This window comes from Oncorhynchus mykiss, chromosome 6 (genome assembly GCF_013265735.2).
Source record: "Oncorhynchus mykiss isolate Arlee chromosome 6, USDA_OmykA_1.1, whole genome shotgun sequence".
Taxonomy (NCBI): domain Eukaryota; kingdom Metazoa; phylum Chordata; class Actinopteri; order Salmoniformes; family Salmonidae; genus Oncorhynchus; species Oncorhynchus mykiss.
This window is the reverse complement of record NC_048570.1, coordinates 56,514,045-56,586,133: the sequence shown is the minus strand read 5'-3', so window position 1 is coordinate 56,586,133 and position 72,089 is coordinate 56,514,045. Positions and strand designations below refer to the sequence as shown.

Sequence of the window (72,089 nt, the reverse complement as noted above, 5' to 3'; positions counted from 1 at the left end):
TCGTGATATTCCTCCGGCACCCCTGTCAAATCACCAGGCTCCTCCTGTGAAGAAGAGACAGAGGAAACAGGAGGGATAGCAGACATTAAACATTTCACATGACAAGAGACGTTCCAGGAGAGGATAGAATTACTAGACCAATTAATAGAAGGATTATGACAAACTAGCCAGGGATGGCCCAAAACAACAGGTGTAAAAGGTGAACGAAAAATTAAAAAAGAAAGGGTTTCACTATGATTACCAGAGACAGTGAGGGTTAAAGGTAGCGTCTCACGCTGAATCCTGGGGAGAGAACTACCATCCAAAGCGAACAAGGCCGTGGGCTTCCTTAACTGTCTGAGAGGAATGTCATGTTCCTGAGCCCAGGTCTCGTCCATAAAACAGCCCTCCGCCCCAGAGTCTATCAAGGCACTGCAGGAAGCTGACGAACCGGTCCAGCGTAGATGGACCGACAAGGTAGTGCAGGATCTTGAAGGAGAGACCAGAGTAGTAGCGCTCACCAGTAGCCCTCCGCTTACTGATGAGCTCTGGCTTTTACTGGACATGAAGTGACAAAATGACCAGCGGAACCGCAATAGAGACAGAGGCGGTTGGTGATTCTCCGTTCCCTCTCCTTAGTTGAGATGTGGATACCCCCCAGCTGCATAGGCTCAGCACCCGAGCCGGCGGAGGAAGATGGTAGTGATGCGGAGAGGGGGGCAACGGAGAATGCGAGCTCCTTTCCACGAGCTCGGTGACGAAGATCAACCCGTCGCTCTATGCGAATAGCGAGTTCAATCAAGGAATCCACGCTGGAAGGAACCTCCCGGGAGAGAATCTCATCCTTTACCTCAGCGCGGAGACCCTCCAGAAAACGAGCGAGCAAAGCCAGCTCGTTCCAGTCACTGGAGGCAGCAAGAGTGCGAAACTCAATAGAGTAATCTGTTATGGATCGATTACCTTGACATAGGGAAGACAGGACCCTGGAAGCCTCCTCCCCAAAAACAGAACGATCAAAAACCCGTATCATCTCCAACTTAAAGTCCTGATACTGGTTAGTACACTCAGCCCTCGCCTCCCAGATTGCCGTGCCCCACTCACGAGCCCGTCCAGTAAGGAGAGATATGACGTAGGCGATACGAGCTGTGCTCCTGGAGTAAGTGTTGAGCTGGAGAGAAAACACAATATCACACTGGGTGAGGAACGAGCGGCATTCAGTGGGCTCCCCAGAGTAACACGGCGGGTTATTGATTCTGGGCTCCGGAGATTCGAAAGCCCTGGAAGTGGCCGGTGGATCGAGGCGGAGATGGTGAATCTGTTCTGTGAGGTTGGAGACTTGGGCGGCCAGGGTCTCAACGGCATGTTGAGCAGCAGACAATTCCTGCTCGTGTCTGCCTAGCATCGCTCCCTGGATCTCGACGGCTGAGTGGAGAGGATCCGAAGTCGCTGGGTCCATTCTTGGTCAGATTCTTCTGTTATGCACGTGAGTGAGGACCCAAAAGCTGTTTAACAAAAACAGAGTCCTTTAATGTCAAAACACAGGTAAGACATAAATCCTCTTCAAATGTATATGATGGCAAAATAAACAACCCGCAGAGAGGGCGACAAATGAAACATAAAGTCCTTCTGAATATCACAGAAGAGTTCCCCTTCTAGCAGCAGAGGAGAATAGCTGGGTTAGAGTCCCCTTCTAGCAGCAGAGGAGAATAGCTGGGTTGTAGAGGACAGAGGTACCTGATCACACGTAGCCTCAGATGAACAGGCAGATTCCGACAGGACAGGACAAGGTTGAAGCAAACGAGACGATAGTTTGGTTCTGGCATGAGAAACTCAAACGAGAATCTGACAAAGACAGAAGCAGGAACAGAGAGAGAAATAGAGACCTAATCAGAGGGAAAAAAGGGAACAGGTGGGAAAAGGGTGAACGAGGTAGTTAGAGAAGATGAGGAGCAGCTGGGGGAAGAAGGGGAAGAGAAGGTAACCTAATACGACCAGCAGAGGGAGACGGAGTGAAGAGAAAGAACAGGAACAAGACATAATATGACAATACATGACACCCTGAATGCCGATTGGCTGACAGCCGCGGTATATCAGACCAGTGGATGGAAATCCCGGATTGAACCCGCAATCCTGGATTGCCCTGTTAGGGTGAAGGAGACAGAGGTGGCAAGAGTAAAGGCGGGCCAGTGTGTGCTATCTGACAGTAATCTTGGTTACCCAGCAATAAAATTATCTCACAAAAGTTTGTCATTTCCTGTTTTACTTCTTGGGGGGATGGGCGGAATACTGTTAACAGTTTTTTACGATGTAGTCAATGTTGTCTTTGTGGTTGTGCAATCTAGAGGAAACCGTTTATAATCCACATGGGCTTAAAAATCACTGTCCCAGTTTAAGCACGTCCTTCGTCCAAACATGATCTGTCCAAATCTTCAATGACGAAAACCCAAAACCAGGAACTACTGCTTCTTGTAATCATATAACTATACGTGAGCCTTGGCAGGCGGTGAGAAGAGTCAAAGGAGTGAGTAGCGTTGACGATTCACTGGTCTCTCACCAGTCTCTACTACCATTGTATGTTTCTCAGCAACCGAGGGATCCCGATATAATGCATGTTAAAAAGGTGGACTTTGTATAATTTATTGGTCATAAACTGTACAGCGTAAACAGAAGAAATCAGAGAAAATTAGCATCATTGTGAGAGCATCTGAACTTTTTCGGGACTCAGGGATTTTACAGCCGAGGCCTTGCAAGGAACCCTGTCTGTAGGGATGTGATTCAAATTGCTGTGACTGAAGGAGTGGGATGTTTTTTTTGTGTCTGCTTTTGCATTTTGTATGAGGTTGTTCATTCCCCCCCCCCCCTTTCCTGCAATGTTTACTACCCCGTACAATAGGTGGCAACAATACACCTTATTGGTTGTAGTCTGCCAATAAACCTCAAAGATTTAGAAGATTTCCCGGGAGAATTTCAATCAAAGCACTTCCGACATGCTCCCAACATGCTCAGAATTTCATTCACTTAAACGACGGTACTCAACTCTTCAGAGTAGCCCAGGTTTAAATTCAAATTACTTTACAAGTCAGCCTCTCTCAACCTGGCCCATACAGAATCTAGGTTAGCTTCACCAGCTTGCCATCTTGTTCCCGTTTGGAGAAGCTCTCGGGAATGGCTGTCACAGCTGCTCCTGTGTCCAGCTTGAAACAAATCACTTCCTCATGACTGCACAGGTACATGTAGGCTACTAGCCATTGTCATAAATTGTGACATACGGTGCCTTCAGAAAGTATTCACACCCCTTGACTTTTTCCACGTCTTACAAAGTGGGGTTAAAATGTCAGTATTTTTGTCAACAATCTACACCAAAATACTACGTAATGTCAAAATGTATGAATAAAAACTAATATCTTGATTAAAGTATTCAACCCCCTGATTCTAGACATTTTAGAATCACCTTTGGCAGTGATTACAGCGATAAGTCTATAAGAGCTTTCCTCACCTGAATTGTGCAACATTTGCACATTGTTTTTGAAATTCTTCAAGCTCTGTCAAAATGGTTGATGATCATTGCTAGGCAACCATTTACAGTTATTGCCATAGATGTTCAAGCAGGTTAAAGTCACTAACTCGCCCACTCAGAAACATTCACTGTCTTGGTAAGCAACTCCAGTGTATATTTGGCCTTGTGTTTTAGGTTATTGCCCTGCAGATGTAATGAATACTCAGGGAGAAAAAGGTGTAGAATCACTCTCAGAGCGAGACAGATGTTTATTAAGCCTTTATTAAGAAAGAATATCTCAACCATACAAACAGAAAGAACTGAACTAAATAGGGAGCTCATGAGACCAGGTGAGAAACAAACATAGGTGAAATCAATGAACAAAAATGAAACAGGGCTATGTTCCAGAACACAAAGAAGCAGGGATACGTTCAAGAACACAAAGAGGTTGGTTGACTAAGAAAATAAAAGCAGAAACTTACAGTCCCCCCCCTCCGCATCTCTGGGTATTAGAGGCATCCTGCAGATGCTGGTGAGCGGTCTCCCAAACCAGTCATCAACAGCTGGGACAGTACCAGGCTCCGCCTCCCAGTGAAACATGGGGGGGTTGGGGGGGGGGGGGGGGGGGGGGGGGGGGGGTTGGTAACCAAGGACACACTGAAATGGAGTAAGGCGGAGGGATGAGTGCATGAATGAGTTCGGAGCGTATTTGGCCCAGGCCATATACCGACTCCAGTCGTGTGGAGAGGCAGAGCATTGTTGGCGGTATTTCCCTATTTCTTTGTTCAGGTGTTCCGTCTGCCCATTGGTCTGGAGGTGGTACCCGGAGGAGAGGCTGAGTACGACCCCCAGTTGGTCACAGAAGGCTCGCCACACCCGGGAGACAAACTGGGCCCGCGGTCTAAGACGATGTCCTTCGGAATCCCATACAGACAGAACACCTGCTGGAACACACTCTGCCAATTCCATGGTGCTAGGTTGATGAGGAAGAGGAACAAACCAGACACATTTTTGAAAAAAATTGTCTACTATGACAAGGATGGTGTTACCAGAGGATTCAGGAAGGTCTGTGATGAAGTCAACAGCTATGTGGGACCACAGTCTGAGGGATTGGCAAAGGTTGAAGCTTCCCGGAAAGGAGATGAGGGCTTTTGGTTTGGGCGCAGATAGGACAGGAATGTGTCTAATTATGTACTTCCTTATGTAGGATGCCAGTGAGCACCACCAGAACTTCTGGGCTAGAAGTTTGGTGGTTTGTGTAATGTCCGGATGTCCTGACCACAAGGACGTGATACCATTGCATCAGTTGGGGTCTAACAGCTGCTGGTACATACCTCTTCCCAGCTGGTGTCTCAGGAGGTGCCAGGACTGAGGTTAGGGCTTCTTGTATGGCAGAGTGAACCTCCCACTGTACCAGTCCCATAATGCAAGAGGAAGGAAGAATGGGTGTAGGGTCTGAGTTACTGGTCGGAAGGTCAAACTGGAGGGAGAGAGCATCAGCTTTTATGTTTTTCTTTCCAGGGATTTAAGTAATATGAAAAGGGAAGCATGTGAAGTAGCGAGCCCAGCGGGCTTGTCTGGAGTTTAACCTCTTGGCTCCTCTGATATATTCAAGATTATGATGATCTGTTAGGATGAGAAAGGGATGTTGTGTGCCCTCCAACCAGTGGCGCCAATCCTCGAGGGCCAGCTTGATGGCGAGGAGTTCCCTGTTCCCCACATCGTAACTTCTCTCAGCGGGGGATAACTTCCTGGAGAAGAAGGCACAGGGATGTGATTTGGGAGGTGTTCCCACCCGCTGAGAGAGTATGGCTCCTATGCCTGCTCCGGAGGCATCCACCTCCAGGGTGAAAGGAATGGTCGGATCAGGTTGGCGAAGGACAGGAGCTGAGGTGAAGAGGCGTTTCAAGTTGTTGAACGCAGTCAGTGTGGTAGCAGTCCATTGAAGGGTTCGGGTCTTTTGGCTGGTAAGGGCAGTGAGGGGAGCGGCCGTAGAACTGACGTTCCAAATGAACCGGCGATAGAAGTTGGAGAACCCACTGAAACATTGGAGTTCCTTAACAGTGGTGGGTTTGTGTCAGTTACTGACGGCGGTGACTTTGTTCTCATCTATGCTGACCCCTCCAGGTATCAGTACAAAGCCGAGGAAGTTTACCGAGGTTACATGGCGGGTACTCTTTTCAGTCTTCAAATAAAAGGTTATGGTCAAGGAGCCGTTGAAGAACCTTTTGCACATGCTGTATGTGTTCCTTCAGGGAGTAAGAGTAAATCAGAATGTCATCAATGTAGATGAGAAAGCGGTTGATCATATCCTGGAAAACCTCATTCATGAAGGATTGGAAGACAGCGGGGGCGTTTGTAAGGCCACAGGGCATGACCAGGTATTCGTAATGCCCTCGGGCGGTGATAAAGGCCATCTTCCATTTGTCGCCTTCACATATACGGACAAGGTTATATGCACTTCGCAGGTCTAGTTTAGTATAGATGTTGGCGCGGCCCACCTGTTCAAGGGTTGCTGGGATCAGAGGAAGAGGGGAACAAATCTTGACCGTGATGTCATTCAGGGAACAATAGTCAACACATGGTCGGAGACCACCGTCCTTCTTAACCCAACAAAGAAGCTGGACACAGCCGGGGAAGGAAAACGAATGACACCGTTTGAGTGATTCATCAATGTAGTTCTCCATTGCCTCATTTTCCTGGATAGATAGGGGGTCAACACTGCCCTTCGGTGGGGACACTCCAGGGAGAAAAACAATAGCACAGTCTCCTGGACGAGGTGGTGGCAGAGTGGAGGCCTTGATTTTGCGAAGACATTGCTGTACTGGGCGTATTCAGATGGTATGGTGGATGGCACTGCTGAGGCAGAGTCCTAAATGGTGGTGGCTCTGCAGGGTAGGCTGAGAACTGTAGAAGCAGGTAGAAGACCAGGACTGTAGTTCACCTGGTTTCCATGAGATGGCAGGGTCGTAACGACAAAGCCAGGGGTGTCTGAGGATGAGTGGCTGTTTGGGGGATGAGAGTTCCATGAGTTGAATGGTTTCGGTGTGGAAGACTCCAAAATGGAGGGTGACGCTCTGTCAGATGCGTGATGAAGCCCGTGCCCAATGGCTGCCTGTTCAGGGTGTTAATTCTTAAGGGAGGGGTGACAGGTGTTAGATCAATGTCAAGCTCTTGTACTAGCTGGTGATCGATAAAATGACATGCTGCTCCTGAATCTATCAAGCCGTCTGCGTACTTGGTAACCCCCTTCACGGTTATCAATACTGGGACGGAGAGTTGCTTCAGCGATACTTAGCAATAAGGACACGCTTACCTGCATGGCAGCGGTGGGACCCTTCTCATCTCTCCGTGGGAGGAGAACAGGGCAACGGCTGAGTAGATGATCTTTCCCTCCACAGTATAGGCAGAGCCCTTCTTGGATCCGCTTTGACGTTCGATACACGGGAGAGGGGCATGACCCAACTGCCTGGGCTCTGGAAGACACGGACGAGATGACAGAATCATTGAAAGAGAAGGTTTCTGGTTCCTGGGTGGCAGAGTTCTTCGGCGATGAGGTGGTCGATGGAGATGGACATGCCAATGTATTGATTTAAATCCTGAAGGTTCACCTCTACAGGCCAGCTCCGCCTGAAGTTCCCTGTTGAGTCCTCTTCGGTAGACGGTAAGTAAAGCAGCCTCATTCCATCCACTCCCTGCAGCCACAGTGCGGACCTCGAGGGCATGCTTGGCAGCTGAATTTCGTCCTTGATGAAGTTCTATGAGGAGGTCTCCTATAGGAGACCGGAGGAAGAGTGATCGAATACCTCTTTGAAAAGGGTATCGGATCCGGGTTCTGTGCTGTTGGCAGTCCATATGGTGGTGGCCCAATCCAGAGCTTTGCCTGTGAGTAGAGACAACAAATTCCACCCTGCTGTTGTCGGTGGCGAAGTTAGTGGGGTTGTGCTCAATTTATTTGCTGCATTGCATCAGAAATCCTTGACATTTCCTAGGCGAACCGTCATATTTTCCAGGCATGGGTATGAATGAAGGAGAGCTATGGGTTACGATACCTGGCATCGGAGGAGTAGGGATAGGCTGGCAGAGAAGATGGCACATTTCCTCCATAAGCTCCTCTTGCTGGGTTAGGCGCCACTTTAGCTCCGCTGAATCCATTCCGTTTTTAGGTGAGGTATTCTGTAATGAATACTCAGGGAGAAAAAGGTGTAGATTCACATGCAGCGCGCTGCAGATTTTTTTAAGCCTTCACAGAAGGCAGGAATCGTGATCACAAGCAGGCAAAGGTCAAACACAGAAAGGCCGTCAAAAACAAACCATACAAACAGAAAGAACTGAACTTAATAGGGAGCTGATGAGACCAGGTGAGAAACGAACACAGGTGAAATCAATGAACTAAAATGAAAGACAGGGCTACGTTCCAGAACACAAAGGAACAGGGCTACGTTCAAGAACACAAAGAGGTTGGTTGACTAAGAAAATAAAAGCAGAACCTTACACATAACCATAACATGATGCAGCCATCACTATGCTTGAAAATATGGAAAGTGATACTAAGTAATGTGTGGTATTGGATTTGCCTTAAAAATAACACTTTGTAGCTTAGTTAATTGCTTTGCCACATTTTTTCAGTATTACTTTAGTGCCTTGTTGCAAACAGGGTGCATTTTTTTGAACATTTTTATTCTGTACTGGCTTCCTTCTTTTCAATTTGTCAATTAGGTTAGTATTGTGGAGTAGCTACAATGTTGTTGATCCACCCTCATCTTTCTATCACAGACATTAAACTCTGACATTAAACTCTGTAACTGTTTAAAGTCACCATTGTCCTAATGGTGAAATCCCTGAGCAGTTCCATTCCTCTCTGGCAACTGAGTTAGGAAGGAGGCCAGTATCTTTGTAGTGACTGGGTGTAATGATACACCATCCAACGTGTAATTCATAACTTCCCATGCTCAAAGGGATATTCAATGTCTGCTTTTTATTTTTACCCATCTACCAATAGGTGCCCTTCTTTGCGAGGCATTAGAAAACCTGGTCTATGTTTTTGAAATACAAATACAAATGACATTTTATTTGTCACATGCACATAGTTAGCAGATGTTAATGCGAGTGTAGCGAAATGCTTGTGCTTCTAGTTCCAACCATGCAATAATATCTAACAAGTAATCAAACAATTTCACAACTACACACAAATGTAAAGGAATGGATAAGAATATGTACATAAAACTATATATGGATAAGCGAAGGCCGTATGAGAATGCAGTAGATGGTATAGAGTACAGTATATACATATGCGATGAGTAATGTAGGGTATGTAAACATTATATAAAGTGGCATTGTTTAAAGTGGCTAGTGATAAAGTGATTACATCCAAATTGTAATTATTAAAGTGGCTAGAGATTTGAGTCAGTATGTTGGCTGCAGCCACTCTATGTTCGTGATGGCTGTTTAACAGTCTGATGGCCTTGAGATAGAAGCTGTTTTTCAGTCTCTCGGTCCCAGCTTTGATGCACCTGTACTGACCTCTTCTTCTGGATAATAGAGGGGTGAACAGGCAGTGGCTCGGGTGGTTGTTGTCCTTGATGATCTTTATGGCCTTCCTGTGACATCGGGTGGTGTAGGTGTCCTGGAGGGCAGGTAGTTTGCGCCCTGTGATGCGTTGTGCAGACCTCACTACCCTCTGGAGAGCCTTACGGAGCAGTTGGGTGGAGCAGTTGCCGTACCAGGCGGTGATACAGCCCGACTGGATGCTCTCGATTGTGCATCTGTAGAAGTTTGTGAGTGCTTTTGGTGACAAGCCGAATTTCTTCAGCCTCCTGAGGTTAAAGAGGCGCTGCTGCGCCTTCTTCACAACGCTGTCTGTGTGGGTGGACCAATTCAGTTTGTCCGTGATGTGTACGCCGAGGAACTTAAAACGTTCTACCCTCTCCACTACTGTCCTGTCGATGTGGATAGGGGGGTGCTCCCTCTGCTGTTTCCTGAAGTCCACAATCATCTTTGTTTTGTTGACGTTGAGAGTGAGGTTATTTTCCTGACACCACAATCCGAGGGCCCTCACCTCCTCCCTGTAGGCCATCTCGTCATTGTTGGTAATCAAGCCTACCACTGTAGTGTCGCATGCAAACTTGATCATTAAGTTGAAGGCGTGCATGGTCACACAGTCATGGGTGAACAGGGAGTACAGGAGAGGGCTGAGAACGCACCCTTGTGGGGCCCCAGTGTTGAGGATCAGCGGGGTGGAGATGTTGTTTCCTACCCTCACCACCTGGGGGCGGCCCGTCAGGAAGTCCAGGACCCAGTTTCACAGGGCGGGGTTCAGACCCAGGGTCTCGAGCTTAATGACGAGTTTGGAGGGTACATTGGTGTTAAATGTTAAGCTGTAGTCGATGAACAGCATTCTTACATAGGTATTCCTCTTGTCCAGGTGGGTTAGGGCATTGTGCAGTGTGATTGCGATTGTGTTGTCTGTGGACCTATTGGGGCGGTAAGCAAATTGGAGTGGGTCTAGGGTTGTCAGGTAGGGTGGAGGTGATATGGTCCTTGACTAGTCTCTCAAAGCACTTCATGATGACGGAAGTGAGTGCTATGGGGCAATAGTCATTTAGCTCAGTTACCTTAGCTTTCTTGGGAACACATGCCCTCTTGAAGCATGTGGGAACAGCAGACTGGGATAAGGATTATTGAATATGTCCGTAAACACACCAGCCAGCTGGTCTGCGCATGCTCTGAGGACGCAGCTAGGGATGCCGTCTGGGCCAGCAGCCTTGCAAGGGTTAACACGTTTAAATGTTTTACTCATTGGCTGCAGGAGAGCCCGCGGGTTTTGGTAGCGGGCCGTGTTGGTGGCACTCTATTGTCCTCAAAGCGAGCAAAGAAGTTGTTTGTCTGGGAGAAAGACATTGTGGTCCGCGACGGGGCTGGTTTCCTTTTTGTAGTCGGTGATTGACTGTAGACCTAGCCACATACCTCTCGTGTCTGAGCCGTTGAAATGCGACTCTACTTTGTCTCTATACTGACACTTAGCTTGTTTGATTGCCTTGTGGAGGGAATAGCTACACTGTTTGTATTCGGTCATGTTTCCGGTAGCCTTGCCCTGATTAAAAGCAGTGGCTAGTTGCTTGAAAGCTGCCATCAATCCACTGCTCAACTGAGGGACCTTACAAATAATTGTATGTGTTGGGTACAGAGATGAGGTAGTCAACCGAAAATCATGTTAAACACTATTATTGCACACATAATGAGTCCATACAACTTATTATGTGACTTGTTAAGTACATTTTGACTCCTGAACTTATTTAGGTTTGCATAACAAAGGGGTTGAATACTTATTGACTCAAGACATTTCAGCTTTTAATTTTTAATACATTTTCTAACGTTTAGAAAAACACAATTTTACTTTGACATTATTGGGTATTGTGTGTAGGCCAGTGACAACAAATCTCAATTTAATAATTTTTTTAATTCAGGCTGTAACACAACAAAATGTGGAAAAAGTCAAGGGGTCTGAATACTTTCTGAAGGCACTGTAAATGGTTAGTGGGTTGGGTTGGTGTTGAGTTTGACAAGGTTTGGGTCTGGTTGGGAGAGCAACGTTTTAATAGTCTTCCAGCCACACAGTTATTGAATGATGCAATTGTGGCCACAAGATGAATTATCTGTGATTTCTGGAACTTACAACAATTATTTGGATTGATAATACTACGGCCACTACTACTACAACTATAAGCCATTTAGCAGAGCCATATACAAATATTTTACTTATGGGTGTTCCCGTGAATCAAAACCCACTATCCTGGCGTTGCAAATGCCATGCTCTATCGACTGAGCTACATAGTACTGCTGCTGCTGCTGTTGCTGCAACTAAAGAAAAACAGGCCCTTTGATTTGTGTTCTAAAAGCTTAGTGTGTTATGTACTGTGTGTCCTTGCTCTGAGACACAGATTCAGATCCTTCAACATTGCTTTGAAGTCAGTGAAGAGTCTGTCTTTCTTCCACCTTTGTGGGGGACATGAATGAGTAAAATGGCATGAAGGAAGATACAATTGGTTTGATGACAGTATGTCATCTGAAAGAGTATCATCCTCTGCATTGCAGGGCTCCGAATAGCTTTCAGGGTCCTCTGTGCACTCAGATGTAGCCGATTTTAATCAGCTTCCTGCCTTCGCCACAGCATGATACACACTATGGGAGATTGGGGACCTGGAAACACACAGGAACCAGTGGCTGACACTGAGGAGCACTTATGCAAAAGGAAGGGGCTAATAATGCATGACATAAATTACTGACAGCAGAATATGCCACTTAATTGGTGCCCAACCGTCATGCAGGACACTATAATTCACTGGAGCACAAAAACAATAATTTTTACATTTAGACTTTGTTTATTTCTGAGCTTATACAAAAATCATTTTGAAGCAGGCGTGACAGTAATCAATGAGTGGGAACAGACCACTGTAGCATGATATGTCTGGGCCTCATAGAGAGACAGAGCTAAAACAAATAGTCAATTCAAAATGGCTACCACTGGGAAAACATGGCCACTGGGAAAACTCTGACCCCTAACCTTAACCCCTAGCCTAGCTAACATTAGTCATCTAGCTAATGTAGCATTAGCCACCTAGCTAACGTTAGCCACAACAAGTTGGAATTTGTAATATATCATACGTATTGCAAATTTGTAACATGTTGTACGAATTGCAATTCATGGCATGTCATATGAATTGTAATTTGTAACGTACTATACATCGTACAACCGCAATTATATTGGTAGGCCAATGTAATGTAACCTAATGTAAAGTCACATCCTGTGTCATACTAAATGGAGTTGCACAGACTTTAGTAAAATATAATATGTTTTACTCTGAGACCAGGTTACCCAGTGTAGCCCTCAGTGAGTCACCTAATCAGCTGTAATAAAGATGGCAACTGAGAAGCGCTAGTAGTTAGCTGCCTTTCACAGCTACATTTACAGCTACTAATTTAATTTACTGTTTATGCATGCTGTGGTAAAAGTGTGAGGCTATCATTCCTTAATTTCAAAAGTGCTTTTATTTAGTTAAACGTCTTTCGTGGAACACTCACTTCGCCATGCTAATTTCGTAGGGCTGACAAGATTTCTGAACCTTTTATTAACACCGTTCAAAAGAACATTGACAGTACAGGATGACTCAATATCATGTGTGATGTTCTGAAGTAGTAGGTGTGTGTTGTTGTCAATGGAGTAGAGTACAGTGATGGGCTACATATAAGACTGTATGCATCTGCATATTTATTATCTCGGCAAGAGACATCTACTCTCCTGGGGTCCTTAATTCTCATAACCATGAACAAATTAAGTGACCAGTTGCTCTTAAGCCACCATTACTGTACTGTAGCTTCTCCCTGCGGATTTACTAGAGCAATAGCTTTCACAATGGTATCCGGAAACAGGAAAGTCCATTTCACATATGGAGCACAAAATCGTTCAATACTACACTTTATTTTGCTATGTGAATTCTGTCACTGCTTATCGATTATCGCATCGAATCTACTTGTTTGTGTTTGGACTTTTATAGATTGGATTTTGTTTCTAAATCGGCATCTCACGTACAGTACAAACCTAGAGGTCCTCGCGGGTGGATAATAGTTGTAATAATGAGCAGTGCGCCGAGAGAGCTGCAGCATGCACGGTGCATGCTCAAAGCATGGCATATGGTGTGAGATCTTGCTTTGTTTCCTCACTTTTGCTGACCTTGGTATTAGCCTCCTTCCCATATATAATTAGTGCAGGTGTTAATTCACTCATTCCTCCTCAGTCATAACTCAAACTCAAAGTGAAATGTGGCAGGCTTAACTAGCAACGCTCTGCTTCGGCGGATAGCGTTGAGTTGTGTGGCTAGCTGGTTGCCGTACTGCTGGCTCACTTAGCTGATCGATAGCTAATTCCCTTACATAATCAAGGGGCCACAGCAAAGGGAATTCAGTGAAAGGTGTGCTAATTGATTACGTTTGCTCTACATTTTCCCCAGTGGTTCCGCTGGTGCGTTACCCCCTAATTTTTCACTGAGCTGTTGAGCGGAGGTGCTGAGGTGGGCTCCTTGCACACATTGCATTTGGTTAGAAGCGATATGAGGATATAATGCACATTAGGAGAAGTCTGTGTTGATTTTGTTGTGGGGGTTGTCTTACACAGTAGGCCTCCTATTGGGCCAAAATCTTAATTTATTTATTTAGTCTTACTTACATTCAGATATACCTACTGTATGTATGTGTCGGTCCCACTGGCTTAAAATGCAGCACACATTTATTTTGATGTGAAATATTGGTATTCATGGGGTCGTCAAACTATTTTGTTATCGCCAGCTTTTGCCTGAACCAACTGTCAGTCTAGAATTAAGAAGGCCTTTCTTTCCCTGAAGTGGTTATAAAATAAAAGCTGTCTGTCGACAAGGCCTCAGGTGTCGTCTCCAGGAGAACTGTCCAAGACACTGACAATAGTCTAAGTACATCCAGCTGTGGTGCTGAGGAGAGGGCAATGTGAGATGTGAGAAACCGTGGCAGAATTTTGCCTGCCTTGCACATCTAAAGGCAACCGAGCTTAGAGGAGAAATGAGGACTCCCACAATGGGAGCAGCATGAAGTCGAATGAACTCCTTCCCAACAGAGAAGTCACGAACAGCCCTGGGCTGTCTCAATGTTACTAGCCGTCGAATCCTTGCTTCCACCGTCCTTGTTTACCTCCATTTCCTCAACTCCTTTTCAAGCGCATTGGAAGAGAAGGAAGAGAAGGTCGAAGACCTCCTTTTCCTCCACTGTGCTTTGAGAGAGGGGTGAGAAATTGACAAAATCAGAATGAAACGGCTAGTAATTTGACAGCTGGTAATGATTTCAGACACAGCACTAAACTGCCTTGTTTGTTTGGGAATCCAATTTTATAAACAGTGAAATTCTCTCCAAAAACCAGTCTGGTTTTCATTGGTTTCTGATTATGCTGCCAGACAGTGAATAGGGCCTACTTTTCTCTAGATTGTGTATTGTGTGTGTGGATGCATGTGATTCAATATTATTAGTATTTCATAATAGCAGTTGTTCATTGTATTCTTACTTTTGAAGGGCAATAATTGTTCAGTTCAACACTTATTTTGGCAAAGAAATATAAATAATAAAAAACTCTTTACTAATCAGTCTTTTTACCTCTAGTATTGAAATTCATTTTCAACCAAGTGTACGAACAAATTAATTAATTGTGTGGATGCCTTTGTACTCAGAGGGAAATCTGCTCAAGGAACTATACATAAACCATTCCCCACTGGTCGACATGAGTTCGGAGGTATAGGGAAAAACAACACTCATTTTTATGTCATAACTACAGTACATCAAAAAGGACCTCTAAAGTCTAGAAGACAGGTGTCAAACTCATTCCACAGAGGGCCTGCAGGTTTTTGCTCCAACCTTGTACTTGAATGATAGAGAATTAAGGTCACTAATTAGTAAGGAACTCCCCACACCTGGTTGTCTAGGGCTTAATTGAAAGGAAAAAACCCAGAACCTGAAGATACTAGGCCCTCCATGGAATGAGTTTGACACTTCTGGTCTAGAAGGATTATTGGGCTAGTAAAGGACAGTCTGTTTTGAGGGTTAATTTGTGTGCAGAAGTACATCACTTTGATATCGTATGAAATATAAATATGATAAATTGTATAAAATATATACACTACCGATCAAAAGTTTGGGTTCACATACAAATGTCCTTGTTTTTGAATGTCCATTAAAATAACATCAAATTGATCAGAAATACAGTGTAGACATGGTAATGTTGTAAATGACTATTGTAGCTGGAAACGGCAGATTTTTGATGGAATATCTACACAGGCGTACAGAGGCCCATTATCAGCAACCATCACTCTTGCGTTCCAATGGCACGTTGTGTTAGCTAATCCAAGTTTGTCATTTTAGAAGTCTAATAGATCATTAGAAAACCCTTTTGCAATGATGTTAGCACAACTGAAAACTGTCCTGATAAAATAAGCAATAAAACTGGCCTTCTTCAGACTAGTTGAGTATCTGGAGCATCAGCATTTGTGGGTTCGATTACAGGCTCAAATTGGCCAGAAACAAAGAAATGTATTCTGACACTCACCACTCTATTCTTGTTCTGAGAAATTAAGGCTATTCCATGAGTTAAATTGCCAAGAAACTGAAGATTTGGTACAACGCTGTGTACTACTCCCTTCACAGAACAGCGCAAACTGTCAACAACCAGAATAGAAAGAGGAGAGGCCCCGGTGCACAACTGAGCAAGAGGATAAGTACATTACAGTTTATTGTTTGAGAAACAGATGCCTCACAAGTCCTCAAATGGCAGCTTCATCAAATAGTACCCGCAAAACACCAGTCTCAAAGTCAACAGTGAAGAGGCGACTCCGGGATGCTGGCCTTATAGGCAGAGTTCCTCTGTCCAGTGTCTGTGTTCTTTTGCCCATCTTAATCTTTTCTGTTTATTGCAACTCTGCCTAGAAGGCCAGCATCCCGGAGTCGCCTCTTCAGTGGAGTCGCCTCTTCACTGTTGACGTTGAGACTGGTGTTTTGCGGGTACTATTTAATGTATCCAGGCACTCCGCTTTGCGTCATGCGTAAGAACAGCCCTTAGACATGGTATATTGGTCATATACCTCACCCACCAGGCCTTATTGCTTAAATATCCCGTATTCATGGGAGTAGAAACTGCACAGTAGATAAACAACAAATACATCCAGTGTGCCAGTTTCGCATTTATCTGTCTTTTCAAAGAGGAAACCTACCATTTCCTCTGGAACGTGATTGTTAATTTCACTCTGTCTCAATGGATGTGCTATGGGCTTTGAGGCTGCCTTTGTGCAATATGTCTCCAGCAGGGTGAATAAGGCATGCAAGCCTTTTGTTGACGGCTGCTTGGTTTCCTTACAAGCGAAGGGAATTTAGCTGACCTCATCAATGCTGACAAGTGTTTTGTTTTCCTACGTCCTGTGTTGTCTGGCCTGCAACTAGCAGCTACCCAGGCATGTCTAACACCTAGGGCTCTTTTCAATCCACATTGCGGAAGTTCAGCTTTACAGCAGAGACTGCATTTACGGTCAATTCTGGATATATCAGCTCAATTGTAAATTACCTTAACATTTCTATCACATAATCTGTAACGCTAGAGCCCCTACTGAACTGCAAGAAGCAGGTAGGCAGCTGCCAAACCAAATCTCTTACACACTAGCAGGATTGTAGTATTACCTATGCTATGGCGCCCCCTTTTGAAAAGGAGCTGAAATACACTGCCAAGAAGCAGTTATTGTTTTTAAGAAAACAGTTTTCTCTTCATCAAAAACAACAGAGCAGGTTGGTGGGGGTGTTAGGAGGTGATGTGAGAAAAGCCGCTTCCTGAAAACCCTCTGTGACAGCAGCTGCACCTTGCACACCATATGCCCCATTTTGCCACCAATCCTCTCTTATCGCTCAGCTCTATCAGGACTGATCCAAATTGCAGTTAGAGAGTAATGGCATGCTTGCCATTCCTCTCAGTGTTTCATCGAGATCCAGGAGCTGGATCACTGTGGATCTGGAGTATACATTCAAACCTATTACAACTGTCCTTCGCTGCTTGTTCAGTCAATTATGTTAAAGAAGCTATACAGAACTTTTTCCCGTATAGGTGCTCTTAAGCCAAAGCGGTCCCCTAAATGGACAGAAATATTATCAAGAAATTACATCAATGGACATAAAGAGTCACACCTTCCCACACCCATGAGCAAAACCATATATTGTTTGCCTAAAATGAAAGATTTTTGTGCTTTCATGAGATAACAATTTGTTATAAAATCAAATTTATAAAGCCCTTCTTACATCAACTGATATCTCAGTTGTGCTGAAGTGCTGAACCAGGCTATGAGGGGTGGCCAGTCCTCTTCTGGCTGTGCCGGGTGGAGATTATAACAGAACATGGCCAAGAGGTTTAAATGTTCATAGACGACCAGCAGGGTCGAATAATAATAATCACAGTGGTTGTCAAGGGTGCAACAGGTCAGCACCTCAGGAGTAAATGTCAGTTGGCTTTGAGATTATCTCTACCGCTCCTGCTGTCTCTAGAGAGTTGAAAACAGCAGGTCTGGGACAAGTAGCACGTTCGGTGAACAGGTCAGGGTTCCACAGCCGCAAGCAGAACAGCTGAAACCGGAGCAGCAGCACGGCCAGGTGGACTGGGGACAGCAAGGAGTCATCAGAGAGAGAGAAAGAAAGAAAGATAGAAAGATAGAAAGAAAGAGAAAAAATGAGAAAGAAAGAGAGAAAGAGAGAGAGAATTAGAGAGAGCATACCACTAGAGGGATGTCTTCAACCACCAACTTACCATCCTGAGACAAAGCCGAGTATAGACCACAAAGATCTCCGCCACGGCACAACCCAAGGGGGGGCGCCAACCCAGACAGGAAGACCACGTCAGCGACTCAACCCACTCAAGTAACGCACCCCTCCTAGGGACGGCATGGAAGAGCACCAGTAAGCCAGTGACTCAGCCCCTGTAATAGGGTTAGAGGCAGAGAATCCCAGTGGAGAGAGGGGAACCGGCCAGGCAGAGACAGCACGGGCGGTTCGTTGCTCCAGTGCCTTTCCGTTCACCTTCACACACCTGGGCCAGACTACACCCAATCATACTGAAGAGATGAGTCTTCAATAAAGACTTAAAGGTTGAGACCGAGTCTGCGTCTCTCACATGGGTAGGCAGACCATTCCATAAAAATTGAGATCTATATGAGAAAGCCCTGCCTCCAGCTGTTTGCTTAGAAATTCTAGGGATAGTTAGGAGGCCTGCATCTTGTGACCGTAGCCCACGTGTAGGTATGTATGGCAGGGCCTAATTGGAAAGATACTGTAGGTAGGAGCAAGCCCATGCAATGCTTTGTAGGTTAGCAGTAAAACCTTCAAATCAGCCCTTGCCTTAACAGGAAGCCAGTGTAGAGAGGCTAGCACTGGAGTAATATGATCAACATTTTCAGCCATATTTAGCACTAACTGAAGTTTATTTAGTGGTTTATCCAGGTAGACGGAAAGTAGAGCATTGAAGTAGTCTAACCTAGAAGTGACAAAAGCATGGATACATTTTTTTGCATCATTTTTGGACAGAAGGTTTCTGATTTTTGCAATGTTAAAAAAAAAGTTGTCCTTGAAACAGTCTTGATATGTTTATCAAAAGAGAAATCAGGATCCAGAGTAACGCCGAGGTCCTTCACAGTTTTATTTGAGACGAGTGTACAACCATCAAGATTAATTGTCAGGTTTAACAGACCTAGAACATGCATCTCTGTTTTGTCCGAGTTTAAAAGTAGAACATTTGCAGCCATCCACTTTCTTATGTCTGAAACACAGGCTTCCAGCGAGGGCAATTTTGGGGCTTCACCATGTTTAATCGAAATGTACAGCTGTGTGTCATCCGCATAGCAGTGAAAGTTAATATTATGTTTCCGAATGACATCACCAAGAGGTAAAATATATAATGAAAATAATAGTGGTCCTAAAACGGAACCTCAAGGAACACCGAAATTTACAGTTGATTTGTCAGAGGACAAACCATCCACAGAGAAAAACTGATATCTTTCTGACAGATAAGATCTAAACCAGGCCAGAACTTGTCCATGTAGACCAATTTGAGTTTCCAATCTCTCCAAAAGAATGTGGTGATCGATGGTATCAAAAGGTAATTTACCACATTCACAAGTGGAATCTCAGTGCTATGAAGGGGTCTAAAACCAGACTGAAGCGTTTCGTATACATTGTTTGTCTTCAGGAAGGCAGTGAGTTGCTGTGCAACAGCTTTTTCAATTTTTCTTGCGAGGAATGGGAGATTCGATATAGGCCGATAGTTTTTTATATTTTCTGGGTTAAGTTTGGCTTTTTCAAGAGAGGCTGTATTACTGCCGTTTATTATGGTCAACATAGGAGGGCGAAGCACATGAAGCAACCCTTTCAGTAGTTTAGTTGGACTTAGGGTCCAGTATGCAGCTTGAAGGTTTAGAGGCCATGATTATTTTCATCATTGTGTCAAGAGATATAGTACTAAAACACTTGAGTGTCTCCCTTGATCTAAGGTTCAGAGTTGTGCAGACTCAGGACAACTGAACTTTGGAGGAATACGCAGATGTAAAGAGGAGTCCGTAATTTGCTTTCTAATGAGCATGATCTTTTCCTCAAAGAAGTTCATGAATGTATCACTGCTGAAGTGAATGCCATCCTCCTCCTTATCTCACGAAAGCACAAAACTCTTTCATTTGAGGAAAACAATATATGTTGATCTGAATACAGCCGACATTCAACCCATAAACAATTAGCAACTAAACTTCCATAGTGTTCCTTCAAGTGGCCTTTCCTGTTTGGGAGGAAAAGCATAGAACAGTCCATTAGGAATAAAGGTATACAAATTCAGGCACTGTTGTAAAATTCAGGAAAATAAGTTAGACAGACAAAACATCCTAGACGAAGACAAACAGAACACAAACTGTCTTGATGTAATGATTACTGTAACTGATTATGAGCTGACACATATTTAAGGTACAGTAGCCAATCTGATTACCAAGACATCTGAATGTGTCTTTTGTAAGTTGATAAACTCCAGGCGGTAATATGGTTTGGTGCAGATGACATAAAAATAGAGCTCTTTGGCCACACACACCAGTGATATGTTTTGCGTTGAAAAACAGAAGCATTTGCCGAAAAGTACCTCATACTTATGGTAAAATATGGTGGTGGATCTTTGATGTTATGGGGCTATTTTGCTTCCACTGGTCATGTGGTTCTTGTTAAGTCAACGACATCATGAACTTTTCCAAGTACCAGGACATTTTAGCCAAAAACCTGGTTGCCTCCGTAAGTGGCTCTTCCAGCAAGAACATATCCCCAAGCACTAATCAAAATCCACAAAGAAATAGTTAATTAACCACAAAATCAACATTTTGCAATGGCCATCTCAGTCTCCAGACTTGAACTCCATTGAAAACCTGTGGTTTGTATTGAAGAGGGCAGTCCATAAGTGCAGAAAAAGGATATCAAGGAACTGGAATGATTCTGTATAGAGGAATGGTCTAAGGTCCCTCCAGGCCTGGTCCTGGCCGTTCTACCACCCTAGGTGAGACAAAACTAGAATAGTCCCAGTAAGCAAAATTACATTGAAAATATGTCTAAAATACATATTTTCCACACACTGAGGTCAGGTTCAATTTAGCTTCTGGATGAAAGTAAAAATATGTACTTTCCGGACATTTAAAATACGTATTTTCTGGGACGTTGAAAAGACATCATTTATAGACATCTATGTTTGGGCCCTATCAAGGCTGGACTAGACCGGACAAAATCTGAGCCAAACATAGATGTCTATGATTGGTTCAGATTTGGACCGGACTGCACCAAATCTGAACCAAACAAAGATGTCTATGTTTGGGCCAAATCAAGGCTGGTCCAGATCGGACAAAGTCTGAGCCAATCATAGACATCTATGATTGGTTCAGATTTGTTCCGGACCAGACCAAAACCAAGATCTGTGGAAGTGGAAATCAAGACCGATCAAGACTGCACCAAAAAATACATTTAGGTTAGGCTAATTGATCGAAGAAACCTGCATGATGTAAATAGTGTTTGTCTCATTACATTGTCATTTATTTTATATCCAGCCTGTAGGCTACAGAAAAAGTCACATCCTCTTCTAGCGTAGGCTATATCTGTTACATGATTTATGTTAGATTATTTTTGGGGGACGGAACGTTGGTGGAGCGCTGCAGCAATGCGTCTCTCCAACAGAACCCTGGAGATGCGCGCTGGGAGTGGACCTTAAATATTTTGTGCCCCTGCCTTTGACAAAGTGGGCACTGCTAATTACAGGTTGGCATCAGCACTCACCTAAAAAGCCATATGCTACTGGTCAGTGGAGGCTCCTTGAAGGAGAAAGGGGGAGGGCTCATCCTCAGTGAAATTCATTTTTTTTTAAAGTGAAACATTTAAAAAATCATTTTTAGATAAAACTATACTAAGTATATTCACGTCACCAAATAATTGATTAAAACACACTGTTTAGCATTGAAGGTCTACAGTATCCTCAGCAACACTGTAGGTTAGCACCATGGTGTAGACAGCTAGCTTCTGTCCTCCTCTGGGTACATTGACATCAAAGCAAAACCTAGGAGGCTCATTGTTCTCACCCACTTTTATAGACTTACACAGTAATTATGACAACTTCCGGAGGACATCCTCCAACCTATCAGAGCTCTTGCAGCATGAACTGACATGTTGTCCACCCAATGAAAATATCAGGGAATTAATCTAGTACTGAAAGCATAAGCTACAGCTAGCTAGCACTGCAGTGCATAAAATATCATGAGAAATTGACTCAAAGAGAAAGAAAGACAATAGTTGAGCAGTTTGAACAAATTAATTTCTTCCAAAATTAAGGAGAAGCAAGAGAGAGAGAGAGAGAGAGAGAGAGAGAGAGAGAGAGATTTGATTGTATTTTGTTTTACTTTCACTTTCACAAATTGTCATTGCTTTTGTGCAGAATTTTACGAAAATATAAACACAACATATGAAGTGCTGGTCCCATGTTTCATGAGCTGAAATAAAATATCCCAGAAATGTCCATATACGCACAAAAAGCTTATTTGTCTCAAATTTTGTGCACAAATTTGTTTACATCTCTGTAGTGAGCATTTCTCATTTGCCAAAGTAATCCGTCCACCTGACAGATGTGGCATATCAAGAAGCTGATTACACAGCATGATCATTACACAGGCGCACCTTGTGCTAGGGACAATAAAAAGCCACTCTAAAATGTGAAGTTTTGTCACACAACACAATGCCACAGAGTTTGATGGAGCGTGCAATTTGCATGCTGACTACAGGAATGTCCACCAGAGCTGTTGCCAGAGAATTTAATGTTAATTTCTCTACAATAAGCCACCTCCAACGTCATTTTTGAGAATTTGGCAGTACGCACAACTTGCCTCACAACCGCAGACCACGTGTTATCACGCCAGCCCAGGACCTCCACATCTGGCTTCTTCACCTGCGGGATCATCTGAGGCCAGCCACCCGGACAATTGGACAATTGATCAAACTGAGGAGTATTTCCGTCTATAATTAAGATCTTTTGTGGGGAAAAACATATTCTGGGGGCCTTTGGTTCAATATCTATGAGGTTTTATGTCTTGTTGGAGGTGTGTCTTCCACCATAGGTGGCCTCCTAATGAGAGGGCCGGCCCTGAATCCGTCCCAATGTGTTCTCCAATCTCATTAAACATTTTTGAAAAAGCAGTGGTGGAAAAAGTGCCCAATTGTCGTACTTCAGTAAAACAGAAAATTACTCAAGTATTAGTGAGTCACCCAGTAAAAGTCTAAAAGTATTTGGTTTTAAATATACTTAAGTATCAAAACTAAATGTAATTGTTAAAAAGTAAAAGTATAAATCATTTCAAATTCCTTATATTAAGCTAATTTAATTTAGTATTTTATTTAAGGATAGCCAGGGGCACACTCCAAACATAATTTACAAACCAAGCATTTGTGTTTAGTGAGTACGTCAGATAACAGACAGTATGACCAGGGATGTCCTCTTGATAAGTGCGTGTATCGGACCATTTTCCTGTACTGCTAAGCATTCAAAATGTAACGAGTACTTTTGGGTGTCAGGGAAAATGTATGGAGTAAAAAGTACATTGTTTTATTTAGGAATATAGTGAAGTAAAAGTAAAAGTATTAAAAAAATATAAATAGTAAAGTACAGATACCCCCCAAAATGACTTAAGTAGTACTTCAAGTATTTTTTACTTAAGTACTTTACACCACTGGGAAAAAGGGTGTCATTATACTCATTACGGGAGGGTGCTAGAGTTTTGAAAACAGGGGTGCCAATCATTTTGAACCCTATCTATATTTTAGTCATTTAGTAGACACTTTATCCAGAGTGACTTATAGGAGCTATAAGGGCCTTGCCCAAGGGCAGATCAACACCTTTTTTTACCTAGTCAGCATGGAGATTCAAACCAACGACCTTTCAGTTATTGGTCCAACACTCTAAACCGCTAGGCTACCTGCTGCCCTGCTAGCTTTTTTAGATGTATTTTTATTACTTTTTAAACAAAATCTCTTTCTCTGAGCAATTGTATTAGTATAAAATAATCTAATTTCCCCATTGATTTATGCAATATAGCTCAGAATTTGATATTTTGATTTTATACAGTCTTTTTTGCTCATCTTTATCAAGGGTGCCAATAATTATGGACATGATTCTTGAAGTATATATCTTAACTGACTTGCCTAGTTAAATAAAGGTTAAATAAAAATCAAACATTTATGTTTATATTGAGATGACCTCTGGCTAAATTGTCATTTAGAGTAAGGTACAAAAATAACCTTATTTGAGTGTAGGTCTTCATGTCTAAGAAATGTTTAATTACCTTTGTCGAACCATCTTGGAAATATAGCAGACAATTAAGACTTCATTTTTGGCTTTTAGTACTTCTATAATAGACTGTGCTGGAGTGTCTAGACTCCTAAATTGAGATCCATGCATGACGTTTCCTCCCATTGAGATCAATGCGATAATTATGTGGAAGTCTAAGTTATGTAAAGGTAGTATGCATCCTAGGCGTAACAAAGAATGGAAATATTTCCAGCAAATTTAAAAACTTTCCTTCCAAACCAATGTAATTTTAGAAATAAAAACATATAAAAATATTATTCAAATGTTCCAAAATAATAATAGATTCCTAACACATTTCCAAATTCTCAAAGTTACCTGGAATTTGGAAAAATGTACAAAAAAATGACACCGCAAATTTGGCTCTAAACCCACATAACCAATGCATTAGGGTGCAGTAAATCCATGACTTGACATTCTGCTATAGAGACTTATGCACGTTAATGCGTATGTCGGGTCTCAATAAGTATTTTGTATATGAAAGTCTCCTTTAAAGTGTTTAAGGTTAGTCTTGGAGTCCTTCTCAATTTTGATGTCCGTGTGGAAAGTGGTCCATTGGGATATTGTCCATTTGGAGTCCACGATTGTAGTAGGCGGAACCATCATATTTCAAGTCCACGGGCTCAGGGTTGTTCAGTCGTTGAACTAGGAGTGAGAAACAGAGATGTGACATTTTGCATGGCCGATAGGATAACAGGAGCTTTCCTATTATTGATCCAGTTCTATCAGATAGAAAATATGCCAGGAAATCCTAAAAGGGAAATATCTCTAAGGGAACTTCCTACCTGGGTCTGAGGGGATTTCCTCAACAAGCTTCCTGTGTGTGAAATCCCGTCGGTCTCTCCTTCTCAGGATGACGTAGACCACCATCGCCACGAAGCACACTGCCACTCCTATGCCCAGGATGGCAGCCCATGCCTCACTCCTCTTCCTGTTCTGCACTGCATCTGAGTCCAAGCCTTTAGAAAATGTATCAAAAAGAATACATGAAAAGTAGGGAAATACATTGCAAATACAACATTCTAATATCGGTGCAATTCTAATATATGGTGCAATAAAATGTTGTCTGGGATGATATATCTCTGAATTTCAAAATATTCTCCCAGTTACACTTTATTTGGATAGTTCCATATACTGTAGATTATATACAGATGGTCAAACTATCAACAAAGTGTCTGTTGATAAGCAAATACTTCCTAAGGTTACGCTTAGGGTTAGGGATAGGTTTACAATAAGGGTTAGGGTAAGAGTTAAGGTTAGGATTAGGGATAGGTTTACAATAAGGGTTAGGGTAAGAGTTAAGGTTAGGATTAGGGATAGGTTTACAATAAGGGTTAGGGTAAGAGTTAAGGTTAGGGTTAGTGGATAGTAAGTCGAAATGTTGTTGAGAGTTATTGAACATCGACAAATCATATACAGTACAAACCATCTACTTGTGACTATCCAAATAAAGTACCATTCTTCCTGTAATTGAGGGCAAAATGTGTGTTTAAAAATAACTGTGCATAAAGAGCACCCTTGTGCATGAGTAGTCTCGACTCAATAGATAGTACTATTTCCCAGCCGTGTAATAACGCCACCCCAATCAGTGCAAAAACCATGCGTGAAAAAGGCAGGTTTTATTGCAATTCAGTGAAAGTTTTCCATCTATTTAATCACGTTGAACCAATTTCGTGAAACCAATAATTAACCAATGTCAGTCGAATGAAGTGTAAAGTGTATCAGTATTTCATTGCCGTTTCATGTCATTTGTGAAATCACCACGGAAGTGATACAGTGCTTTCAGAAAGTATTCACACCCCTTGACTTTTTCCACATTTTGTCCTCTTACAGCCTGAATTTAAATTGGATTACATTGAGATTTTGATTCACTGATCTACACACAATACCCATAATGTCAAAGTGGAATTTCGTTTTTTAGAATTTCGTTTTTTACAAATGAATAACTTATTTAAAGCTGAAATGTCTTGAGTGAATATTCAACCTCTGTTACGGCAAGCCTAATAAAGAAATTGCTGCATTTTGCATTTAGATTTCTGTTCAGTGTAGTTACTCCACAATACTAACTTAAATGACAAAGCAAAAAGTAGGAAACCTGTGCAGAATAAAAAATAATCCAAACATGCATCCTGTTTCCAATAAGGCTAAAAATGTGGTAAAGAAATTAACTTTAGTCCTGAATACAAAGCATTATGTTTGGGACAAATCCAACATAACACATCACTGGGTACCACTCTTCATATTTTCAAGCATGTGGTGGCTGCATCATTTTATGGGTATGCTTGTCATCGGCAAGGACTAGGGAGTTACTTAGGATAAAAATAAATGGAATAGAGCTAAACACAGACAAAATCCTAGAAGAAACCTGTTTCAGTCTGCTTTCCACCAGACACTGGGAGACAAATTCACCTTTCAGCAGGACAATAACCTAAAACACAAGGCCAAAACACTGGCTTGCCAAGATGACATGTAATTTTTTTCTGAGTGGCCTGATTACAGTTTTGACTTAAATTGGCTTGAAAATCTATGGCAAGACTTGAAAACAGCAGTCTAGCAATGATCAACAATCAACTTGACAGAGCTTGAAGAATTTTACAATCCAGGTGTGCAAAGCTCTTAGAGACTTACCCAGAAAGACTCACAGCTGTCATTGCTTCCAAAGGTTATTCTAATACGTATTGAATCAGGGGGGTTGAACTAGTGTTTCATTTTGCATATATATTTTTTGGATCACATTTTTCTTCCACCTTGAGTATTGTGTGTGGATCGTTGACTAAATTGACAATTAAATACATTTTTTTTCCCCCACTTTGCAACATAACAAAATGTGTAAAAAAGTGAAGTGTGAATACTTTAAAACATTTGACCGACATGATTTATTAAATTATGCTCTCCCTGAATCTCTGATTGAATTACGTTAACCAACCCCGTAAGAGGAAAAACATTATGCCTGATATGCAGTTACAGGCTGTGTTAGTTCTGCTAATGTATTGATAAAAATTCAGTTCCTTATGCCTTGGATCCAGCACCTAGGTTGTACTCATTCATTTTGTGACTTTTATTGATAAAAATACCACGAAAAGATAAAGCAAAGAGGACTATGGATTGTTTGTGTTACCCATGGAAACCTGTTTACCATAATACTACTGTCTTCTTGGGCATAATGTGGTTTGTGGTATACGAAGATGAGATCTAACTATTCCAAGGGCAGTTTTGATACAACTTTATACAACTAAATGAAAAGTACCAGACTAGTCAATATGTTAATGAGATTAACAACATGTTTACTTTGAACAACAGTTTCCTCTCTTCGAAAAAGCTTTCACAATCTCAGTCATCACATTTGGAAATTCAAATGTTTACTTCCCAACATCTCCTTATCTGAAAACCAAGCTTGTTACCCTCACTTGCGTTTCTATTTTCTCACAACACCTTTTATTTTATAAAAAGGAGCACACCCTGCATTTACATTAGAAGAAAGAGGGGTATTTATATTCATGTGTTACACGTTTCGTCAAAATATTGTTTTGGCTGTTTAAGCCTGACTCCCGATTGGCACTGATGAAGAAGTGCATTATAGTTTTTTGGGAAAACATTACCATTTCTAAAGGAGGCAAATAATTAGTGGGGAAACCTTTTGTCATCATTGTGATGTTTTCAGATTGACGATTAGATGTAGTATTACGTTAGCTAGCTAGCTAAGATTGAGGGGAGAGCATCTGATTTTATCTAGCTAACTCTAGAATTGCTAGGTATTTTTTATGAACTGCTAGCTAATGGCAACATTGCCATCTGTCTAAAGTAAATTTGGTATTTGGTATTTTTTGGTATTTTATTAGGATCCCCATTAGCTGTTGCTGAAGTAGCAGCTCCTCTTACCGGTGTTCACACAAAACATGACATAATACAGAACATCGATAGAAAATAACAGCTTAAGGACTGAACTACAAAATTTTGAAATAAGAAAATTAGAACAAAATAAGAACCCATTTTGGTTCCAGGTAGAACCCTCTGTGGAAAGGGTTTTACATGGATGCCCAAAAGACTTATATCTGGAACCAAAATACATTTTTCAAAGGGTTCTCCTATGGGGACAGCCGAAGAATCCTTTTAGGTTCTAGATAGCACATTTTTTTCCACAAGAATGTAGTGTAATTTAGACTAAAAAGTCACCATTTGGAATGACTGGGCACCACTTGACTTTTGGGGGCCACTATGGCTGAGGTCTTTTTAGAATGTAGACTCAAAAAATTAGGAGTGCATCAAGGGTTCTTCTAAGATCCTCAAAGTTCATCGAAGAAGCTTATGGCTCTTGGCACTGAAAAATGGCAACAAAAAGGTTATTCTAAGAACCACATAGGAGGTTGGGTTCATAGAGGAACCGCTCTAGTTCTTGGGGGTTCTTGCAGGAACCTATCTACCCAATTGAAACATTTGGAATTGAATTTGAGACGACAGCAGGTGCAGGCATTTAACTGAAAAATTGAAAGATCTCCTCAATTTAAGGTAAGGTTTGTCCCTAGTATGATCTAAATGTATATTATTTTATGATTATACTGTCTATCTTTCATATTTGTGCAAATGGCTGCTTGACACTTTGTCCCTTTTTACAATTCTTTCTATGACAGAAAATGGACACAATTCAATGGATATCAATCAACAAAAAGGTAAGAATATGTTAAAGGATATAGCAGCATTGGGCAAAGATTACTGAACTGCGTAGTTATTTGTGTTTGTCTTTGTATGTACAATTAGTAGTGGTTTGCCTCGTTAATGAATCAATTTGAAGAACCCCTAACGGATCATCCAGGAACCTTTTATGTTTAGTGTAACACTGGCGTGATGCTACCAAGTGATGGCGGGTCAATCCATGAATAGAGAAGATAAGATCTAGGTCCAGATATTGTCTACTTTTGTGTGACATGGTTGTGAGAAACGCTACACCTTTTCACTCCATGTTCCCTAAAGGAAAGGTAATTAGCCAGTATTGGTTGTCAATAGATTAATAAACATTGCCTATTAAGACTGCGATGCATAACTAGTAAGCTGTACTAACCATGGAAAATCTGTAAAGAAACATGCAAATGAGGTAAACAAACAGGTCAAACCAGCCACAGTCTAAACAAATCACTGGCTGAAATGTATGATGAGGTCTTCTCAAAGGTAACACTGTTTTTCGTTACACATTTCCAAGTTTTTACAGTTTGATAGATGTAGTTACTACATATTCAAATCCATGACTGGACCTGGCAAATAATGTGTAAGTGTTTGAAGAGAATCTATTCGTACATCATTTCTAACCTGTCAAAATTGGGGATATCCTCCTTTAATGAATGTCTCCAATCACCCACTCAAATAAACCCTTGTTTAGTATGCTAGAAACTGGAGAGCAGTACTCCAGCAGCAGCGAACCTCAGCTACTGACCCCCTCCTTCCTGTAGCCAGGCTAGCATAGGGGTCTTTTGTCCCCTGAAGAAGGTGTTTGTAATGGAAGCCTCCACTCACTGTGGGCATGCAAGTATTTTCTGAAAGTCAACCCTACCCAGCCGGTTAAGGAAGGGGAGTTTGTGCTTTGACTTAACAAAAAAGAAAAGAGATCCATCAAATGTGGGTCAGGGAGAGACTGGAAAGAAAGCGTTGTGTAAAAAAGACGATGATGATATAACATAAGTGCCCTTTGAGTGTTGTTGGGTATTGTGTAACTCTCTAACTAGGTCCCCTCCTATGTTCAAATCTGATACTCTGTGGTTATTTGTAACGTTTTGACTGCTCTGTCTGGTTGCTGACTCATGCATTAATGCCTCTCCCAAAACATTTAAAACAATATCACAATGGTTCAATGAAGTGAACACACCCATTTAAATTGTTGTGATCTCTTGGCATCTCCCTAAAAGTTGTTACAGGCTCACTTGAACAAGCAAGTAAGTAGGTTACAGGCGCACACAGCAGTACCCTCGAGACAAATAATGTACCAGATATTTAGACACTGGAGCACTGTCTCCTCACCTCTCGCAGAGTTGCTTCCTGAAGCGGCACCAGTTTTCATCATGGCTGTTATTGTGCTGGGACCTGTGGTTGTTGTAGTTTCTGGGGTGATTTTGGCAGTTGTAGTCCCAGGGGAGTCCAAGGGAAGCTTTGTGGAGGGGGAAGCTGTGGATGGTTCACTGGATGGCTCTGGTACTGCAGTCGTTACATTATGGAAGTCCTCTGTACTGTTGGTTACCCTGTTCTCAGCACCAGGATGATCTGGACCAATCTGCTCTGTGCTATTGGTGTCTGGAGCTGTGGTTGTCTCATTTAATTCAGTGTAATTGGACATGGAATTAGAGCCATTTGAGTTTTCTGTGATTGCAGTAGTGGTGGCATTTTGGAATCCACTGTCCTCTCCGGTTGCATTGGAAACTTGGCTTGAGTTTAAGGCAACACTCACTGGGGGTTCTGGTGCAACAGTGGTTTCTGGAGGTTCCTCTGCTGTAGCATTTGGCAACCCTGGTGGCATTGTGGTGCCAATTGTCACACCACCTGAAGTCTCATTTGTGTCCTGGACGTTGTCCTGTTCCCCACTAAATGACACAGAGCCATTTGCGATAACCCCTTCAGAGTCATCTGTTGACTCAGTACCCTCCATTGTCATATCAACAATGTCATTGGACTGAGCTTGTGATGTTGTCTTGTTTAGCTTGGATTTGACCAATTGACGAAGCCAACTTTGATCAATCGTTTGTCCTGGAGAGTCTGTTGGTGCCTGGAGCAAGGCCACATGAAAACCTTGCAGTTGCAGAAGCAAAACAGCACTGATGATTGCGTAAAGATCCATATCCCGTCTCTCGTTCCTGTTCTGAACAACAATCAACACGTAAACAAAATATTTTTGTTAGATACATTGAGTCAAGGTTGGTTCTCCACAAATGTCAAATCTGTTTTCTTAATTATCCCATTTTGGCCCAAATGTCCCATGGTCTGCAGGCCTCTATTGATTATAAATAAATAATATATAGTAATGTACATCATTTTTCTTAAGCAACCAGTCGCCAACAATTAAAGAAATGTATGAATAGTTCAACTGATTAAGGCCAGATAAGGACTTTATGAATTCCCAAGATTCCCATGTGGTATTTCATATTCCGCATGTTCTGGAACAATTGCTCACCCTACACTACAAAAAAAGCAAGCTCTCTATGGGTGGTAGATTGATTTGACTTTATTGTTATCTTTTAATAGAATTATTATCTATTCATACCAATCCAGGAGATAAAATGTTGATGCTATCAGTTTAGCTTTGATCTCAATTTTGTTAAGGCTGACTCAGGGTCAGAGGGACAATTATTTCCCCTGAATAGAAGCAAATGTTTTTCTAATCAAATCTCTCAGAACTTGTATTTTTGAGTGTCTGCCAACTCAGTTATGGGGACAATAGACTAAAGGAATGCCAATGCAATAATCATTCAGGGTGTAACTATGGGGAGACTCCCATGTACTTTAGTTGAGTCAATCTGGGATGAACAGCGATATTGCCTGTTGGCATGCTAAACACACATTCAGCAGCGTTTTCAAAGCACACATGAATGTCTACCTAGCATTTCCCCTTCAGAAATATCCATAAAGCCAAGGGTTGATTAGGTTTTGATAGCATGATAGAAATAAAATAACATATCTGAAATAATGTGTTCTGTCTGTTGGGGTTACTTACTTTATTTTATTTACATTTAAGCATAGAGAAAGTGTCATGATTAACTCAGTCACTGTAGACCATCTTTTTGCCAAAATGTTATCCTCCTTCAATCACTCTGAGTATCTTTGTGTTAGGTTCGTGTGCTCTTCCAACTTTACATATTTGGTTTGGTAAAAATAAAGTTGGTTTAACACCATTTGAGTCCCCCCAGCAAATTATGCAAAAAAAAAAACATATACACTTGACAATTACCTTAATCTTCATAAAACAATAGTCTGGAGGAGATGACACATGTATATTGGTTTGCCTGACTCATGGACAACTACTAAGTACAACTTTAACCCACCAACACCTCAATATGATCATTCTGTTTCATTTGAAAGTGGTATGGCATTTGCAATCGGACGGATTTTCCTCATTCGTTTTGGTGGCGTTATCATTTTACTAATCAAACTGTACCAGACACATATACTGGTCACACAATTCAATGTCTACCATATATCTCCCATACAGAAGAAGTTGTGAAATAGCTCTACATTACTAAAATCACGATCACCACGTACCTTTTTCTGGTGCTTGGTCAGATGGTTACAGCTAACAGGTGTGCGGAATGCAGTGAGATCTCTCAGTGAAACAGCCAGCGTATGAGAGAGAGGGAACAATAGGCTAGGAAAGGGGGAGGGCAGTGCAGGGTATTCAGATCAGAACAACCAGGAACCTGTTCTACCTGATTTTACACCTGACACAAACACACCCTGATATCCAGACAATCCCTAAATGGTCATATGGAACTGGCTATAGGGTAACTAAGGTTATTTAGACATGTCATGGTTTCACGGCTTATCTTCTGTGTTCCTGAGATGTACACTACACATCAGTTTATTTCAGTTCAGTTTGGTTTCCAGGTGTGCAGCACCTGAATTCCCCCTTTGGGCGGAGCATCTGCCCCCAGGTCCTCGGGAACATTCCTCCCTTGTGATCGTGGAATGGCTTCTGTCGTCATGGCAACAAAAGGGCAGTACAGTGTCCATCAAATCAAATCAAATCAAATGTTATTAGTCAGATGTGTAGTGTAGACATTACAGTGAAATGCTTACTTATGAGCCCCTAACCAATAATGCAATTTAAAAAAAAATATGAGTAAGAATAAGAAATAAAAGTAACAAGTAATTAAAGCAGCAGTAAAATAATACTAGCGAGACTATACACAGGGTGTACTGGTACAGAGTCAATGTGCGGGGGCCCTGGTTAGTTGAGGTAGTATGTACATGTAGATAGACTTATTAAAGTGACTATACATAGATGATAACAACAGAGTAGCAGCGGTGTAGCCATTTTATTCGCTGTTCAGGAGTCACATGGCTTGGGGTAGAAGCTATTTAGAAACCTCTTGGACCTAGACTTGGAGCTCCGGTACCGCTTGTCGAGCGGTAGCAGAGAGAACAGTCTATGACTAGGGTGGCTGGAGTCTTTGACAATTTTTTGGGCCTTCCTCTGGCATCGCTTGGTGTTCACAAAGGCCACCGTGCCCACAGAAGAGCAGCATGACCGTGAAAGTCCATATAATATGTAAAGGCCATAAACTACCCAAATCCAAGATTTAAAATAAATGTCTGGCCAGAAAATAAAACCCTGAGCAGCCTTCCTCTGACACTGCCTGGTGTAGAGGTCCTGGATGGCAGGAAGCTTGGCCCCAGTGATGTACTGGGCCGTGCGCACTACCCTCTGTAGTGCCTTGCGGTCAGAGGCCAAATATTTTCAGTCTCCTGAGGGGGAATAGATTTTGTCGTGCCCTTTTCACAACTGTCTCGTGTGCTTGGACCATGTTAGTTTGTTGGTGATGTGAACACCAAGGAACTTGAAGCTCTCAACCTGCTCCACTACAGCCCTGTCAATGAGAATGGGGTCCTGCTAGGTCCTCTTTTTCCTGTAGTCCACAATCATCTCCTTTGTCTTGCTCACATTGAGGGAGAGGTTGTTCTCCTGGCACCATATGGCCAGGCCTCTGACCTCATCCCTATAAGCTGTCTCGTCGTTGTCGGTGGTCAGGCCTACCACTGTTGTGTCATCGGCAAACTTAATGATGGTGTTGGAGTCGTGCCTGGCTGTGCAGTCATGAGTGAACAGGGAGTGCAGGAGGGGACTGAGCATACACCCCGGAGGGGCCCATGTGTTGAGGAACCGTGTGGCGGATGTGTTGTTACCTACCCTTACCACCTGGGGGTGGCCCGTCAGGAATTCCAGGATCTAGTTTCAGAGGGAGTTGTTTAGTCCCAGGGTCCTTAGCTTATTGATGAGCTTTGAGGGCACTATGGTGTTAAACGCTGCCCTGTAGTCAATGAATAGCATTCTCACATAGGTGTTCCTTCTGTCCAGGTGGGAAAGAGAAGTGTGGAGTGCAATAGAGATTGCATCACCTGTGCATCTGTTAAGGTGGTATGCAAATTGGAGTGGGCCTAGGGTTTCTGGGATAATGGTGTTGATGTGAGCCCTGACCAGCATTTCAAAGCACTTCATGACTACAGACGCTATGGGTCGGTAGTCATTTAGGCAGGTTACCTTGGTGTTCTTGGGCACAGGCACTATTGTGGTCTGCTTAAAACATGTTGGTATTACAGACTCGGACAGGGAGAGGTTGAAAATGTCAATGAAGACACTTACCAGTTGGTCAACGTATGCTCGAAGTACATGTCCTGGTAATCCGTCTGGCCCTGCGGCCTTGAAAATGTTGACCTGTTTAAAGGTCTTACTCACATCGGCTGCGGAGAGCATGATCACACAGTCTTCCAGAACAGCTGGTGTGCTCCTGCATGTTTCAGTACTATTTGCCTCGAAGCAAGCATAGAAGTAGTTTAGCTCGTCTGGTTGGCTCGTGTCACTGGGCAGCTCTTGGCTGTGCTTCCCTTTGTAGTCCTGTATTGACGTTTTGCCTGTTTGATGGTTCGTCGGAGGGATTTCTTATAAGCTTCCAGGTTAGAGTCCCGCTCCTTGAAAGCAGCAGCTCTAGCCTTTAGCAGCACTGCCCCCTCAAGATTCTGAGCCTGCTTGGCAGGGTTGGTCCTGCAAAGCCAAAGCCCCCTAAAGGGAGAGCATACTACACAAGGAAATTCTCAAAGCCGCTAATGAGAACCTTGATGACCTTGTACCTAGCCGGTGGGGATTCCGGTGGGGTGCCCCCACCCAGGCAGTGGCAGTGCTGGCAACACTAGCTGCAGTAATCCTTGGGGAGGGGGTCACACTAGGACATTCAGAGAGGGGGTATATTATTGTGACCCTAGTGGTACAGAATCAAAGTTGGACTGCATGGAGATGCTTGGGAATATGGTCAATACGGGTGACCGTATTGTGGGTGTTTCAGGGAAAAGGTGTACAGTTGACCTCCATCCTCTAGGATGTGACAATGGTAAATAAAATCTCTTAATTTTTGCCTATTTTTTTGTGCGGTCTTGCAGGCCTTCTCGTGCAGCTGCAACTGCAAGTACATTTGTAAATCAAGACCAATCTTGAGTTGGGCTCTGGGGTGGTGCAATTGTTGAGTAAGTGATCTTATGGTTGTGTGGGGGTATGGGTTGAGTGTGTGTGGGTGTATGTGTGTATCCCACAACTGTTGCGAAGAAGTAAAATATGTTATTTTCCACCATAATTTGCAAATAAATTCAAAAAAAATCCTTCAATGTGATTTTCTGGATTTTTTTTCTCATTTTGTCTGTCATAGTTGAAGTGTACCTATGATGAAAATGACAGGCCTCTCTCATATTTTTAAGTGGCAGAACTTGCACAATTGGTGGCTGACTAAATACTTTTTTGCCCCACTGTATATAAGAATCTATCAACTCTACAAGCAACACTAGACTCTATTATTATGGTGGGAGATTTTAATACGGTCTTAAATACCTCTATGGACCGGAAAGGAAATCACACTACAAACTATCACCCTCAGGCACTTAAGGAAATCATGAATGCCATGGATATATTGGAATTAGTGTATATATGGAGACTTAAATAACCTGACCTAGTGAGATATACATGGCGGAGGCTTAATCAAGCTAGTCGCCTTGACTACTTTCTTATACCATTCTCTCTGGCACCAAAAGTTTAAAAAGTGTTCATAGGGGACAGAATGCGGTTGGGTTATCACATAATTGCCATAGATATTATTCTTACAGAATTTCCATGTGGGCGAGGATATTGAAAATGTAATCAAAGCCTACTAGATGATACATTGTTTAGAACTAGGACAGAAGAATATATAACTGACTTTTTCAGACATAACATAGGTACAGCAGTATGGGACACTTTTAAATGTGCCTTTAGAGGCAATGCAATTCAGTACTCATCTATAAAACAAAAGCAATTTAGATCAAAAGAGTCCATATTAACAAAGAAAATTGAAGGACTAACAGTACAGTTAGATAGCAATAAAAACGGTACTATAGAGGCAAAGAATAAATTAGAGGAAAAACAAAAAGAAATGGAGGAACTTATTCAAGAAAGATCTAGTGTAATATATTATAAAAATAAAGCGAACTGGATGGAATATGGGGAAAAATGCACCAAATTATTTTTCAATCTTCAATATGGAAATGCTACCAATTTTTTTTTATTAAAACTTGTTACAAATGATGGAGTCACGCATGATTCACCAAATTAGATTTTGAAAGAGGAAGTAAAGTACTTTAAAAATATGTTTTCATTTCAGACTCCTCCATCTCCACTAACTGAAACTAATTGTATGGATTTTTTTCCTACTAATAATGTAAAATTAATATCTGTACAGAAAGACTCATGTGAAGGCCAAATTGCAGAGGAGGAACTGTTTGAGGCAATTGGGGCCTTTAAGGATGGGAAAACTCCAGGGCTGGATGGCATACCAGTGGAAGTATACAAAACTTTTTTTGGTATACTCAAAGGACCATTGTTGGCTTGTTTTAACCACTCCTATATAAATGGTAGATTATCAGACATGCAACAAGAAGGTCTGATATCATTATTACTGAAACAGGACCCAAGTGGTATATATAAAGATCCAGTTAATTTAAAACATTGGAGACCTCTTACACTTCAGTGTTGTGATGCAAAAATCCTAGCAAAATGCTTGGCACATAGAATTTAAAAAGTTTTGTCAGATATTATTCATCCTAATCAGACAGGTTTTTTACATGGACGATACATTGGAGATAATATAAGACAAGTACTGGAAACAATAGAACACTATGAAATATCGGGGACACCAGGCCTGGTTTTCATAGCTGATTTTGAAAAGGCTTTTGATAAAGTACGACTGGAGTTTATATATAAATGCCTAGAATATTTCAATTTTGGGGAATCTCTTATAAAATGGGTTAAGGTTATTTATAGTAACACTAGGTGTAAAATAGTAAATAATGTCTACATCTCAGAAAGTTTAAAACTATCTAGAGGAGTAAAACAAGGTTGTCCAATATCGGCATATCTATTTATTATAGCCATCGAAATGTTAGCTGCAAAGATTAGATGAAACAATAATATTAAGGGATTAGAAATCCGTGGCTTAAAAACTAAGGTGTCATTGTACACTGATGATTCATGTTTTCTTTTAAAACCACAATTGGAGTCTCTCCACAGCCTCTTAGAGGATCCAGAGACTTGTTCTTATTCTGCTATCCTCCAGAGAGGAGAGGAGAGGATAGCAGAATAAGAACTAGTCTCTGGATTAAAACCAAATTATGATAAATGTACCATATTACGTATTGGATCACAAAAAAAATGCACATTTTACATTACCATGTAGTTTACCAATTAAATCGTCTGACGGAGATGTGGACATACTCGGTATACAAATCCCAAAAGAAAGAAATGATCTCACTCCAATACATTTTTATAGAAAGTTAGCAAAAATAGATAAGATCTTGCTACCATGGAAAGGAAAACACCTGTCTATTTGTGGAAAAATCACCCTGATTAACTCCTTAGTTATATCACATATCACTCTTTAGTTATATCACATATCACTCTTTAGTTATATCACAGTTGACCTATTTGCTTATGGTTTTGCCTACACCTAGTGACCTGCTTTTTAAATTATATGAACAAAAAATATAAAATTTTATTTGGAACGGCAAACCAGATCAAATTAAAAGGGCCTATTTATATAATGAATATGAATTCGGTGGGCAGAAATGATGAACTATTAAAGCATTAGACCTCTCACTAAAGGCATCAGTAATACAAAAGTTATACTTAAATCCAAACTGGTTCTCTAGTCAATTGGTACGAATGTCTCATCCTATATTCAGGAAGGGCCTTTTCCCCTTTATTCAGATTACACCTGCTCACTTTCGGTTGTTTGAAAAGGAAATAATCTCCAAAATATCTTTATTTTTTTAAACAAGCCTTAGAAAGTTGGTTGCAATTTCAGTTTAATCCACCTGAATCAGCTAACACAGACATATGGAAATGTCTGCTCTACCCAAAATTACAACCAATTAATTGCAGCATTACCACAAAAAAGGAAGAGGCAAGTAGAAGGGGAAAAAAGTAAGGAACTTGTATGTCGGCCCTGTATTAAAGAGCATAAATGGTTAAAGAAAAGTGTGATAAATAAAAACATATACCAATTTCATTTAAGGACCAAAAACTGACAGCTGTGCCATGTAAATTGCAAAATAGTTGGGAGGAGATTTTCGATGTGCCCACTCCATGGCACATGGTTTATGAATTGATACGCAAAACAATGCCGGATTCAAAACTTATAATTTTTCAATATAAATTACTATACAAAATTATTGCAACTAATTTATTGTTATATATATGGGGGATACAATCTTCCCAGCTCTGCAGATTCTGCTGTGAGGAGGCAGAGTCATTAGATCATGTATTTTGGTATTGTCCATACGTAGCTCATTTTTGGTCACATGTCCAGGAATGGCTGAAGAATTGCAACATTTGCCTAGAACTAACACTACAGATAGCAATACTGGGTGATTTGAAAAGCCATAGTCAATCAATCAATAATATAATAATTATTTTAGTAAAAATGTTTATTTTTAATTTACAATCTGTAGAAGCTATGAGAATAGGAAGGTTCAATTATTTTGTGAAGCATCACAGCACAGTTGAAAAATATATGGCAAGTAGAAATCCGAAATGTATGATGTTGAGAGAAAGATGGGAGGGGTTGAATGGAGCTGAAGGGTGGGACTAATAACAAGATAAACAATGTAAAGCATACGGGATCTGTAAAATATATATATATGTTCGGAACTTTTGTGAAATAGCATAGTTACAAATAGAAATCAAACTGGATGGACATCAGAAATAGAGGAAGGACTAAGAACAAACAAGAGAGAACTATTGTAAAGTAGACTGTCTGTAGAATGTGTATAAGATGTATGGATTGAAGGTAGAAGCAGAAGTGTTTATTAGTTTACTTCAATTGGGGGGATCGGCGGTGGGGTTTGCGGGGAATAATAATAAAGGTATATTCTTAAAAAAAGTATGCATGTCTATATAGGTATGTGTATGTACTGTATATATGTGTATATATATGCATGCGTGTATGGATATATATATTTACCAAAAAAATATGGGGGATTGGAAATGATGCAGACAATTACATTGGAAGCAACATTCTTTCCGCAATATTAAGCTGATCCACCCTCTAAAAAAAGTGTGGATTGTCTGTAATCCATGGCTTCTGGTTGAGGTATGTATGTACGGTCTGTCATAACGTTGGCCTCTTTGGGTATAGCAAGCTCATCCCCCTCTCCCTGCCTCCCCATTTCCTCCTTCAACTAGGTTGCTGTGGTCAGAGAGACGTCGTAAATTCCTGAGAATCTCCTCATGGACACACAGTATAGAGAGAGTAGATTTTCATGGAGAACAAAGGAATTCCTTCCACCTCACAGAACTTGAGGTACGAACAAATTTCATGTTCCGGAGAAAGTATAAAAGATCCAGCTACGAACTGGTCCGTTTGTCACAACTTGGGGAAGCTCATGGGAGACGGTGTGGCCACATTACCGTAAAGCTGTTTATATAATAGCCTCAGATATGAGGTTTACATCTAATTGTTGTATAAGATGAATGAGTGAGTATGATACTGTTTACACAATTTTACAATGTGATTTTGGACTGTTTAATGAAGGAAAACTCAAAAAGGGGATTGGAGTTAACTAAATCAGAGGACCGCCCCTGAGCCCAGTTAGGGTCAGGTGTCCTGGGACAGCCCTTTTCTGCCTTCCCGAATAAAACCCCCAATCGGGTTTTTGATCAGCAGACCGAGCTTACCTCAATTACGAGATGGCTGAAGGTTGCAAACCATGTTTTTCTCCATTAGGGGAGACAAAGGTTGTAGACCATTGCTGAATCTTTTAACCATACCACGTGGTTAAACTCTTAGACTATCGATACCGACAGAATAAGAAGTCTATGATATTAATTACTAGTCTGCAGCGAGGAATTTAGTATCGTTGAACGCGAAGAATGACAACCGCCGAAACATCCATTCTATAACGAAAGTAATGAATGTCACTCTGAACTACCCACTATAACCACGACAGAGAGAGAGGGGGAGAGAGACGGACAATTCTACAATAGAAATGAACTTTTCACCAGGGATCACGACGACACACTGAGCGTAAATATATTGATTGATTGCAATTGTTCCCAAATGAGTGAGCGTTCATGTACAAAGGACTAGCATTTCAATTGTTAGAATTATCACTCTGTAGTGACTTCTTAGTCGACCCCACTTCACTTTTGTCGAACAAGCCGCGATGCCAGTATAGCCCACTAGGACACATACTCCTATCATTTCATGTAACCATATTTACTGTTTGTTTATGCATTTCTGTGAATTACTTAGTTAGCAATAAATAAATGATTTAAGAAATTGATGTATGGATGACTCATAGTGAAGACAGGGTTCGTGCAGATAACCAACAATTTACGTTTGGAATGAGACTAACGTGAGGTAAAGTAAATAATTCATTAATTCAAAGACTAATTGAACAGAATAAATATATGAAAAGTTATTTTAAGAAATGATAACTATGTAATCTGAATATTTTTCCTTGGTGCCCCGACTTCCTAGTTAATTAGTTACATGATTAATCAGTTGATCGCGTAATACTAATTATAGAGAATCTTTGATAAAAACCATGTCTTCAATTCAATGATAGTAAAGACACGACAGATTACTGTTGGAACGACAAATTGTGGGGACGACCAATTTTTGTGGAAGCCAATGACTGATGTGGTGTGCTTCTCAACGTCATCGGAGGAATCCTGAAACATATTCCAGTCTGTGCTAGCAAAACAGTCCTGTAGCTTAGCATATGTTTCATCTGACACTTTTTTTTATTTATCGAGTCACTGGTGCTTCCTGCTTTAATTTTTGCTTGTAAGCAGGAATCAGGAGGATAGAATTATGGTCAGATTTGCCAAATGGAGGGGAAGGGAGAGCTTTGAATGCGTCTCTGTGTGTGGAGTAAAGGTGGTCAAGAGTTTTTTTCCCCTCTGGTTGCACATTTAATATGCTGATAGAAACTTGGTAAAACGGATTTAAGTTTCCCTGCAATAAAATCCCCGGCTACTAGGAGCACCACCTCTGGGTGAACGTTTTCCTGTTTGCTTATTGTGGAATAGAGCTCATTCAGTGCGGTATTAGTGCCTGCATCAATACTCTACCTCAGGCAAGCAAAACTTTGAGATTTGGAGGGAAAAGGTTGGAGGGATGGATTTTTCAGCCTTGTCTCACCCAAAGACAAAGATAAGATAAGTTTAACTGTATTGTCCCTGAGGGGTATTTTATCTTAGTGCTGCTGCTTCCACATTAAATATATCACATAATACAAATCATATAATACAACAATATTGCAATAGGTTAAGAACACTCATCAGATCAACTGTAAATGGCATGCCTTCACATACATACAGAACACACACGCCCATGCACACACCCACCCACCCACACAAAAGTCAATGAGTCAATGGAAGGGACACTGACTCTGTGTTCAGTTTCAACATGATTTCAGACGATTGCCTACTGTGCAGATTCCAGTTATTCCCTTCTCTCCTTATCCTACATCTAACCTCTCTATCATGATGCTTAGCAATGTCACTTTGGTGATGCTCATTCTGATGGAAATCGCATTTTTTTAAGATAGGGCCTTTAATTATAAGGTGTCCTGAAATACTGGCTTGCTCTATTGCACAGTTTTTAAGCGTTGACTGCTTTCCACATATTCACTTTGAATAATAATCATCATAATTTTACATGTCCTCCGCGGTATTAATTCCTACTTTTCCTAAGTCTCACCAGTATGAAATTCTATACTGCCACCAGATGTCAGCACTAACCAACGTACTAATAGGCAAGGGAAATATCAGTAAGCTGGACGTCAGTATACACTTTTCAAACGCGTTTATGCGTCTCATTTTCTATTCACAGTTCAAAGGGAAACGAATCACTTTTCGGTTCGATTCATGTCTTTGAGAGAGATAAATAATTTATCACCCAATATGTTTTAGTAGAACTGTTCGCTTGTGGTATACGCTTGCTCATGGCTCTCTAGAAGTAAAATACTAGCGCTATTACTAAGTCAATCATGCACAAATGTTTTATTCAGTTGAATGACACCCTCTGGATTGATATTCCTAGTAGAAGCACGCTGTGAATATCTTTTAAAACCTATTTCAGTCTAAAATAGGCTGATGTTACATCTAACATTTAAGTCTTCTTATTAAACAATGGTGTTATTGTTGCTGTAAGACTCATTTGTTATCCTCATAACATAATTCAACTTCTGTGGGTAATTATATTGAAACATCATAGGCTAAGTATTAAGCTCTACAAGTCCCCAACATGCTATTAACTATAGCATAAGGAACATGTTGAGTTACGATCATTATAATCATCTAAATATCATTGTAAAATAAACATAACTGTTAAGGTCCATAAGCCTTGCAATAACTGATTTGTAATTGATTTAGTTAGATCATCTTAGATGAATATCCTGTTTATTGTGTTCTGGAGTATCTCCTGTGATGTCTTCATAAAACAGATAATGGCTTGTGGTGATCTTTGAGCAGCTGAAACTGGGTCGTATTCATAAGGGCATGCGATGGAAAACGCTTTGAAATGTTTTGCAACGGGAAACAAAATGAGTGTTTCAGTCCATTTTCGTGGTGCCTTATGAATACAACCCAGGATTCTCCAGAAGGACTTTAGCAGACAGAGCAGGCCTGTCAACATGTTTAGAACAGACCACTGTGCAGCAACAACATGCGGAGTGGAGCAGCAAGGTCTGGAGAGAGAGGCCTGGAGAGAGAGAGAGGACACAGAGAAGGAGAGGAATTCCTCTGTGATGACATCACTGCCTAGCCATTATCAGAGATCAGACCGTTTGAGAGGAGAGAGCGAGAGAGAGATGGGAAAGATGACAAAATATCCAACAAAGGATTTCAGTGGCCCAATTTCCTCATTTTTGTGAAGATATTTATTGGAACAATATTTCAGTTAATCTTGTTGTGGAAGTGGGTCTCTGGGACTGCTTCCCTATTCTACTCCTCACCACATGTTCAAATTATGTTGTTTTCTCAATGACATTCAAATCAGCATTGAAAAAAGGTGCACATTTAAGTTTGTCCCCCTGAGCGAGTCTGACCACAAGTCAGAGAACACTATGATGACACACAAAATGTGTTTGACGGATCGCGGGAAACAGCAGGAATAGGCTTTAGTCGCCTACAATCCAAGCTATGTCTTCCAATGGTGCGACTGCTCTCGCCATCCAAAGATTATCCAGACAGTAGTGGTGTAGTCTACAGCGATACGGATATCACTTATTATTGCTATCTACATAGAGCGTTGATGTGAATCACACTGCTGCTCTCTCATTTAGCTATTTGCGCCTTACGAATTGTGGTTGTTGTGGATGGCTGTTCACACATCTAAATGTGTATTTGAACCTAACAATGGTTGAATTCAAAAAGTTTAAGCTGCCAATAATAATTGTTTTCACAGCTGCATAGTGTGGATCCAAGACCATGGAATGAAAGTGGGGCTTTTATTGCTCAATCTAATTGATGATAATACATTTAAAAAATCCATAGGTTAAATGAACACATTCTCAAACTTGCACGCTTTTGATAGACTTAAAGGGGCAATCCGTAGTTACTACATCTATTTTTGGACTTATATACAGTACCAGTCAAAAGTTTGGACACACCTACTCATTCAAGGTTTTTTCTTTATTTTTACTATTTTCTACATTGAAAAATAATAGTGAATACATCAAAACAATGAAATAACACATGAGGATTCATGTAGTAACCAAAAAAGTGTTAAACAAATCAAAATAGATTTTAGATTTTAGATTCTTCAATGTAGCCACCCTTTGCCTGGATTACAGCTTTGCACACTCTTGTTTGGAGAGTCAGAATTTATTTTTCAACTCGAATCAATGAGCCCAATCAGTCCTCCATGAACAACAAAATCATAAACAACAGAGTATAGCTGTCTAATAAGTCCTTAGTTTTGGGTTCATGCTCAGGTGTAACAAGCCATTTTAAAAATGATCTGCTGAAATTGTTGCAACCCCTATTACTAGCCTGTTCAACCTCTTTCCTATCGTCTGAGATTCCCAAAGATTGGAAAGCTGCCGCGGTCATCCCCCTCTTCAAAGGGGGAGACACTCTAGGCCCAAATTGCTACAGACCTATATCTATCCTACCCTGCCTTTCTAAGGTCTTCAAAAGCCAAGTCAACAAACAGACCACTCCGAATCCCACCTTACCTTCTTCGCTATGCAATCTGGTTTCAGAGCTGATCATGGGTGCACCTCAGCCACGCTCAAGGTCCTAAACGATATCATAACCGCCATCGATAAGAGACATTACTGTGCAGCCATATTCATCGACCTGGCCAAGTCTTTCGACTCTGTCAATCACCACATTCTTATTGGCAGACTCAACAGCCTTGGTTTCTCAAATGATTGCCTTGCCTGGTTCACCAACTACTTCTCTGATAGAGTTCAGTGTGTCAAATCGGAGGGCCTGTTGTCCGGACCTCTTGCAGTCTCTATGGGGGTGCCATAGGGTTCAATTCTCAGGCCGATTCTCTTCTCTGTATACATCAATGATGTCGCTCTCGCTGCTGGTGAGTCTCTGATCCACCTCTACGCAGACGACACCATTCCGTATACTTCTGGCCCCTCTTTGGACACTGTGTTAACTAACCTCCAGACGAGCTTCAATGCCATAAAACTCTCCTTCCGCGGCCTCCAACTGCTCTTAAACGCAAGTAAAACTAAGTGCATGCTCTTCAACCGATCACTACCCGCACCTGCCTGCCCATCCAGCATAACTACCCTGGACAGTTCTGACTTAGAATATGTGGACAACTACAAATACCTAGGTGTCTGGTTAGACTGTAAACTCTCCTTCCAGACTCATATTAAGCATCTCCAATCCAAAATGAAATCTAGAATCTGCTTCCTATTTCGCAACAAAGCATTCCTTCACTCATGCAACCAAACATACCCTCATAAAACTGACCATCCTACAGATCCTCGGCTTCGGCTATGTCATCTATAAAATAGCCTCCAACACTCTACTCAACAAATTGGATGCAGTTTATCACAGTGCCATCCATTTTGTCACCAAAGCCCCATATATTACCCACCACTGCGACCTGTACGCTCTCATTGGCTGGCCACCGCTTCATACTCGTCGCCAAACCCACTGGCTCCAGGTCATCTACAAGTCTCTGCTAGGTAAAGCCCCACCTTATCTCAGCTCACTGGTCACCATAGCAGCTCCCACCCGTAGCACGCGCTCCAGCAGCTATATCTCACTGGTCACCCCAAAGCCAATTCCTCCTTTGGCCTCTCCTTCCAGTTCTCTGCTGCCAACGACTGGAACGAACTGCAAAAATCTCTGAAGCTGGTGACTCTTACCTTCCTCACTAGCTTTAAGCACCAGCTGTCAGAGCAGCTCACAGATCACTGTACCTGTACATAGCTCATCTGTAATTAGCCCATCCAATATACCTCATCCCCATACTGTATTTATTTATTTATCTTGCTCCTTTGCACCCCAGTATCTCTACTTGCACATTCATCTTCTGTACATCCTACCATTATTACTTCGCCTCCATGGCCTATTTATTGCCTTACCTCTCTTATCCTACCTCATTTGCACATGCTGTATATAGATTTTTCTACTGTATTTTTGATTGTATGTTTGTTTATTCCATGTGTAACTCTGTGTTGATGTATGTGTCGAACTGCTTTGCTTTATCTTGGCCAGGTCGCAGTTGCAAATGAGAACTTGTTCTCAACTAGCCTACCTGGTTAAATAAAGGTGAAATAAAAACAAATAAATAAAAATAACAATTTGGCAAACAATGTTTAAAAAAATGTTTTAATTGAGTTTATAAAGCCGCATACGAACATGGTCTCTTTTTTGCTTTCTTGAGTAAGGCAGCTCCAAAATGCAGGCGTTTCCGCCTAGCTCAGTGCTTTCTGTGGTGGTGGGGCTAGCCAGCAGAAAATACAGAGCGTTACGTCTTATTGGCTCAGTTTTCTGTCACGATTGGCTCAGTTTTCTGTAACTCATGGGACAGTACGTCACCCCATTGTCTAAGGTTAGAGCTAGAAAATGTTTTGGGTTTTGTGTTTTTCCATAGAGTTATATTAGAAGTGCCCATCCCAGAAGGCTCAAGGTCATTGGCCACAGATATAATCAAATCATGTTATATCTACAGTAGCTTTGATTGGACTGATGTCCAACGTGTCAACATCATACTTTCAAAAACTTAGCTAGCAAGCTAGCAGTCATCACCATGAATCAAGTCGACAATTTACTGGAAAATCATTTTCAATCCTTGTCATATGAAGATAAATTAGAGATAAAACGTATCGGTGCTCATCGACTACTGGACATAAACGTTACACAACAAGTTAGAAATTGCAAATTAAAAAATTGGTGGCTTGGGAAGGAATCCGTGGCTAACTGTGATTTCAAGACAACTAGAAACTCTGGAAAAACGAGATACGACTGGGAAAATACGTTTTGAATGGTCATTTAACTCAGCATTGGAAATCCGGCATCTTTGTGTTTGATGACAAAATTTGCCCACGAAGGACCGCGGCACCACTTTCCTGACCAATCACATCACAACAACGTTGAGTCCAAAAATGTCTTAGGATGTAGGATGCCAGAGAGATATGTATGCTGTAGCTAAGAAAGTAATACTAAGTGTATGTTGTGTAGTAAGCTGTTAGTAGCCCATGTGCCTCACCCAAATAATTTGGTCTATTTTTCACCAACGTGATATTGTAAACTCATCATTCATGGCAGGTCTGTGCTTGTTTGCAAACTTTTTTTGTACATCTTTGACCGTGCTACGGATAGTAGTACACAGTAAGAACGGCCCATGTTCTGAATTCTGTTGCTGTACATTTCAAAAGTGCCGAACAAATATTTATATTGACTACATCCATCGTCGCTCGCTCATTAAAGTCTTCATCGAAATTACAGATTGCCTCTTATCCACTTGTTGTCTGCTTATGCCATAGTTTGTACATCTCAATTGTCAGTAGAAACCACATTTGTTTCTACCAACAAGCAAGTCAGCCATGTCAGCTATGTTTTGTAAAAAGGCAATAAATGAGGCTGAATGAACTGTTCGGCTGAAAGCCAGGTGTAGCAGTGGTAAGGTGTTGGGACTGCTGTTGGGACTCTGCTGTTGGGACAGCTTTGTGTAGGCCCTAACAGTTTGTGGGCACCGTTTGTCACTGTTATAGTGCAATTACTGTATTGTTTAGTGTTGTGTTGTGTAGTGGCTTTGCTGGCTTGCATCCCACAATTATTTTTTTGCCCCACCAAGATTTACATGCTAAAATTGCCACTGGTCCTATATCTATGAGAGAAGGTCAGGATTTGTATTTTTATTTTTTTTACCATGGAATGGCCTGTATAACTTTGATGTGGAAATGTCGAGATACCTTCAGACAACTGCCGTGAAGCTTGTGGGCTTCATGGAGCGAAACAACTGACACGTCCGTTTGGACATTACAAGCGATTTGTCCAGTTTAGCAAGGCCCTGGGCCCAGTTTTTCAAAAGTTATCTGATCAGAATCCAGCACTCGGATAGGATTAGATGTTAGAATTGGGTTTTTCAAAACTACATTTTTTAAATTCTGATCCTCCGGATAAGAATTCGGATTTGGTAATCGAATCTGACCTTCAATCAGGATTCAATGTATTTTTTTTGCGTTTTTCAAAACTCACAGGTAGTGATTAGGACAGTCTTGATGCCAAAAAATGTAACAAGTGTGGTTTAAAAAAAAACTAAAGCTTCATTATGGTAAATTGACCACAGTATAGGTATGTGGTCAGTAGTTATATTGCGAAGTGTCAAATAAATGTGGGTACTTACTTATAAGTGATATGTAGGCTGTTTTATTGTTAAGCTCTTAAGAGTTTTTGCCACCACCCCGCCCCCTCCCGCCCCTCCAGAAATCTCCTTCTCAAAGCTAAGGATCTGGATCACATTCTGCACATATGTTATTTTATACTCTGAAATGAAATGGATCAAATGCAAAGATGGTATTATTAACATGAAAAGATCTCCAATAGGTCTCTCCAATCAGGAAACTACCCACTGTATTTCAGAAAGCACTTATTCTCTTCAGTAACATTTGCCCAGGAGAGCTTTCTGTGCCCATAAAGATGCCAGGACCAGCATCAGGGCACAATAGAGACATTAATGGTGCTGGCAGTCGGCAGATGTTGAGGACACGAGTCCGTTCCTGTGGTGGGCACTTTGGCAGACGGCACAGAGTTTAGCACCACTGCCACTATTCACCAGCAGCACAGTCCAACGATTACCGCACCGGCTCAGCTGTGTTGCCAACTACCACATAAAATGCTTACTGCATATGGAAAGCATGTGTGCTCCCTGCTCACCGAGCAAAAATAAGCAGGCCACATGGCTGCGTTTCAAAAGACACTCAACAACTCCATTGTGTGTCTGAATTGCACTTTTAAAGGACACGGTTTGGTCTGCAATTACAACCTATTTGCAGGTGTTGGGATTCAAGGATCATGGAGGGATGGCTACCACAGGACGAGTATCCTAACTTGCAAACCGATTGAAGAATAAAACAGTAACAGAATGTGAAAGGGCTCTTCTTTTATGTGACTTTAAATTATTAACATATGAATTCAGTTGTCATTCACCAAGCCTTTAACATTAGTCTATTTGTGGAAAGACATGACTGCTTCCATCCGATTACATGCCACATGATTGGCATTGCAATTCCCTGAGGGTTGTCATGAAATTGGGAACAGCACAGTAAAATTAGAGAACAATGTGTGACGTATGTTACATTCTGTAGATGCAATAACTGTTTCAAGGATTGTTTGTATTTAGGTGCTATTATCAATAAATGCCATTATCAGTGTATGCCATCTCCCATCCTTAAACTGAGACCCTGCAATATGACAATGCCACGAGCAGCAGGATATTGTAGATGAGAGTGATCCAAGACGTTGCACTTGCAAAACAAATATACTGTATGTGCATGTGCCCAGGTGTTCACACTGCTGCAATGTGATAGCTATGGGACCAAAACAGCAGAGAAGTTTAGTCACGCGACTCATACTCTTAGTTATTGTGGAAATTGGCCCAATGGAGGAACTGCATTTCACTCTCAATTTGATGCTTGTTTGTAATGTGATGCTTTCTATGCCTTAGATTCAACATTGTTAACAATATAACACCCATTGACACCCATTGACCATAAATTCCTTAGATTTTTGAAAGGATTTGTTAACACTGTTCTTTTTTTTAATAGCAAATCTTTATAGCGTCAAAAAATTTTTTTTTTATTTAACTAGGCAAGTCAGTTAAGAACAAATTCTTATTTACAATGACAGTCTACACTGGCCACACCCAGACAACGCTGGGCCAATTGTGCACCGCCCTATTGGACTCCCAATCACGGCCGGTTGTGATATAATGTAGCCTAGATTTGAACCAGGGTGTCTGTAGTGATGCCTCTAGCACTGAGATGCAGTGCCTTAGACCTCTGCACCACACGGGAGCTCGAGTCAGTCACACCTGATGTTTACAATGAATCTCCCTCAACCACCTGGACATACATTCTGATCTAGAATCATCTACTTCAAACCTAATACCAAGAGGAGGTAAATTGCACAAGGGCAACAATCCTCCACACACGGTGTCCTACATCAAGCTGTAACAGTATGACTTGAAAAATAACAGCGCCTGTTTTTTGGAACGGACATGCACCATCTGCGACCGTTTCCCAAGGCGGAGTGTTCTCATGTAATTACACGTCGTGGACCTCTCTGCCACAGCAATAAAAGCATAAGCTTCATTAAAGGCAGTCATGGGTCTTTCGAGGACTTTCAACACTGACTTCATTTCTTGTTTTCCTTCCTTCCCGCTAGTTTTGCCCAGTCTCCCTTGACTGAATCCAAAGTGGCACACACTTTACACCCATTTAATCCCCACTCTAACAAATGCTATGTAACATGAGTTACCCAACTGAGTTCACAAATCTGCCAGGTCCAATAAAAATGTAAAATATATTACTTAACCTTTATTTAACTAGGCAAGTCAGTTAAGAACAAATTATTATTTACAACCCAGACAATGCTGGACCAATTGTGCGCCGCCTTACGGGACTCCCAATCACAGCCTGGTTGTGATACAGCCTGGAATTTCAAACCAGGGTTTGTAGTGACACCTCTAGCATTGCCTTAGACCACTGCGCCACTCAGGAGCCCCAATATGCCATGGAAAGTGGAGATGTCACAAATGTTAAAAAATTTTTTTTAAAGTAGACATTGGTGGAGACACGTGTTCAGTTTGAGGCTGAGTTACATTTGCTAGAATTCCTCTGATTCATTCTTTAGCTTGTTCCATGAATGAATTCATCACCCTACTTGTCTGTCTGATTCTGTGGGTTACCTTGATCTATCCCTCACCTTGTCAGACTGATTCTTGAGGGTGAATGTTCGATTCGCTCCACAGTTTTGTCTGATTGTCAACCGTCTTGAATGGTTAAGGGACAGCTATTGGGGAACTGTGGGGGATCTTGGAGAGTTCGGGTTTCACAAGATTGTGATCATGAGAAAGGAAACTATGACATATAAAATATATCACTATCATGCACACGCACCCTCACACATAAGGTTGGCTTTGTTGCAGAGAGATACATGTTTGATAGTGTCTTGATGCTGTATTGTTTGTCCTTCATGTTCTAATACTTTAATGTTACCCCTTCCTTGTGTTTTTTGTAATAAATATTTATTAAAATAAATAAATAAAAAGCTTGTGATCATCCTCAATGTTTGTTTCTTTACAAATGTATGTAGCTTTTCGGAGCAATAAGACATCAACCGAGATTACATTCTACCCATGTTCTACTAGATGAATACCATTACGCTGTTATGTTCCGTTAGTCGATTGGAAACATCTCTAACCTCTGTTCTCCATTAGTCATCCCTTTGTGCCAGCAGGCAACTGGTTTGATTTACAACTTTCAATATGAAAGCAAAGCAGAACATCCAAGTTCTCCTTACAACATCCCCGGGGATTAGTAATCTATTCGTTTTGTTCCATAGACTTGGGGCAAGCAGTGGTCATTTCAACCTGGTTTGTTGAAGTCTTTCGTATTGTTACTTTCTTAAGTTGGTTTCGAAAACAGCTGATCCTGCCAATGGCAGCAATGCTCAGCAGGAGGGTAGGATGTGCAGAAGGATTTCTGTGTACCTCTATATTGTACAATATGGATCATTTAAAAATTATTGAACCAAACATGATGGGATTTTTTGGGAAAATTTCTTAATATACAGTGGGGTCTGAAATGATTGTCACCCTTGATAAAGATGAGCAAAAATGACAGTGTAGGGCCCTTGTTAAAGTCAACGGTATCATGAACCTTACCCAGTACCAGGACAATTAAGCCAAAAACATTGTTGCCTCTGCTAAGAGGCTGAATCTTGGCCACAAGTGGATCTTCCAGCAAGACAATAACCCCAAGCACACATCAACATCCACAAATGAATGGTTAATTGGCTACAAAATCAACATTTTGCAATGCCCATCTTGGTCTCCGGGCTTGAAACCCATTGAAAGTATGTGGTTTGACGAACAGACGAACAATATCAAGTATCTGGAAGGATTTTGTATGGAGGAATGGTCTAAGATCCCTTACAATGTGTTCTCCAAAGGTGAGGTATTGAAAGGTATTGAAAACAGGGCTGTCAATAACTTTGACCCCTACCTTAAGAAAGAAAAGCATTACTTGTAAAAACAAATCTCTTTCTCTGAACAATTATATTAGTATAAAATAGAATTTCCCAATTGTTTTGGTTACAATATATCTCAGTATTTGAATTCTTTATTTTATACAGTCATTTTCGTTCATCTTTATCAAGGGGGTCAATAATTTCGGACCCCACTGTATTGATCATCACATGCACTCATTTAGTTCTCATTCATCAATTGGGACTATTAAGGAAAGGGTATTGATGTTGCCGTAGAATAAGTGTTTAAACATGCTATAAGTTAAACATGTCAAGTTCTATGTCCTTAGGGAACTTAAGTAGAAATATGTCCCTCTTGATCATGGGAGAGACAAAGTCATTAATAGCTTTTTTATAGCGTTGTTGATGTCCACTTGATATCTGCTTTCATTTAAATGAAAGATCAGAAGAAGATCAGGTGCACCATTGAGCCAGTATCCACAAGTCAGAACAAATTGTTCTCGTGATTAATCCGTCCCCTCGGTTAACTAGTGATGAATGGGCAAGAAAGATTCCTCTCAGCCTCAGTCGGGATGTAAAATGTGTTTCTTCTAAGGAGATCATATTCTGCTTCTCTAGCTACTCCAACAATTCAGTTCATAAAAAAAAGATGGATGCCTTGTTTTTCTGGTTGCTCTTTCCATTCTGAAATGTGCTGGCTCCCTGTCTGCTGTGTCTAGCGTCATTATAAACATCAATCGGCGTCTGATAATTCACTCTCTCCCTCTCTAGCCACATTGTGTGGTTGGTGGTGCTTGTCCAAAGGAAACGCTCCTTGTTAAAGGGTCTGACAATCTTTTCTGAAGTCAGTTTTTCCTCTCTTTACCTCTCAAAGAGGGAGATATGGTTTCTCCCCTAAATATTGAATGGCACGTTGGAGGCTAAAACTGGATGTTGGGCTCGGGTTCTCGCCATGGCAGCCCCAGAGGTTCATAAAACACCAACAGGCTGTTAAAAGGAACTCTTAAAAGCATGTGGATATTTGTTGGAGGACATTCAATAGAAACGTGAACTGGTATGACCCATTCATTCACTGCTATTATATAATATTACGTTGTGTACGGGGAACGGTTGTCTTTTCATCGACAGACAGATGTCCTAGTAGTATCAGTAGTTGATATGGGCTAATAAAAGAGTGGACTTTGTGCACAGATTTGAACACATCAGCGACCAGTCAACCTTTTCTGTGAATTACTCAAACGCAAATGCACTAATACTTTAGTTTGGCACAACAACAACACCTGGCTGCACGATTAAATGCCTCTGATCTCTAGAGATCTATGTAAAAAAAAAAATTCTCCTTTTCTCCTGCTGTGAATGAATGAAGTCATTGTGTCTTTATTAGCTTTTTAACTCCTAAGCCACAACGCTTGTTCGCTTGTCATCGTCATCGAAGGACTGTGAAAAGGTCATATCGCGGAGCGACGCCATCCTTTAATGACAGCCATATGCAAACCATTATATTTTTATGATTATGGCTCTCCTAAAGAAACAGCATGTTTACTAGTCTCACTAATGAGGTCATCTTTTGGGGGCAAAGTGGTAAAACTAAGGTTCTCCATTTCTCTCCGTCTCTCTCTTCCTCTCAGCAATGTCAAACTCACTTTCAAAGAGTAAGAGAGGTAATCATACTCCCTCCACGTCCATTTAGGATAATGATATTGTAATTGTGTTGTGCCCTTTCTGTTCCTGCAGTGTAATGGTAGTGTAATTGCTTCATTATTGCTTTGCTTGAAAGTGGCCCTACATGAGAAACATTCTGTTCAGCTTGAAATGTAAAACTTTCTTCCTATGTTTCCATAATGGCAGTGAGTCATATATCCCGAAGCAAAATTCTTAAATCTGTGCAACCAGTGACAAACCCAAGTCATGGGTATGTCACTGTAAATGTGTGTGTGTGTGTGTGTGTGTGTGTGTGTGTGTGTGTAAGGAAGGAGTTCAAGTAGATAAGGCAAAGATGAAGGTGGGTCCTTGTATTTACTAAAGTGATTGCTAAGCAAGAAAAAGGAGCAAGTTTCATCCCAATCTTTCATTTGTTCTATTGTAGCTACATAAGAACAAGCGGGTGTGCAACATGCGCGCCAATGACACATCCCACAGCAACCTCACGTAAAGGCCCAGTGCAGTCGTGAATACGTAATTTATCTGCGTTATAGCATACATTTCCACACTATGGGGCGGTTTCCCGGACAGAGTTCAATTTAAGTCAGGACTAGGTTATTTCTACTCAAATTAATCCATATTTAAAAAATGGCTTTCTGAGAAGTTGCTTAACTTCAGATTAATTCAATCTAGACTAAGGAGTCACAGACTAAGTTAAGTAAGGACTAACCAATTAATCTTTGAGAAGCCTAAGTAAAATAACGATGTGCACTTGGTGCTGACCTGAGGATGCTTCAAAAACCAGGGATGGGACACTAATACATAAGTCTAATGTGGAATTGGAGCAAGTCACCTAAACCAAACAATGGACAGAGGTAAAAGAAAATGTTCAAAGAATGTGACCCTCTTGAAGCGAATTGTGTCAAACCAAACAATTATCGAGAACAAACAGCATGATTCATCGACAGAAAACAAGAAAAAGAATGCCTGGACTACCATTTGTAATGAATTCAACTCAAATTAAAAAGTAAACAAAAGGACGCTACAACAACTTCAGGTAAGATACTGTATTTATTGTTTGCCCACATTTACAAATCAGAGTCACTTTGAAATGTTTGTTTTCTTGTATAACACTACACAGTGGGGCCTAAATGTATTTGTGTAACAGAAATGTAACACAAACAATGTATTTCCTATATTGTCTTGTTTTTCTAAGGTCCTGTGGAAAAACATGCAAATCTACTTAACCTTTAGGATCCACCCCTTTTTCAAATATTCACCTAAAATGACATACCCAAATGTAACTGTCTGTAGCTCAGGCCCTGAAGCAAGGATATGCATATTGTTGGTACCATTTGAAAGGAAACACTTTGAAGTTTGTGGAAATGTGAAAGGAATGTAGGAGAATACAACACAATAGATGTGGTAAAAGATAATCCAAAGAAAAAAACAACTGTTCTTTTGTATTTTTTTTGCACCATCATCTTTGAAATGCAAGAGAAAGGCCATAATGTATTATTCCAGCCCAGGTGCAACTTAGATATTGGCCACTCGATGGCAGCAGTGTATGTGCAATGTTTTAGACTGATCAAATGAACCATTGTATTTTTATTTAAAATGTTGCATCAAGACTGCCCAAATGTGCCTTATTTGTTAAAAATTGTGCAATCTCCTCAAACAATAGCATGATATTATTTCACTGTAATAGCTACTGTAATTGGACAGTGCAGTTAGATTAACAATAATTTAAAGCTTTCTGCCAATATCAGATATGTCTACATCCTGGAAAATGTTCTTGTTACTAACAACCTCATGCTATTCGCATAAGCCTACATTAGCTCAACTATCCCGTGGACGGGACATCGATCTAGAACAAGTTAAAGAAGACAAATGCTGTTGCACACAGGCAGTGTTTCAAGACTGGTGGTGAACCCCCAGTAAGACCAGAGACAGATGAGCTGGGAGACTTGTTGACTGGGATCATTGATAGCCAGAAACTCCTGGAAGGTATCCCCGATGATGATCATTTGGACAGTTCAGATGAGGCACCATTCCAATCCTCATTTGGTAGGACACATTCATTCAACATGTGCCATCCCCGGACTGCCGGGAATATGTAATGTTGTCAGTCATCTCTTGCACTCCCATAATATACATTTCGTAATGAACTCAACTCTTGAAGAAACAATGTTCTCTAATGCAGCAATGTCATAATTTTCAAGAGACAGATGATCATCGTGGCTCGGAGGGCATAAGACAGGATGAAGGTCAGCCCACTACATCTGCAGCAGCCAGGAGGGAAGATTGTGTCACTTAGAGGCTGAGCATGCATGAGAAACTAGCCATTGGAATTTCATGAGCACCAACTAATGTATTTACAGGAGGAGCATGATATGAAGATGCACATCCTTCGTGTTGAGTTGAAGGAGGAGGAGAGCAACATGAAGCAACAGCAGTACCAACGTTCTCAAACCAGCACTAGTTCTGGGTACCGATATTTCCATTTGTGAATTAAAAACCTTTCATTCATGGCTGTTGTTTGCTTCAACCACTTGAGCTATCTCTGTTGTGAGAAGTGGTGCCTAGTAAAAGCACCTCTGCAGGCTAGTCCATTACTGTCATTGTCTGCCTCAACCATGGGAACATCTGGGTCATCCTCATCTTGAATGAGAGGATCTGGGCAGCCATGCTGTTTGAGGTAATTCTGAAGCACTGCTGTTGGAATTATGACAATGCAGCATCTTCTTGGTTGAAACTGCAATGTGTTTCTGAGACACTGGAAACAATTCTTCCATACACCTAACATGCACTCCACAACACCTCTGGTGCAGATATGAGATTGGTTGTGCCATTGTTGCTCAGGTCTTATTGCATGAAGATAGGGGGTGAACAAGTAGTTGGTCTGTGCATAACTACTGTCACCAAATATGATTCCACTATGTTGTCGTCCTTCAAGCTGAGCATACAAAGAGGAGTTTTGGAAAATCCTTGAGTCATGAGTTGCACCTTTCCAACATGCATCAATGTTGGAGAACGGCAAATTGGGAGTGCACACACTTTGTACATTTATTGAGAACCAGTTTTACGGTTCCTGTAGTCCTCAGCATCTGCTGTAGAGTGAAAGTTGATGGGAATATTACATCCATCTATATAGCCAATGACTCCAGGGCAGTTCCCATATTCATAGAAATCTACCTTGTAGGTGGCTTGGGCAGCTGCATCTTAGAAGTTGATGTAATTGTCTTTCAGTTCACATATAGCATTTCAGACTTTGTGGACTATTCTGCATACAGTCGGTTCACTTACATCACACAAATCTCCTGTTTCGCAATGGAAGCTTCCAGATGCCAAAAACCTCAAGGGGATCAGTACTTGCAGGGAAGAAGGGATGGGCCTTCCCCTAAGAGAGTCAGATAGCCTTGGCTCATGCAAACAAATGATGTCAGCTGAATTTTCTTTGTACATACGGAAACAGTCATTCAGTGGGTTGCTCCTGTTTATAACCACCCTTCTGTCTGGCCTTGGTGGTGCTCTTTGATCATCATTGAAATAGTCCAGGTAATCCATTTTCCTCTATTGCAAAGATCAACCTGGGGGCCAACATCCATTAATCTCAACATCCATTAATTAGAGTTCATCTAGATCTATGTGAAGGCTTAAATTAAACCTGGCCAGAGGCAGGTTTAACTTCAAGCCTTCACATAGATCTAGATTAACTCTAATTGTCCTTCTGGAAATCAGACTTTTTAAATCTAGACTAGGGCAAGTCTGAGACTATTGTAAACCACGTCTGAGAAATGCCATTTCAATTAGTCTAGTTTAAAAGTGCATTTTAGTCTAGGATGAGGCGTAATCTGACAGCGAAACAGCCCCTATGAGGTTGGAATAATACTGTGAAATTATGATAATGCCCTTTTAGTGTAAGAGCTGTTTGAAAATAGACTTGAAAAATCTGCCTATTTTGGTGGGATTAAAGTTTTGGCCTGCCTGGTGACATCACCAGCGCAGTAAATGAGTTAACAGACAAATAAGAAACAGTTCCAAACCACTCTGACAAAAACAATAGAAGCTAGTTTTGGGTTTTCCCCTCACCACTCAGACCACTCCCAGGCAGTCCTAGCAAAATTCTTGCTTGAGAAATTGCTCTTGCTAAGAAGCTATTTTTGTTTCTTTTTGACTATTTTATTTGAAAACAATCACAGTAAAGTACTTAATTGTTGCCCAGAAATGATTTGATATTGAGATAAAAAATGGCTACATTGAACTTAAGGTTATATCCCATCCCATAATAAAATTGAGATCACATTTTTTTGATGCTGGTGTCAACAACGAGCATCTAATGATCCATCAACAGCAAGATAACTACAATTATTTTCATATGACTGGCTTTTAAATTCATGAAACAATTTCTGATTTCTGTACAGTCTGAGACAATGTTTCTTCCCATAGTTATTAGGTATTGCCTACCTCACTGAATTGGCTCACTCAGAGGGCAAGTGATTTTACACATCTTGATATTCAGTTTATAAATGCTATTCCATACACTGCTTCTAAATACAAGATGTCAGTTACAATTGCAATGCTGTTCTGGCATCTGACTCTATACAAGGAGACATCTCACAACGATTTAAGGTGAATGGATGTTTATCTGTCTGTTTGAGATCCTTGACCTACAGTCTGTGTCATATAAGTAAAAGCACTACAATACTCTTCTTAATAACTCAAGGTATTCCTGGTGGATGGCTGTCAACAGAACATACTGTACATTTTATACTAACTATGGAGGAGACAGAAACATGCCAATCTTTCCAGAATTAACAGGGGTGTTCTATACCTTATCTTCTTTTGCGATAGTAGTTCTGACTCCAACCTAAATAAGTCACAGACCGAATGTGTAAATGTTTCTGAAGGTGACTGTATTACAAACAACAGTTCTGTTGTATTGTCATGACAAAATGAATGAATCACTTCTGCATTCTGATAGCCGCAAAATGGCTGCCGTGGCACCACTTAGGTGGGCGCTTCAAATTACAGGTTGATGAGGGGAATACCCCCTACCTGTATAAATAGTTTTAAGGCCTATGGTAGTGACACACACCATATAAATGCAATCCCTTAAGACTAGCACACTCCTAAATAATAATAAAAACATCAGTTTATTTTCATGGAGGAATATATACAGTTGAAGTCGGAGGTTTACATATACTTAGGTTAGAGTCATTTAAATGCGTTTTTCAACCACAAACTTCTTATTAACAAACTATAGTTTTGGAAAGTCGGTTAGGACATTTACTTTGTGCATGATACAAGTAATTCTCCAACAATTGTTTTCAGACAGATTATTTCACTGTATCACAATTCCAGTAGGTCAAAAGTTTACGTAAAACTAAGTTGACTGTGCTTTTACACAGCTTGGAAAATGATGTCATGGCTTTAGAAGCTTCTGATAGGCTAATTGACTGATAGGCTAATTGACATCATTTGAGTCAATTGGAGGTGTACCTGTGGATGTATTTCAAGGCCTACCTTCAAACTCAGTGCCTCTTTGCTTTGAGGACAATACAATGCCACTGACACGGCCCGCAACCAAAACCTGCGGACTCTCCTTCACTGCAGCTGACGTGAGTAAAACATTTAAACGTGTTAACCCTCGCAAGGCTGCAGGCCCAGACGGCATCCCCAGCCGCGCCCTCAGAGCATGCGCAGACCAGCTGGCTGGTGTGTTTACGGACATAATCAATCAATCCTTATCCCAGTCTGCTGTTCCCACATGCTTCAAGAGGGCCACCATTGTCCCTGTTCCCAAGAAGGCTAAGGTAACTGAGCTAAACGACTACTGCCCCGTAGCACTCACTTCCGTCATTATGAAGTGCTTTGAGAGAATAGTCAAGGACCATATCACCTCCACCATACCTGATAACCTAGACCCACTCCAATTTGCTTACCACCCAAATAGGTCCACAGACGATGCAATCTCGCCCACACTGCACACTGCCCTAACCCATCTGGACAAGAGGAAAACCTAAGTGAGAATGTTGTTCATCGACTACAGCTCAGCATTTAACACCATAGTACTCTCCAAAGTCGTCAGCAAGCTCGAGACCCTGGGTCTCGACCCCGCCCTGTGCAACTGGGTACTGGACTTCCTGACAGGTCGCGCCCAGGTGATGAGGGTAGGTAACAACATCTCCACCCCGCTGATCCTCAACACTGGGGCCCCACAAGAGTGCATTCTGAGCCCTCTCCTGTACTCCATGTTCACCCACGACTGCGTGGCCATGCACGCCTCCAACTCAATCATCAAGTTTGCGGACGACACTACAGTGGTAGGCTTGATTACCAACAACAACGAGACGGCCTACAGGGAGGAGGTGAGGGCCCTCGGAGTGTGGTGTCAGGAAAATAACCTCACACTCAACGTCAACAAAACAAAGGAGATGATTGTGGACTTCAGGAAACAGCAGAGGGAGCACCCCCCTATCCACATCGATGGGACAGTAGTGGAGAGGGTAGTAAGTTTTAAGTTCCTCGGCGTACACATCACGGACAAACTGAATTGGTCCACCCACACAGACAGTGTCGTGAAGAAGGCGCAGCAGCGCCTCTTCAACCTCAGGAGGCTGAAGAAATTCGGCTTGTCACCAAAAGCACTCACAAACTTCTACAGATGCACAATCGAGAGCATCCTGTCGGGCTGTATCACCGCCTGGTACAGCAACTGCTCCGCCCACAACCGTCAGGCTCTCCAGAGGGCAGTGCGGTCTGCACAACGCATCACAAGGGGGCAAACAACCTGCCCTCCAGGACACCTACACCACCCGATGTCACAGGAAGGCCATAAAGATCATCAAGGACAACAACCACCCGAGCCACTGCCTGTTCACCCCGCTATCATCCAGAAGGAGAGGATGATAGGTGCATCAAAGCAGGGACCGAGAGACTGAAAAACAGCTTCTATCTCAAGGCCATCAGACTGTCAAACAGCCACCACTAACATTGAGTGGCTGCTGCCAACACACTGACTCAACTCCAGCCACTTTAATAATGGGAATTGATGGAAATTGATGTAAAATATATCACTAGCCACTTTAAACACTTACTACTTAATATAATGTTTACATACCCTACATTACTCATCTCATATGTATATACTGTACTCTATATCTTCTACTGCATCTTTATGTAATACATGTATCACTAGCCACTTTAAACCATGCCACTTTTGTTTACATACCCTAAATTACTAATCTCATATGTATGTACTGTACTCAATACCATCTACTGCATCTTGCCTATGCCATTCTGTACCATCACTCATTCATATATCTTTATGTACATATTCTTTATCCCTTTACACTTGTGTGTATAAGGTGGTAGTTTTGGAATTGTTAGGTTAGATTACTCGTTGGTTAATACTGCATTGTCGGAACTAGAAGCACAAGCATTTTGCTACACTCGCATTAACATCTGCTAACCATGTGTATGTGACAAATACATTTGATTTGATTTGATTTTGACATCATGGGAAAATCAAAAGAAATCAGCCAAGACTTCAGAAAACTTTTTTGTAGACCTCCACAAGTCTGGTTGATCCTTGGGAGCAATTTCCAAATGCCTGAAGGTACCACGTTCATCTGTACAAACAATAGTACGCAAGTATAAACACCATGGGACCACGCAGCCGTCATATCGCTCAGGAAGGAGGCGGGTTCTGTCTCCTAGAGATGAACGTACTTTGGTGCAAAAAGTGCAATTCAATCCCAGAACAACAGCAAAGGACCCTGTGAAGATGCTGGAGGAAACGGGAACAAAAGTATCTATATCCACAGTAAAACGAGTCATATATCGACATAACCTGAAAGGCCGCTCAGCAAGGAAGAAGCTACTGCTAAAAAAACGCCATAAAAAAGCCAGACTACGATTTGCAACTGCACACGGAGACAAAGATCGTACTTTTTGGGAAATGTCCTCTGGTCTGATGAAACAAAAATATAACTGTTTGGCCATAATGACCATTGTTATGTTTGGAGGGAAAAGGGGGAGGCTTGCAAGCCGACGAACACCATCCCAACTGTGAAGCACGGGGGTGGCAGCATCATGTTGTGGGGATGCTTTGCTGCAGGAGGGACTGGTGCACTTCACAAAATAGATGGCATCATGAGGCAGGAAAATTATGTGGATATATTGAAGCAACATCTCAAGACATCAGTCAGGAAGTTAAAGCTTGGTCGCAAATGTGTCTTCCAAATGGACAATGACCCCAAGCATACTTCCAAAGTTGTGGCAAAATGGCTTAAGGTATTGGAGTGGCCATCACAAAGCCCTGATCACAATGCTATAGAAGATTTGTGGGCAGAACTGAAAAAAAAGGCGAGCAAGGAGGCCTACAAATCTGACTCAGCTCTGTCAGGAGGAATGGGACAAAATTTGTCCAACTTATTGTGGGAAGTTTGTGGAAGGCTAACCAAAACGTTTGACCCAAGTTAAACTATTTAAAGGCAATGCTACCAAATACTAATTGAGTGTATGTAAACGTCTGACCCACTGGGAATGTTATGAAGGAAATAAAAGCGCTGAAATAAATCATTCTCTCTACTATTATTCTGACATTTCACATTCTTAAATTAAAGTGATGATCCTAACTGACCTAAGACAGGGAATTTTTACCAGGATTAAATGTCAGGAATTGTAAAAAAAAAAAAAAAATGAAAAGAAAAGAAAATAATAATAATAATAATTTAAAACTGAGTTTAAATGTATTTGGCTAAGGTGTATATAAACTTACGACTTCAACTGTACCTTAAAAAAAGTATTTGGTGTGACCACCCTTTGCCTTGTGCAGCATGACACATCTCCTTCGTCTAGACTTGATCAGGCTGTTGATTGTGGCATGTGGAATGTTGTTCCCACTACTCTTCAATGGCAGTGCGAAGTTGCTGGATATTGGCGGGAACTGGATCACGCTGTTGATTACGTCCATCCAGAGCATCCCAAACATGCTCAATGGGTGACATGTCTGGTGAGTATGCAGGTCATGGAAGAACTGGACATTTTCAGTTTCCAGGAATTGTGTACAGATCCTTGCGACACGGGGCTGTACATCATTGTGAAACATGAGGTGATGGCGGCAGATGAATGGCACGACAATAGGCCTCAGGATCTCGTCACGGTATTTCTGTGCGTTCAAATTGCCATCGATAAAATGCAATTGTGTTCATTTTCCATAGTTTTGTCTGCCCATACCATAACTCCACCACCACCATAGGGCACTCTGTAGGCAAAACGCTCGCCCAAACGACACCATACACACTATCTGCCATCTACCCGGTACAGTTGAAAGCGGAATTCATCCGTGAAGAGCACACTTCTCTAGCGAACCAGTGCACATCGAAGGTGAGCATGTGCTCACTGAAGTCGGTTACGATGCTTAACTGCAGTCAGACCCTAGACCCGGGTGGCTGGTCTCAGATGATCCCGCAGGTGAAGAAGCTGGATGTGGAGATCCTGGGCTGGCATGGTTACATGTGGTCTGCGGTAGTGAGGCCGGTTGGATGTACTGCCAAAATCTCTAAAACGATGATGGAGGCTGCTTATGGTAGATAAATTAAACATTCAATTCTCTGGCAACAGGTCTGGTGGACATTCCTGCAGTCAGCATGCCAATCGCACACTCCCTCAAAACTTGAGACATGTGGCATTGTGTTGTATGACAAAACTGCACATTTTTGAGTGGCGTTTTATTGCCCCCAGCACAAGGTGCACCTGTGTAATTATCATGCTGTTTAATCAGCTTCTTGATATGCCACACCTGTCAGTTGGATGGATTATCTTGGCAAAGGAGAAATGCTCAGGGATGTAAACTAATTTGTGCCAAATATGTTTGATAAATAAGCTTTTTGTGTGTATATGTATTTCTGGGATCTTTTATTTCAACACATGAAAAATGGGACCAACACTTTACATGTTGCATTTTATATTTTTGTTCAGTGTAAAATTGTAAACTTAAGTTTACAAAAACAAATTTGGTTCTGCAATGTTGGCAATCCAATATCAATTTGTGGGGACCCAAAGTTGTTTTTTCTATTTGAAATTGCTTTAGAAGAAAAAGGGAATTATTCAAGAAAAGTGCAAGGGTGCCAATATATATGACAAATTAAAACATCTAAATGTATTGTGGTATGGTGTAATAAATGTACTGTATAATAAGATGCAAGGGTGTGTCCCGCTGTGTGCCACTGTAAGGTAATGGCAAAACCCCTTATAAGCCTGGAAAAGAACAACAACTTCCACCCAAAAGGCTTAGTCTGACAAAGGAATTCCAGTCTGGTGTCTGTCAAGATGAAATCCTGACAGGAACATTTTGAAAAGTGAGTCATAAGGGTGTGTCTGCTTAATTTCGTTAGAACCCTGTTGTGGCACACAACATATTGTACATGACGCATTCAGGATTGACTCCTCCACCTACAATAGTTGCGTAAGATAATCAGTCTCATGAAAATCCTACAAAGTGGCTCATGACCTCACTGTCATTATACTGCAGAGACTGGAAAAGAGGTTTGGTGTGTATATGTGTTGTCCGTGATGAGTTCTGCAGTCAGCCAGAGTGGCCTCCTCCAGAGACTCTTTGAACTTTTATGACAGAGCTAAACACAAGATACCCCTTGGCCTCTTTGCACTCCTTTAGGTCTGGGTCCCTCCTGAGATGTCCTTGTATCTGTTTAAAGAGGAGGTCCTGGCCACACTTTACATTATATAGGCCCTAGACCAGAGTAACCACCAAGTTAGAGCGTTCATGCAGGTAAGGAATACTTTTAAAAATATAACATAAATATAACATTACTGTAGTCTGTAATTGCCTGTAGGCCCTACTGCCTGTACATACCTTACCTTTCTTGGGTAAATACATTTTGAGAACCGTCAACAAATCCTAAATTCTTGACTATAGTTACAGTACTGGATGAAGGGGCTCTGAAGGGGTTCTTCTCAGAAAATTGTCACCGACTGATGATTTATAAAATTCTGGCATGCATTGACATCTCTTTTCAGAGGCCTCTGTGAGGTGTGTGGTGAGGCTGTAAATCCAGCCTTATGCAACATCAATGTGAAAGGTACCAACTTGGATCTCCTTCCCTTGCAGATGGCCATGAAACTCCATTTTGGCATTAATCTACTGTAGTCTCAAGCTCACCTCACCACATCCTTGTTTGTCACCTCCTCTATAAAATATTAAAGACCATACGACTAATTAAACTTTGTTCAATGCATCAGAGGCTGGACTAATCTCACACAAGTTACAACATAGCATCTCAGGAGTAGTAGGCAACAATTCATAAACCCACGAACCTCACGTGAACTTGTACCTATGCCAGTTGAACTGATCTGGACTACATTTATTGTGTGGTTGTTGTTTCATCGTTATTATTGTGGAACCCGATCAAACATTGCTGTTTTGGGCTCGCAGCATTTTCCGTGAAATAAAAGTTTCATTATTTGCAGCTCCCTGTTTAAGCACCATGGCATTAGACAGCAATGAACTCCTTAGATGCCAGAGAGGCTGTCACTGGAAATAAAAGGCCAATGAAACACAGCAGGACCTCTTTGGACTTTATTTACTTTGCCTTTACAAGATATGATGTAGATTAAAGTAGTAGTAGGTTTTATTGGTTTCTCGCAGTCATAAACCAATTTCAATTACAATTCTTGCAATTGTACACCAATTTACAATCATAAATAATGATCAAATAGTAAAAACCTAAACTACCAAAACACTTTTAATATAATACTAAAATATATATGCAATAATAAAAAACAACAATACGACAAAGACAAGGTTTGGGGTGGCAGCTTTAGAAAATACATCTTTAGAGATTTTAGGAAGGCATTCTAAGGCCCCCGGGCTATATGGTGTGCTCATTGATCAGTTTACTGAAGAATGGAATGGGAGAGTTTGTCACACCCTGATCTGTTTCACCTGTCTTTGTGCTTGTCTCCACCCCCCTCCAGGTGTCGCCCAACTTCCCATTATCTCCAGGGTATTTATACCTGTAATCTCTGTTTGTCGGTTGCCAGTTTGGCAAGCCTACCAGGGATTTTTCCGTACTCCTGTTTTTTCCTAGTTCCTGATTTTCCATTTTGACCATTTCTTCCTGCTTTTCTGTACCTTTTGGACTGTTCTGGATTACTGACCTCTGCCTGCCCTTGATCTGTCATTTGCCTGCCCCCCCTTTTTTGTAATAAACTGTTGTTACTTTGAAACTGTCTGCATCTGGGTCTTCTCCTGAGTTGTGACAGCATTCTGATAGCGGCCTGTGTGCGTCATGGGAGTGTTCAGTTTGTGGCTGTTGCGGGTTGCCTGTCCAGGAATATGCTGTCTGGTTGGGGGGAGCCAGTCTGCAAACTGGGAGTTCTGCAGGGATTTAGCAAATGTCAGGCAGATCTGTTCCCGTCTGCTCTCCAAGGACATGCTTCTGAGGGTTTCGAGTGCTTCCTGGTAGCTAGTGTACAACCCGCCCATAATTATTCAGCAGGCTCTCTTCTACACACCTCCAGTTGAGCAGTCAGGGTTTGAGTGAAGCCATGGTGTCAGGCATGGACAGCATACTCCAGAACTCGTCTTACCTATCCAATGTACACTGAGTATACAAAACATCTTTCCATTTCCATGGACTGACCATGTGAATCCAGGAGAAAGCTATGATCCCATATTTATGTCACTTGTTAAATACACTTCAATCAGTGTAGATGAAGGGGAGGAGACAGGTTAAAGAAGGATTTTTAAGCCTTGAGACAATTGAGACATGGATTGTGTATGTGTGCCATGCAGAGGATGAAGGGACAAGACAAACATAAGTGCCTTTGAACGGGGTATGGTAGTAGATGCCAGGCGCACCGGTATGTGTCAAGAACTGCAACGCTGCTGAGTTTTTCTATTCTCAACAGTTTCCCCTGTTTATCAAGAATGGTCCAGCACCCAAAGGACATCCAGCCAACTTGACACAACTGTGGGAAGCATTGGAGTCAACATGGGCCAGCATCCCTGGGGAATGCTTTTGACACCTTGTAGAGGCCATGCCCTGACGAATTGAGGCTGTTCTGAGGGCAAAGGGTGGGGGTGCAACTCAATATTAGGTAGGTGTTCCTAATGTTTGTTATACTCAGTGTAGATGGACAGTAGGTCTGCTGTGGTTACAGAGAAGCACTTAATGCGCTTGAGGAGGAACAGCTTCCTGCTGGTACTTGTGGTCATGGTGTCAACCTGGCTGCTCTGGCACAGGTCCTGCTGAACAGTGAGACCCAGCACCCTGACCTTTGATGTCTCTGCAGGGGGACACCATTGATGAAGAGGGTTGATGCAGGGGGCGGGATTTTAGAGATGGTGACATGCATCACTAAACAATTATTTTCATTGACGAGCATGTCATTGGTAGCAGTCCAGGTGCTGAGCTCGTCCATACTTCTGCATTGATGATGGTTGCTACAGTTTCCTGGTTTCAAGCAGATTCGTGTCATCACACAGGGTTGGCAGCTGCGTGTGCAGCATCATTGATGGGGGGGTTAAAAAGGGCAGGTCAAAGGAGGGTCCCCTGAGCCACCCCACATGTGAGGGACTGTCGCTTAGATAGGGCACCACTATTGCGCACCCACCCATTGCCTCCTGTCAGAGATAAAGTCACAAATCCATGGACTATTTCAGGCCTCACCTCCATTGATAGGATATTTTCTATGACAGTAGGCTAAACACACATTTACATATTAAACACACGCTTAGACACAAACACACATTCTCACACACACACACACACACACACAGGCTACACGACATGAACACATTCAACAGCCATACAAGCAGACATGCATGTACACATGGATAAATGCAAACCAATTTTACAAATCACAATGTTAGAAACATGTTTGCTATGTCTGAGCAATTAGAAAGTGGAGACCATTAAAGGGGTCAGACAGTGAGCTTGTACAAAACAAGTTATAGTAGTTTGTTTGCTTGCCTATCCGTTGGTTACCGGGAAGATTCAGACAGGCAGCCATTATGAGTACAAATGTGTTGATGTACAAAGAGAAGAAGCATGATCCCATCCCTACTGTACCTGTCCCCTTTTGCAAAGAATGCATAGCACCAATATTAATGTCTGCAAAATATCGAAATTGTGTATGCTTAAAATGTCAGGATACTTTTTTTTTCATGCACTCTATTCCACATTTCAGCAAGCGAACATTGGTTCACAGTGAGTCACTAAAACAATGTGTCAAATTTACATGGGGACAGATGTGCACAGAGACTATGGGATCAATATCATGTCAAATGTATTTGCAAATGTAAATCACCAATCCACAAATGTAAATCACTTTCCACAAATGTAAATCACCAATCAACTCCATATTTGGAAGCGCTTAGGTCACCTGACTTTTGGCATGGATTTGACGACAAGAAAAAGACAAGAAGTTCTCACACATTGAAAAAAGGTTATCACGGCAGAAAGTGATTTGTAGTCGTAGAAAAAAAAAGTTTGTACCCATAGAAAGCGATTTCTATAAATCGGTGGCAGCCTCTCGTTCGGCCATGTTGATGCCTGCCTTTCAAGGTTGCAGAAATTATAGTATGGTAACCATAATATGTTAACCATCTGTGTAACCATAGTATGTCCAACGTAAATAATCGAAACGCTAGCCCTAGATTCATTTATGTTTGCAACACTATTGCGCTGTACACCCGTTCATCACCCAAATAGTTGAATTAGCTGGCCAGTGTGATAGCGTAAGTAAGTGATTATAATCCGTCCGCTGTCTCATGTTGCACAAACAATGAGCATTAAGGAGGCATAAGTATTCCTGAGGCCTCTAACCGTTTTCCCAGGAGAGGCATGCAAAAGGTAGAGGGGAGGTTTAGGATATGTGATCAGACTTTGTAACAGTACTACTTCCGTCTCTATCCTCACTCCATTCTGGGCTTGAACCAAGGACCCTCTGCACACATCGACAAGTCACCCTCGATGCATCGTCGCTCCACAAAAGCCGCGGTCTAAAAGATAGCTGGCTATTGTATACAAGCAGATTTGTGAGTAGCTAACATTCCATTCTACAAATAAATCACCATGGAAAACGCACTGAGACCTCCGGGGAAAAATAGACTTTGATGATTGTAATTTAGCACTGACCTGGAAAAGATGGAAAGATGAATTCAATTTGTACATGGCTCTTACAATGAGAGAATAACCTGAGGACTACAAAGTGAAGCTACTGTATTATCTCAATGGGGGAAAAGGCAGAGAGATTTGTGAGACCCTATAAGTGAGCAGTACAAAAGACGATCTCTGTTGAGGAAGCAATTGCAGTACTGGATGCATTTTGTGATCCAAAGAAAAATGAAACAATTGAGAGATATAATTTTTTCACATGAAGTCAGGGCCAAGATGAGAGTTTAGAGAAATAACTCACTGAATTGAAGACTCTAGTTGCCACCTGCAACTTGAGTAATCACAGACTCTTATCAGGGACAGGATTATGTGTGGCACGTGTGACCCACACTTAAGAGAGCGCTTACTCAGAGAGACTGATTTCAGTTTAGAGAAATGCATACAGATTGGAAGAGCTGCAGAACTGTCCAGACAGAGAGCTAAAGTCATAAATGTACAGGGCCCTGTAGCAGTGCATGCAGTAACACAGAAAGAGAGACCGAGAGGGAGAGGAGACCCTACAGAGGGACAGAGCATTATACAATGCAGATACTGTGGACGGAGACATGAGAGAAAAAAGGAAACATGCCCTGCATATGGACAAAAATGTCAATCCTGTGGAAAAAACAATCACTTTTCTACAGTTTGCAAACATGCAGGGACCAGCAAGAGAAACAGAGTTCTGGCAATGGAAAATGCGTCAGCGGACTCAGAGAGCAGTAAGGATGTTCTGTGTATCACACTAGGGCCAAAGTCAGAAAGCATCAACGTGGTGCAGGAGAAATCCACAGACCCCAATGCAGCTCTCTTTGTAAACATGCTGGTCAACAAAAAGTCAGTCAGATTTCAGCTAGATTGTGGTGCTAGATGTAATGTTAACCCTGCAAACCTCATAAAAGCCAGTCACCTAGAGCCCTGCAGTCAGGTATTGGTGATGTATAACAAGAGTACTCTGATGGCACTGGGGAAGTGCACACTTAAAGTGTGCAATTAAATCCGAGCAATAAGAAAACCTACCGAGTTGAGTTCCTCGTAGCCAACAAGAATGTGCACAGGTCCATTCTAGGCAGTAAGACTATCCAGGCTACGGAGTTGATTACTGTGCAGTATCACAACATCCTGGCCATCGAGAAAACAACAGGATCCTGGACTAAAGAGAAAATTAAACTGGAGTACTCTGATGTATTCCAGGGAGATGGATGCTTACCTGGCAAACTGAAGCTGGAAGTGGATGAGCAAGTGGAGCCCGTCCAGCTGCCAGAGAAGAGTGCCAGTAGCACTATATAAACCCCTCAAATAGGAGCTCAGTGGTCTAAAGAAAAGAAGGATGATAAAAGCAGCTGAAAAAAAGCACAGATTGGATTAGCAGCCTGGTCGTAGTGAAGAAAACGTCTGGAAAACTAAGAGTGTGTATTGATCCGAAACCTCTCAACAAGGCGCTCAAGAGGAGCCATTACCCACTTCCCACTATTGAAGACGTTCTGCCAGATCTTAACAGAGCACGCGTGTTCTCTGTTTGTGATGTAAGAAATTGATTTTGGCATGTGGAACTGGAGGAGGAATCCAGCTATCTCACCACGTTCTCTAGTCCCATGGGACGCTACAGGTGGCTGCGCATGCCAATGGGAATCAGTCCAGCCCCAGAGATCTTTCAGAGGAAGTTGAACCAGGCAATGGAAGGTCTTCCAGGAGTCAAATTGTGGGAGAAGGAAACAACGATGAAGCGGTGACCCTGGACCATGACGAAAACCTGAAAATGCTCCTGGACAGATGCAGGAAGCTCAATATCAAGCTGAATCCAGAGAAGAGATGTAGAGAATCCATTCCTCACACATAGGACCAGAGGGATGTCTGAGAAGAGCTTGCGATTGTGTCTACTGGCCAGGCATGAATGCACAGCTGAGAACATACATGGCACAATGTAGCACCTGCACTACATGGGGGTATGAAGCAGCAGAAAGAAACGTTGAGGCCACACAAAGCACCAAAGTGTCCCTGGGTAAAAATAGGGACTGACCGGTTCCAGTTCAACGACAGAGACTAAATGGTCACAGTAGATTATCTCTCCAACTTCTGGGAAGTGGACCATTTGGAGAACACACAGTCGAAAACCGTCATTCGAAAACTGAAGACACACTTTGCACGCTATGGGATACCTGACATCCTTTACTCAAGACAATGGTCCCTAGTACTCTTCAGACAAGTTCCCGAGGTTTCAGCAAGGCTTGAGACTTTACACACAAAACATCATCTCCAGGATACCCGCACAGTAATGGGAAAGTGGAATCGGCAGTGAAAACAGCCAAAGACTGATGGGAAAAGCAAAGAGAGCAGGTGCTGACCCATACCTGGCTATGCTGGATCACAGAAATACCCCGTCACAAGGAACAGACAGCAGCCCTGCAATGCTGCTCATGGGAAGACTTACAAAGACATTACTTATAATGAGTGAAAATCTTCTGAGACCGGGGATGGCAAACTGTCAGCTGGAGAAGTTCAAAGAAAGACAGCAGAAACAGGCAAAGTACTATGACACCGCTGATAAGGACCTCACAGAGCTGCAACGAGATGACAGGGTGAGAGTTCAGCCACTTACAGGACAGAAACAGTGGTGGCAGAGGGCTACAGTAGTCCGACCTGTGGAGCAAAGGTCCTATGAGGTGAAGACAGAACAGGGACAAGTCTTCAGGAGGACACCCGAGGAAGAGCAGAAAGATAGAGGAGGATTTCCCCACTGTTGAGGAGCCTGGCACAGAGCCAGTAAACAGAGCACCAGCTGATGCCCAGCAGGGTGGTGAACACAACCTAGAGGTGAACGCTGCACCTCAACAAGAAGATCCAAACATCTCAAGTCAAGCACCTCCTGATGTAATCAACACTCCCCACACAAGGTCTGGTAAGGCCATCCGAAAACTTATACACCTGAAAGAATTTGTGTGAAGGTATAAAATTATAATAATTAATGGACAGTCAGAGACAGTAAACAAACATTCAGTTCACATTCCAGTTTATTGCAGACATGGACTACAAGCCAAAGTTAGGTGGAGTCTGCCTTTGTTGTGGAAAAAAAAAAAAAAAAAGAGAGAGAGAGAGAGAGAGAGAACATGTAGCAATATTGATGTTACTCATATTGATGTTACACAGGAAACAGAAACCAATTGTTATTTACTTTATTATTGTGCTGGTTGACAACATGCCTTGTAAAGTTTGCTTAACTTTATATATTTGTCTGTCATGACCACAACACAAAGCATATTGAAACAATATACATTTGTGGAAAGTGATTTACATTTGTGGATTGGGGATTTACATTTGTGAATACATTTGGCATGATATTGATCCCATAAGAGACAGCAGGATTGTGCC

The 72,089-nt window shown here is 41.7% G+C and overlaps 1 protein-coding gene across 2 annotated transcripts; it reads right to left on the bottom strand.

The window, feature by feature from the left end:
- Positions 1–23,178: 23,178 nt before the first annotated feature.
- On the bottom strand, positions 23,179–32,284 carry LOC110526184 (mucin-15). 2 transcript variants are annotated; one of them, XM_021606897.2, is made up of 4 exons: positions 32,169–32,284; positions 29,940–30,771; positions 24,719–24,892; positions 23,179–24,578 (listed from the first exon to the last, which is right to left on the bottom strand). In XM_021606897.2, exons 2-4 carry the CDS (start codon positions 30,748–30,750, stop codon positions 24,457–24,459), a joined length of 1,107 nt encoding a protein of 368 aa, XP_021462572.2. In that variant the 5' UTR covers positions 30,751–30,771; positions 32,169–32,284; the 3' UTR covers positions 23,179–24,456. The 2 variants fall into 2 exon arrangements, with proteins under 2 accessions (XP_021462572.2, XP_036836390.1); XM_036980495.1 differs by having other exon boundaries at positions 29,940–30,766; positions 32,169–32,272.
- Between the last annotated feature and the right edge of the window lie 39,805 nt (positions 32,285–72,089).

Excerpts from the sequence above, each read along its gene's own strand:
- LOC110526184 (XM_021606897.2), bottom strand. The coding sequence starts at position 30,750 with ATGGATCTTTACGCAATCATCAGTGCTGTTTTGCTTCTGCAACTGCAA. Across the intron at positions 24,893-29,939 it reads AGGAAGCAACTCTGCGAGAG|GCTTGGACTCAGATGCAGTG; the intron begins GTGAGGAGACAG and ends CATTTTCTAAAG. Across the intron at positions 24,579-24,718 it reads GGAAATCCCCTCAGACCCAG|TTCAACGACTGAACAACCCT; the intron begins GTAGGAAGTTCC and ends TCTCACTCCTAG.